Source organism: Phyllopteryx taeniolatus, chromosome 5 (genome assembly GCF_024500385.1).
Source record: "Phyllopteryx taeniolatus isolate TA_2022b chromosome 5, UOR_Ptae_1.2, whole genome shotgun sequence".
In the NCBI taxonomy this organism is placed as follows: domain Eukaryota; kingdom Metazoa; phylum Chordata; class Actinopteri; order Syngnathiformes; family Syngnathidae; genus Phyllopteryx; species Phyllopteryx taeniolatus.
In genome coordinates, this window is record NC_084506.1 from 7,329,183 (window position 1) to 7,379,660 (window position 50,478).

At 42.0% G+C, this 50,478-nt stretch overlaps 3 protein-coding genes across 13 annotated transcripts in view; all 3 read right to left on the reverse strand.

Moving 5' to 3' along the window:
- Window positions 1–15,073, reverse strand: part of fgd4a (FYVE, RhoGEF and PH domain containing 4a) — a 46,372-nt gene extending 31,299 nt beyond the window's left edge. For 2 of the 7 annotated variants that reach the window (XM_061775215.1, XM_061775214.1), the window contains exon 1: window positions 2,755–3,095. Coding sequence is in view for 5 of the 7 variants with exons in the window: in XM_061775205.1 (XP_061631189.1) it covers window positions 14,802–14,895 (94 nt within the window). In the remaining 2 variants the exon portion in view is untranslated. Of the gene's footprint in view, window positions 1–2,403; window positions 2,649–2,754; window positions 3,096–9,389; window positions 9,896–14,801 lie in introns of those variants that run through there. The other 5 variants (XM_061775205.1, XM_061775210.1, XM_061775209.1 and 2 more) reach the window with 5 other exon arrangements.
- A 1,210-nt stretch (window positions 15,074–16,283) lies between these two features.
- Window positions 16,284–41,695, reverse strand: bicd1a (bicaudal D homolog 1a). 4 transcript variants are annotated; one of them, XM_061774080.1, is made up of 11 exons: window positions 41,454–41,695; window positions 32,758–32,880; window positions 27,222–27,434; window positions 25,094–25,246; window positions 24,485–24,991; window positions 22,389–22,781; window positions 21,107–21,865; window positions 19,746–19,897; window positions 19,424–19,634; window positions 18,744–18,829; window positions 16,284–18,008 (listed from the first exon to the last, which is right to left on the reverse strand). In XM_061774080.1, the coding sequence occupies exons 1-11, from the start codon at window positions 41,667–41,669 to the stop codon at window positions 17,885–17,887; spliced, it is 2,937 nt and encodes a 978-aa protein (XP_061630064.1). In that variant the 5' UTR covers window positions 41,670–41,695; the 3' UTR covers window positions 16,284–17,884. The 4 variants fall into 4 exon arrangements, with proteins under 4 accessions (XP_061630064.1, XP_061630065.1, XP_061630066.1 ...); XM_061774081.1 differs by lacking the exon at window positions 32,758–32,880; XM_061774082.1 differs by lacking the exons at window positions 32,758–32,880; window positions 41,454–41,695 and adding an exon at window positions 38,273–38,421.
- Window positions 41,696–43,340: 1,645 nt separating this feature from the next.
- On the reverse strand, window positions 43,341–47,243 carry LOC133478637 (intestine-specific homeobox-like). Of its 2 annotated transcripts, none has more exons than XM_061774918.1 (4): window positions 44,399–47,243; window positions 44,256–44,308; window positions 44,029–44,130; window positions 43,341–43,847 (listed from the first exon to the last, which is right to left on the reverse strand). In XM_061774918.1, the coding sequence occupies exons 1-4, from the start codon at window positions 44,589–44,591 to the stop codon at window positions 43,668–43,670; spliced, it is 528 nt and encodes a 175-aa protein (XP_061630902.1). In that variant the 5' UTR covers window positions 44,592–47,243; the 3' UTR covers window positions 43,341–43,667. The 2 variants fall into 2 exon arrangements, with proteins under 2 accessions (XP_061630902.1, XP_061630901.1); XM_061774917.1 differs by having other exon boundaries at window positions 44,029–44,177; window positions 44,256–44,312; window positions 44,399–47,220.
- Between the last annotated feature and the right edge of the window lie 3,235 nt (window positions 47,244–50,478).

The following is a 50,478-nucleotide window of genomic DNA, read 5'->3' on the forward strand; positions in this document are numbered from 1 at the left end:
AACGTTTTGAGAGTCGCAGATGTAGCAACGGCAAGAAATACCATTTTACTCGATAGAAAGTAGGAAGTTAAAGTGGAAGTAAGAACAAATGGGTTTTATTTAGGCTTGCTTTATGTTGTTAAGTGTCATTTATTTTAGAGGCACTTTGCTAAAAACTACTAACAGACAGCAGTGCACACTGCGCATATGTTTGTTCACATCGTGTAAGAGGCTCAAGGAGCCAAACCAATGAATGTACTGGATGTGCCAAAAACATTGGTGAACAGAGTTCGGGCAGTGGGGTCAAATTAGCAATGACAATTATCCACAATTAGGGACAGGCCAGTTAGTGGTTTGGCAGTATACCACGGTTTTAGAAATCCACCGTTATAAAAAACCGCTTAAACCTTCCGTAACCTGTATGAGCATTTTTTTCAGTCATCAAAGAAGCAGGGCACCAGCAGCGTGCTACCATGTTTTATTCTGATACCACTTGAGTTTTAACCAGGACAAACCTTGCTGCAATAGGATTGGCTGCTGCAGCCATTGCAGCCGGCCGTGTCCTGCCTCAAACTATTGGGGGATTCATAAGTGAGCAGCGATTGAGCGAAGGCTGAAGGAGGGGAACCCATCCAAACCACCACCCAGGTCAAGGTAACGTTAATGTACAATGTACATATACCGCTGTCTTGAAATGAATGTTTGCAACCAGCTATGAGAGTTAGCGTGTATACAATTGGTGAAATTTATACGACATGGCTAAATAGCATCACCGTATGTTACTTCACAAAGCGAAAGCAGAGCAGAGAAGTAGCTACCCATTTTCTGAGAAATAAGTGCTTTAACTGTTACATGCACTACATTTTTATTTTACTTCGAAAAATTACATTGTTTACTTTCTTTTTATGTTTACTAACATTTCAAAATGTACTGTTTACCCTTTCGAGCTGTAATTGCATCAGCTCATGCCTAGCCACAATGCAATCAAAATTGCTTTTGAATCAGCTTTAAAAAAAACAAAAAAAAAAACAACAACATTATTTTCTGTCCCTGACCTGCACAAACACACACACATAAAAGGAGTGCACACATGCACATGTGCGAACGCACTTCATCTGACACCTCGTGGGGGAATAAGGTGTCAAACAGAATCAGCATTTCTGGTTGGTGCAATGGGAGCTCAGCAGAAAGACAAACCGCTGTACAATGGAGAGGACAAAACAGCAACTTGACTCTCTGCCAAAAAAAGAAACCCGCACTGCCTTTACATTGGGCATGACACTGCATTTTCACTTTACTGTACAAGAGGAAGATGGACAGAATAAAATAAAAACTCAATCTTCGGAATCATCCTAAACTAGTTAATGTGGTAAATAGGAGAAAAAGGAGAAATATATATATCGGAAACCCCAAGTGTTCTTTTGGATGTATACTAGCGTGGCACATTATTAAAGGGGTCTAAGCTACTTAAAAAACGTGTACATTCCAGAATAATTGTGGATTAAATAATGTGTGACAGAGGCATTAGATTTACTTCTGTACCCGCGGAATCTGGCCGTGGTAGTATTCAGAAGTGGCCGCCTTGCATTCATTATCCAAACATTTCAACACTGTTATATCATGTAATGCTGTAGCTTAGATCTGCAACACCTCTGCCTACAAATTGAGCTTTTGTGTTATAATTTGCATTGTGTAAAGGGGGGGGAGGGGGGAATAAAAAAAATAAAATTAAAAATCAGATGGCATTCTGCTTTTGAAACAGAGAACGACACACTGCATTGTATCGATAGGTGCTTCTTCAAGAAAGTATGCATAAGGCAACCGAAGGGATATATATATATATATTTATTTTTTTTCCTGAAAAGCTCCTGCGACACTTGAGAAATCATTAATTTTTGGACATATGTTATTATAGATGTCAGTTTATAAAAAGAGCCATTGTGACATTTTCCTCCCTACCATTTACACGGTATATTCCAAATGAGTCTGGTCATTTTAGCATATGACAATGTCGCAAGATCTGCACACAACACTGGACGGAACTGTTCGAATCGGTGCTGGTGCTAACACAACAGAGTCGCTCTCCAGGCTAGTACGCCGGCGTTACAGACTGTTAAAGGTGTGCGATCTGGGGTTGCCATGGCAGCAACAGACACCAGTCTCCTCATTAGAACCAACAACATAATATTGAAGTTATTGACATACGATAAGGGTTGCTAATAAATAAAAACAAATATTTTTTGTTTCCCACCCCTGCACTACCCAGTAGTTGTACACAAGGAGTTTTATATCTCTCATCAAGAGGTTGTAATACATCTGTAACGACAAGGTGACTTTAAATCGGTTTGCAGTCAGCTCAGCAAAAGCAGGCTACAGTGAAAACACACACAGAGGCAACGCACATGAGTGCACCAACACACTCACCAGTGCAGATTTTCCCACAGCTCAGGCAGGACAGCAGAGGCCGATGCTCCATTCAAAGCAAACACAGTTAAATGGGGTAAACAGCAGGAGCCTCTCTGATGCACGAGCATGTGTGCGTTGCAGATTTTTAGCGCATTTCCCTGCAGCTGAGAGGCTCCTTTGACAACACCTTACAGCGTACACACAACACGTGTGCTCCTGACTTCGTTAACCGGCAGCCTCGGCAAAGGACATCATTATGTGTGCGCGCTGAACAGGCAACACCTTTCTGGTGCGCCACCGCTTCATACATCAGTCCGCTCAACACAACGCCCTACGGATGCAGCGTGCATGCCTGTAGGAAGCACTAACCTGCGTGGAGATTGTGTCAAGTCACACAAGTCGGGTTGAGTGTGGAAAATATACTCCCGCCCTAAAAAAAAAAAAAGGTTCCTCCTCTCTTGAGCGAAGCTTCCAGATTCGGCGGGCAGGTTCAGGCTGCTGTTATGCTGCTGCCGGGCTGCGTTAGTCGCATCCTCCCTTCCTTCCGTCACTCCCTCCACTCACTTGCTGCCTCAGTGACACTGACTCACCCTTCAGCTCAAGCGCTCATCTTGCTCTCTCTCTCTCTCTCTTTTCCTTTCGCTTCTCGCACTGCTCTGCCTTCCTCTCCACAGCGACGGAAGATAATCACATTCCAGCGGAGATGGGGCATATGGTGGGGGAGCGCCAGACAGCCCACAAGCAGAGCAAAGCCCCCTCTGTGTGTGTGTGTGTGTGTGTATGTGTGTTGCATGGACAATCAGTCCCATTGTGCAGGACGAGGGGAGGGCCAGTAAGAGGGGAAGAAGCCAATGGCCACACTCATCTGCTGCCCCTGGATACTGCTGCTGGCCATAGTGCACAGAAGATGTGAAACGGCAAGCCAACCAACCCCCTCCAGGGAAGGAGAGGGTCGTGTGACACAAGAGAGGCACCGCAGACTGGGCGAGAAATGATGAATTGATCTGTTTGAAAGACAAATCATCTTCAGAGCCCCTCAGCGTTATCGCCGGCGCTATCATGATATGCTTCGCATTTCAGGCTGAAGCGCACACACAATTTGGCCTGACGGAGGAGATACAAACACGCATCATTGCCAGAGCAGCTATTGTTAAGCAATGTGGATGTATCATGTGTCCATCTAAATTAAGTTCCATTTGGGGTTGTGAAATGATCTAATGAACAGTAATAATGAGATCGTTATTGCTCTATTTAGGGCTCTCGGTCCTCCAAGGAAAACCTGCGCACTTCAACACAGGAACACATCTTGTGAAATATGTCATGACTTTTTTGTTGTTGTTTTTGTGGTACGTTTAATCCAAAAGAGGGCTGCTGCTCCAAAGAATGATGTTAAGAGAAAAACAACAACCTGAGAAAAAATAACATTTTATGATGTTGACAGTTTGACCATGTCACACAGTATTTCTACTGACATTATTTCCTATGATGTCTCAAACTCCTGAAAAAGTCAAAGGTTGACCAGCGTCATGAAACGGACGTTAGCAATTCCATTGTACTGTTGATTGTTTGCTCTCTATCTGTTAAAATATAATACACATTTTTTTATTGTATGCCATACGTGCTGACACGCACGCACACACACAACCCACACACATATTTGAGTCTGTGCAGTCCCCAATACCCTACACAATAATTAATAAAGTGCATCCAGATTTTAACACTGTCATACTGTAAGTGTGCTGAGTCGCCCGGAGGTCTCTGTGCAAATGTGGACGTGTTCGTAAACTTCAGACAGGAAAGCTGGTTGCTAAATACAGAAAATGAACAGTTACTTCCTGGACATGCATAGTGCATAGTCATGAGCACCAAAAGGTCACGAGTCGGACTCATGTCAAGTGAAGCACGCACATGAAGACACATGAAGAGAATAACCACCCAATCGCAATTTCTGTTTTTTTTTTTTTTTTTTTTAAAGGATAATTTTGCTTGTTAGAGTCACATACATACCCCAATAATATTATGACAAGACGGCTTAATAAGGTGAGTTTAAGTGTCTTAATGGTGATGTTTTCACTCTGTTTCAAGTGCTGATGTACGATGACACGACGACAAAGACTATCTGTAGTGGTGGTCATCACTAAACAAATACATTAGTTCGATGATTCAATTATTAACTCAGCAAATCAAGGTATGCGTTTATAAGACAATTTCATATCTGTGGGAAATGGGATGGACAATTGTTTCCATAGTAACATTGACAACATTGTAAATAATGGGTCTACTTAAATCTAGCGCATGCTCGGATCTAATAAATGAAAAGTACCCTTAGCACCGTGCTGGTGCACACACATGAGGCCACTTCCATGATTTAACCTGCACCTCCATTACCGAACACAAAGATGATGTTCTCTCCCCCATTTTTGCATACGAAGCTGTAATCATGTGTGCATCTCTTAGCTTCACTGAGGCTACAGCGGTCGGGGGCAAACCATACTCTGCTTTATTATTCATTACCAACAAAAAAACATTTCAACGTAAGGCATTATATTCTATTCTACCGTATTCTATTTTATTCAAGGATGATATTAATCATACTTTACAGGTGATTAATAAAAGACACACCTCAATCAGATGTGATGTGTTATTAAGTTATTTTCGTATATGCAGTGCACATACAGTTTTTTTTTTAAAACCAAAGCCAAAAGACAGTACAATATAAGTGTAACTCAGTCCATTCTTACAGTTCTACATTCAACGTAACTGCCTGCTTAACATTTCTTAGCCAATCAGAAGCATAAAAGCAGTGACAAGAGACACTTTCATTTCAGAATTGAAAACTACAGCTGTCGTTCCCCTTCACCACTTTGTCTGTCTGGCTCACACCCACACCACGCTCTCACCACTCTGATCCATCTTTTCTGTTTTAGGCCTGAGGTGATGGCAGGATGCAAGCACGATGGCTCCAGGCTATGGCCCACCACTCCACCATAAGCACCGAAGTGAGCCCCTCCAACACACATCATTAATTAAATCCACACTGGCTAATCTGTATGCATGCATCTCAGATACACAATCATGTAGCATGATGCACACACTCCATTTGAACCCGTTCTTTTTTTCTCAAATTCTCTCCTGCTGTCTGTGAGGGTCAATGATGAATGGTTAGTGTTGTCTGAGTGCGCGCACACCCACACCCACTTTGCAGCAGAGACGCACACACACCCACATCCATCCACTTTGCAGCAGAGAACAGCTGACGGCAGGCTAACAGTGTGTCTGGCGAGCATCTGCCCCCGCATCACAGACGCAACCTGCACTTGCATTGGTTCCCGTAATCAGCCCGGGACACACGCCTACACCCTCCCTGCTGTCAATCTGAAACCCAAGCAGCGATAAGCAAATGCATTCAACTGTTCATTTATTGACAGTGATAGAGGAGCATATGAGCACAGAAGATGCTTGGCTGCTTTCATTAGCTGGCTTAGCTTTTATTATCTTTCTCAGCAAAAAAAAAAAAAAAAAAAGAAGAAGCAGAAGTGTTTTTTCTGGTCTCGTCAAATCCTGTGACTTAGCCAAAGCAGGTCCCGAGCGCACAGGCCAATGCGCTCGCATATTCGTCAGCCGCGGAGTAATATTCACAAATACATGTGTGTGTGGACGTGTGGAACGGATCTAGCTGCTAGCGTTCACGCAGAACGAAACAGCCTATGACGACGGCGACAGTGGTGACCGGGTAATGTTATTTATGTGAGAGTGAAACAAGTGTGTTATCAAGGATGACACTCAGACTCAACTTGGGTGTTAGGGGAAACTGAGCAACTGTCACTTGTGAGGGAGGAGCTATCAACTCTAGATCTTGTTGTTTTGGTGCCCATATAATCAGAATATCAATTTGATTACTACTGCGTTTTAAGACATTTCAGGTTTTAATTTCAAATAGACATGCAGCGAGGGAAGGAGAAAGTGTTGTTTCATTTACCAGAAATGTATAGCTGGTTGTCATCCGCAATGCAAATTAAAAGAATATTGAATTTGCAGAAAATATTGCCAAATGGCAGTTGGTATGTGAGGAACTGAACAGCCTTGCCCTGGGCAACAACTGTGGTAACTGTGGGAAGGATTTGATTTAATAGATCCACACAATGGTGATTGTGAAGGCTGCAATGAGGCTTCATCAGGAGCGATAAGACGTTAAGTGTCTTATGTCCAGTTACTCGCACTCGCACGATTGTATCTGCGGCTACCAGAGGATCACATCATGAAATCCACTTCTGCTGGGAGTTGCCACGCCTGAATGGTAATATCTTGACATTATCATACAGAATGTGAAGCATTTCTGTAACTTTACCGGCTGCAGCTGACAACAGTCGACAAAAGTCACAGGCGAGAGGAATAAAAACCACACACTGACGGAAAGAGAAGCCCAGAGGCTATGACCTAGACATTACATACAGTATGTCATCACAGTCATCCATTACGCTATGCTAATGCTTTTGCCATCCGCTTGCATACATTTCCCAAACACAACCCACTGGCTGGCTATCTTAGGCAATGCGGCTAAACAGTATAAAAATCTCCTAACCGATAAGCTTGTAACGATGTGGGCCCGATCAAAACTAAGTGGTCATCAATCAGGACTGGGGCTGGAGAACGATTTGGGAAAATTGTCTTTATAAAAAAATATTGCGAGTTTGATTTAGCATGCAATTTTTGGGGTACGTTTATCTTCAGCATGATTCACTAAACACAGGAAATAAATTATTTTATAGTATAACCAACACGACATTGGATACAGCCAACAAATAAATTCCCTAAATGTTATGAATTGATATGAATAACAAATCTTTATTAACTATTGTATTGTCCAAAGAAAAACCTTCCATCAAATTGACTTATTGCTTTAATTTCATCCCTTATAAAAATGTAATACTGCGTAATGATGCTCTTGCTAGTAGCACTCGTATCAGCAGAGTAAAGCGATGAAGAAAACACCACCACCAAGATGTGATTATAAAAGCGGTTGAAATGGTAAACAATATTAAATGTTGATTCATGTGCTTATTAAATAGAGTAAACCTTGAAATTATTCATTTGTTATTTAATAATCATTTTAATCATAACCATAATTATTCATGTGTTACTTAATAATCCTCCAGAAGGATCTGAAGGACTTTATCTAGCTCAGGAAATAGGAGAATTTTCTCAAGTTGGAACTTTATTTTCCTTATCGTCATTATGACAACCAAATTAGGATTAGCGGCTTGTGCACTGGATGAAGGCAGCTAGCTATCTGCGAGAACTAAAGTCACTTGCAGGACATTGACCATCAACATTTCAAACGTACAATGCGGTGAAATGCGACGCCAAGTGGCATCGCCAAGCGACACGGCGCTCCCCGCAGCTGAGAAGGCCCGTGAGCCTGCGGCTCTCCCGAGTGCGCACTCAGTGGCGAATTGAAGCATTTTACGAAGCGGGGAGAAAAACTAAACCACTAGCACTGTTAATACACAGCAGAATGAGAATGAGCGCTCAATTTAACTTTTATCAGGAAGGGCTTTCGACGCAAGCGATTTTGATTCGCCACCCTGGTGAACGTGGGCGATATTCGCTTCGCCACTCATTATATTTTTTGGTGAGGATACAAGAATTTAATTTCACTTTTTGTCAGTAAAGTCCACTTGCATTGGGGTCAGAAGCTGGAGCCGCACCTAAAATCTGATCCTATTTGAATGGCATTTGTATTGCGTATATGAATCAGCAGAATCTTTACGGACAAATATCACAACGTGCTACCTTGTTCATGTTTTTATTGCACATGGAAGCGATTAAGGAAGTACATACGTTATTCAGTCTAATCCAACCTTTTGAAGGCCTTGGCAAAAGGTGAATGAGAACTTTTAAACATTATTAAAAGTGTAGACCCACGCTGACCGTGACAAGTGGTGTCACTCGAGCATGTGACACCCACTCCCACGTTGAAACAATAAGTGTGGTGAAAGGACTTGGACTGGCTGGCTAGCATTCCCAGCCTTTTCCTTCCTGCCAGTGAGAACGAAAGCAGAATGCTTCAGTGTTTCCTCTCTTTTGCTCTTTATAGGAAGCAAAAGGGGGTGTGGGGGACGGATTCAGTAGAGCTCTCCAACAATACGCACCACCCTCAGAAAGGTGCATATTGCAACACACATCAATTTATATACGTGCCCTCTAACACTGCACATAAACACACACAACACTAACACAGTTGGGTAACGGGCCTTAGGGAATGTGGCCAAAAGGCCAGAGTGGCTGTAAAAGGGTGTGTGTGTGTGTGTGTGTGGGGGGGACGGTTCCCAGGCCTCTGCAGACAAAACTGCTTTTTTATCCAGCAAGCCCCATCAGACTGCTTCATTGCTTCGCAGTGGCAAGCTCGTCCACATGGAGACAAATGCGTCTCCTCGGCAAATCGACGACTCTGATTAGCGCTTTTGCCAAACATTCACATTAGTAAACCCAGCACTCACTGCTGCACTTCAGCAGCACTGCAGAACAAAGACAACTTTTGAACACAAACAAATTACAGAGACGATCATTTCCACTTGTTTTGGTCAGACCGCATTGCCCCTAAGTCAGTGGTTTTCAAACTGGGGGGCTCGCTGGGCTGGTCTACCATGAACACGTTTCATTATTAAGTTACACCCGGGCAGATGGAGCTCATTTTCTAACTTCTAACTGCTAAAAATAATTTCATCTCCAAAAGGGGGGCGCTGCAAAAAAAGGTTTGGGAACCACTGCCCTAACTAATCAATCAATCAAAAAGAAATTGTGAAAAATAGTCTGGAGTACATCTTGCTTTGCTAAGAATTTTTTATGCACCCAAGCTGAAACAACAATACAATATTTTGACGAGAGACATATTTTATATGAAATAAAAGAAAGCATAAAATACCATTGTACTATAAGAGGGAGGTAAAACACTTGAAAATCATTTAATCCTTCATTCATCAAATTAAGCCTCTAAATCTTACCATAACAGCAGAGCAGACACATCTTTGCGTTTTTACCTTTCCGTCTCCAAAACCAATACTTGCGTCGCCGTTTCATTGTCAGTCCAAATGTCTTTGACGAGAGGAAAGCAAAAGCAGATCTTCTACCCCCTACACTGCGGTGGCTCGCCTGTTGTCGTGCTTGTTCAGCTCGCAAGTCAAACGTCTCAGTTGAAACCTCGCGTAATTGGTGGCCCAGCAGTCCATGTTGTCTGTAAGACCAGTGCTGATAGCATCACTACACACAATGCTCAAGCTTTGATTATTATGTGTTGATCTGGTTGTAAAATGTATTTTGTTTTGGTAAATTCCTCTTTCCCACTTCTTATCCTGTGCACAAAGAGCTACATCCCAGGCAAGATGCTCCGCTGATACAAACTAGAGAGATATGTAATCCACTAACACCTTCACGTTGATCAGTCCTTCTGGATGTCCCTGATTCCAGAAAGTTGAGGGAATAACCGTTTCACAATTAGCCTCACATCCTCCTCCTCTCGAGTTCCATCTTCAAAAAGCCGAGCGGGCTTGAGCTTGACGTTAAGATAAGACTGAATACTGTAGTTTTCTGGAAAGAACTTCACAATGGCAGGAGGAGGGGAAGCAACGCGCAGTGTAGTCAGGAAACGCATGTGGAAAGGCTGCGACAAACCCTGTGCTGCACTCATAGTCTTTTGTGTCTTTCCATAGTTGCTTACTGGCCTCAATTCTGTGCGACAGTTCTACATCCAGGAGAGTGTGCAATGTTAGTTCAACATGACACCAACTTTCATTCAAAGTGGTTTCATTCCAAAAGTGCTTAATTGTTTATTTCTTTCTGCCGACGTGGATACCAACTGCAGTGGAGCTTTCATGCAATAACAGAAAAGTAATGGGAAGAATACGAAATATGCCAAACAAAGCTTCTCTTCTTCTTGTAATATACACCCACTTACCAAGACGAAAGAACATGAAATGCCAAATGTCCACTATTTTCGCCATTAGACTTGTTGTGTTCACCTTCTGTAAGTAAGTGCCACATCGGTGTGTCACCGCTACGATGTGTCAGTATTGATGGAACTAACGCAGTTATCGCTAACCCACCGACACTCCCCACAGTGGAAACACGCGCAATGTTTGCAGTAGCTCCAAACTGTACTTGGCAAGAAGAAACATGCCATAATCGACCTCACTGGCCTCACAAGACCTGAGTTCAGCAACCACCAAATGATTAACTGGCGTTTTTTTTTCCGTTTTTTTTTTGTGTGTTTTTTTTTTTGGTGACACCCACACAAAAAGACAAGTCTCAACAAAGGGTGTTGAGGAGAACTAGATGCTAAAAGAAGAATAAACTGTCAGTAACCACTTGTTAAAATGTTGAGGCAGCGTTCTTAAAAAGGGAAGTCTGCAAAAATAAATGAAAAGATAAAAAATCAAATAAAATCATATTTGTTAAAACTGTCAGTATAAACCTGACAGTTGCACATTAGCAAAATGATCTGTGACTAAAATCCGCCACACACTGGATCCATCTTGGACCTCCAATATGATTTTTAAGAACCCACGGGGCACAAGGAAAATCAACCAAACAGAGACAGAAGGCGTGACTGACGAGGTGTCACTCATTTGCCGTGCGCCTGCGGGAACACTCATAGCGATGCTTTGTCACTGGTGGGCACACCCCCGTAGCCTCATGCTTACCTATAACCTTGGGCTACAGGAGCTTTGTTGAAACTATGGCAAAATATACACGTACGTAAAATAAACACTCAATTTCAAGATGGGCTTTCACTTGTATAGCATACTCAAAGTTCCTTAAGACTGCCTCCTTGTTCACCTACTGATGACGTAGCACCAAGAGCAACTCCGGGTTCAGGATCTTGCTCAAGGATACTTTGATGTGGTCACGAGGGCTGAGGGTCGAACCCACAACCATCTTTGGATGGCGCACTAATATGATAGACTCGGCGGGTTCCCATACCAGTGCCTGAGATGCTCCAAACTGTCCACACTACAAAAATGCTTTTGGAGCAGTTTTTCAAAAATATTATGGCACTCTGTCTCCAAACCTGCCCTGCGTACACAGACGAAAAAAAAAGAAAAAGAAAACATGCAAGTGTAAAAGTAAGAATAAGTTTTTAAAAAAATGTCTCGGAAAATTTCATGCCACAAGCTGTGGCAAAAAAAAAAAAAAAAAAAAAAAAAAGCAAGATGGAAACTTTCCTCTGTCTTTGCCGCCATCTCCTGGACTATATACAAATTACACACTTGGCGACGGTGCCTTTAGGTTTGTGCCACAACTACTGGACATTTGAGTCAATAGAATTGCACCATTGCAAACTTACTTACTTGTAGCAATGCTCTAAGACATTTAAATCCCGTCACAGCCTCACTCAGGTTCACATCATAAAAAATATTAAAACAGATTCTGAGAATTAGAATGATTGACTGAGCACTTTCACAGATTGAAAAAATAAAAATAAAAATCATGGAACAACTGAGTCTACCATAATGTATTAACATTGCTTTGAAAACTGCTGCTAATACAGCTGCTAAAAATGAATTCTGAGAATTTCAAAATATTTAGCGGGAAGATTGATCTTAATTTAAAAGAACAATTGTCCACTTGTCTTGATACATTTGCCAACAACAATCTGTCAACTGTTTCCACACAATTGTAAAATTAAGTCACTGTTGGATCCTAATATTTTTGTACGGTGACTTGAGTGTTGATTCTCACTGACTGCTGTATTGATTCATGGGTGATTCATTGACGAATGTCTTTTGCTTTGCATAGTAGAGTTTCAAGTTGCACTTACGGATGTAGTGCCGAACTGTATTTACTGACATTGGTTTTCTGAAGTGTTCCTGAGCCCATGTGGTGATATCCTTTACACATCGATGTTAATATTTTGATGCAGTGCCGCCTGAGGGATCGAAGATCACGGGCATTCAATGTTGGTTTTCGGCCTTCAGTCTCTCTGAACCTTATGATGATATTATGGACCGTAGATGATGAAATCCCTAAATTCCTTGCAATTGTACGTTGAGGAACATTTTCCTTAAACTGTTCGACTATTTTCCCACGCACTTGTTCACAAAGAGGTGAACCTCGCCCCATCTTGGCTTGTGAATGACTGAGCAATTCAGGGAAGCTCCTTTTCTACCCAATCATGGCACCAACCTGTTCCCAATGAGCCTGTTCACCTGTGGGATGTTCCAAACAGGTGCCTCATGAGCATTCTTCAACTTTCTCAGTCTTTTTTGCCACCTGTCCCAGCTTTTTGGGAATGTTGCAGCCATAAAATTGTAAGTTAATGATTATTTGCAAACAATCAAGTTTATCAGTATGAACATTAAATATCTTGTCTTTGTCGTGTATTCAATTAAATATAGGTTGAACATGATTTGCAAATCATTGTATTCTGTTTTTATTAATGTTTAACACAACGTGAAAAAGCTCAAAAAGGGAATTCATGTTCGACTAGTCATGAAGTGAACAGTGTCACCAGAAGTGAGTAAAAGCCAGGAGAGGACAGTAGGGGGGTTCATTTGAGAATGAATGAGCATCACTCACAGCACAACAATGGCTGCCAACAGTCTTGATTCATATACTGTACCGCTTCTATTTAAGCAGACAGTAGACAAAAAGCTCCATTATTGTACACCGATTAGGTAGCTCGCACAGTACCACCAGCTCCACTCTACTGTTTATGCTTTATACAGCAAACTGCACTGTAGAGGACCGAAGTCAATGAGCTTCTGCAGATTTATTCATCATGCCTCTGAGTGACCACATTGAGGGAGGGAAAACATTTGTTTTGGCTCAAGGAGATATCATGCAAAGCTGTATTTAAAAAAAAATAAAATAAATAATAATAATTATATATATATATGTATATATATATATATATACACACAAGTCATGTTTGTCAAATTTCAATTATTATTTTTTTTTTATAAAGGGACAGTGTACATAAACATTTCAATAAATGCAAATGAAACTGCGTTAGTTGAAATACGTTTGTTTTAACCTTTATAAAAGGTGGTAAAATAATTTAAAATTGTTTTAAAATTCCAACAACTTTTTTTGCAATTCTTAAAACAACACCACTACCATTAAATATATAACTTACAAACGGACCCTCGGAAAAAGAAACCAAACAAACTTCACTGAGGCTCTCTTCAGAATCATTCACTCATTTTATATAATTTAATTTATATAATTTTATATAGTGGACTATATAGTTCAGTCAAAATAAATAAATACAGATTAAAACACTACTTGGGGGCACCGGTAATTGCTGTTGCGGAATTACAACATACATGTAAGTATGTAATAAAACTCAATACTGGACAAGTTTAGTAGCAACATTATGCTTTTCCAAAGAAAAACAATGCCCGATTTTGATTGATGCGCATTATTCAGTCATAATGGTGACATATGCATTTTGCTCATCGAAGCTGACCGTAACAGGTTTTGCCCTGACCAACCAATCAGACGACGGGGAAAGTGCTGATGTCAGAGGGCCAGCGCTCAGGCCCTGTGAGGACAAATTTACAGTCCCGTCGCTAACTGGCCAGGTTAATTTACACAAAAAGAAGCTGAAATTGATTGGACAAAAAAAAAAAAAAAAAAAAAAAAGTCTTACATTCACATGCACTGAAAGTAGTACAGATGAGACAAATGCTACAAAATGAAGATAATAGACTGTCGGGAATAAATAAATACAATTTCATGGAACAAATATTACAGTTTATGATGTAGATGTTGCTCAAGGGCTTCTGATTGTGAAGAGAAGGCCTCTGACCGCTGACCACTGGTGTATGGTGTGCCAAAGTAAACTGCAGAGGCACTACCAACAGAGAGCGAAGTTCACATCACAAGTGCAGGTACTGTTGTTCTCACTTGCATGTTTGCACATGCAGAGTTACAAGGCTGCTCACTCCCAGTTCAAAACACTTGCAGGAACATTGCCATGGAACTGGTTCAAAAATGCAAGCACCGAAAGAACTGGGCAGCTGAAAAAGTTCATTTATAATAAGCTCACACGTTGAAGCACCACAGCGCACATTTTAGCATGTTACACAGTCATAGGAGAGTTAAGGAGGGTGGTGGTGGGGGGGATTAAAAAAACACCCCAAAAAAACTGAGCCCTCCAGCTTGTAGATGCTTCCACAACAGGCTGGGCCCCAACTTGCCTGCTCAGCGGCCACTTGAGTGAGCAGTTGTGTGTGTAAACATGTGGCGCCAATGGAGCTAATTGACTGTCATGTGTTCCACAAAAAAACGCGTCGACAACAAAAAATGTCATCTCGCACAAAAAAAAAAAAAAACAACAAAAAAAAAAAATACCCCACCACCTCAAGTCGAGCAACCCGCAGCAACACTTAGACGGAGAAAACCTCCCAGCTCACCTGCGTCTTCTCCATCCAGACTTTGTTGTTTCCTGCGAAAAGCGACTCGGCGAAAGCCCTCCATGCTGCTCCGGGGCAAACGCCGCTCCAGCATCGACACACACCAATGAGGTTCATTCACAGGTAGCCTCGAGACTCTTCTTTCAAATAGCTGCCCTTTTTAAGAAAGAGGGTGACGCGGCGGAAGCTGTGAATAAAAGGGACTCACACATGTTGGCGTTAGTACGAAAGTGTCAGGTGTGTCCGTTTCTTCTCCCTCAGTGACGTCAGCACAAGCGAGCGAGGCAGGCTCCGCCCACAATTGACCACTTGTCTCGATACAGTTGCCAACTTTTAGGACGACTCTTGCAACTTTTTACCCAAAAAGCAGCTGCCGACTAAAAAGACTACTTTAAAAAAAAAAAAAAAAAAAAATTGGGAAGGGGGAAACTGTCAACAAGTTTTGAAAAGTGAAATGAAACAAAATTGTCACACAGTCCGAAAAAACAGCCTGCATGCCAGGCTGCACACGTGCATCGTGTGTTAATGTTTACTTTAGTTCTTTCGGCCAAGTCATTTATTTATTCATGTATTTATTTATTTATTATTTGGTTAGGGAGTAGCTGAAAAGGGCTACGCCTTCAAAAAAAAAAAAAAAAAAGTATATTACATAATAATACTGTGCATTGACTATTGTACAGATGAATATCATGCTATTTTTTTATTTTTTTTTAACCCTAACCACCTGAACACCACCACCTACATTTTATGGAGTGGCACATGATTGACCACAACCTTAAATTATGTTATTATGTCTTCCGATTTATGGGAGTTTCGTCGTGAATTTTGTTGAGAATTACTGCCAATGACAATAAACATTCTTCCTTCCCATACTGCTGCAAACGTTATTTTCCTTGGATGGATGGATGGACTTTGCCTTGGTGTAGAACTGCACTGCATAACAAAATAAGAGGGATGATGCAATTGAATATCTGGGTTATTTGGGTTCATGTAATTAGCTCCAGGTGAGGGGTAACATTTCCCAGTATGTATTTGTAAGTAAAACGTAAAGGGGTTAGACATGGACCAATGTAGATATGTACCCTGATAACAGATTTTTTTTTCTTCCTTCAGTTGTCAGTTAATAGTTAATAATAACTATTTTGTTACAGTTAAACTTTGCAGTCTTGTAGAACTACACTACATCACACTAAGCGTGTGGGTTAACTAACTTGAACTCTAACTAGCTACATGAGAGGAGTAACAGTTTTCAGTGTGACGCAGTGTAGTTCTACACCAATGCTAACTGCAACCAACATACTGAATATTGCTTATTGTTAAATCGATGCTCTGACAATTTCAAGTGTCATTGTAAATGCATGAATAAAGCGCTTATTTCATCTTGTTAGACGTGCAGTTGTAGCTAATGGCGTGGCTGTTCAGTGGAGTACAATTTTTCTTTTCTTTTTTGAAATAAAATTGAAAGACATCACGAGTCACATCTCCAAAGAAAAATCCATTATTTAATTCTGAAACCAATTGAATGCAGTTTAAGAGAGGAGAGAAGAAAAAAAAAAATCTATTGCAACTCCAGCATATTGCTATTTTATTCTAAAAACATTTTTAGTCTCTCTTCTTCTATGCTGCTATATTGTGCAAACAGACCAAGACAGGTTGGTCACCAGTGAGCCAGCATGGGTACAAGTATTACAAATGTACAGAGAAACAACAAGAACCAAATCATTCAGAAATGCATTTTAAAAACATTGCACTGTCTTTAGTTCATCCATGTCATTCTAGAATTTCAGTTCTGAGTGGTGAAGACACATCAATGTTAAACACAGCATGAGGCTACAAAATGAAAAAAAAAAAAAAAAAAAAGGAGAAACATATTAAAAAGGCTAGCTATCCCAGTCACTTGTCTCAGATCAGAAGTCAGTTAAGAAACAATCCGTTTAACCGACTTGGTAGATAGTGTCGTTATGATGAAGGGAGTAGGACCGAGAATGAGGTTGACTGTGCATGGTGGGTGTGACTCGATATTGCTGGAATGCATGGTGCTCAGTTGTGCTTGGACAGTACTGCATACTGTGTGGAGGAAGAATGAGGCAAGCGATGAAAAACGGATCACCATCATAATGTGTTGCAGGAAGGCAAATAAGGATGTCATATTTAAGTTTGTATATGTTCCTGTTCATAGCATTAACCCACATTTCTAAACAATGCCCATATATTCTTTTATACATGTACAACTTTGAATAGTTCTAGTTAGTTCCCCAGCAAAACTCAAAATTCACATCGAAAGTTTTATTTTGTAACCTTATAATAAAACAGTCCAAGATCTTGCTGAAAAGACAAATAAATATAACAAACTAATATGTAACTGAAGAAGAGGCACACCTTATTTGATTACTGTTGACATATAAAAAAAAAAAAAAAGTGGTCTGGTCCCTACGTGGTCACTTGAACCTGTGCAAAAACTCGGGCCAGCAGCCCTCATCTCAAGCACGCTCATCGAACGAGAAACTGAGCTAAGCACAGATCAAGTCACGTCCCTGGAGGCTGTGCTAAACTTTAAAAAAATAATAATAATAATGTAGTAAAAGTGTCATGCTTTGCAAAAAAAAAAAAAAAAAAAAAAAGTATAAAAACCACAAGCATCCAAAGAAAGACTAGTGAGGTTAGGAAGATCCTTTAAATCCAGAAATGACCACAAGAAATTCTTCTCATGGACTTTGCTCGCTTGATGGCAAACCTAATTGTACTATTGATTTAAAATTACATTATCAATTTAACACTGATAAAATCCACCTATTAATACTGCGTTGTTTGGGTGTCATAAAATTCCGTCACAGTTGAAGAATGACCAGTCAAGAGAAGAACACCATTTCAGTAATAAATATCTAATAAATAAATAATCAACATGAATAACATTTAATAATAATAAATACGAACAGGGGAAACGAGTCACGTGATTTGTCACTCTCGCGTGTTTGCCTCTGTCTCGTCCTCGGCTTTTGCAACACAGTGAACCAGTGGGCCGGGAAGCACTTGTGGGTCACGGCGGACCCAAGTATGGGAGCACCGCTTCCGCTCGGCAGGAGTCATGTGCCGGGGGGCTGGGGTCGGTGGGGCAGGCAGTTACGAAGGTCACAAGGAGAGTAAAGCAGGCTCCTGCTGCTGGACAAAACCGCTTGGTGTTCTTGGAGGTCAGCACGAAATTTCGCACTGCAAGGATGCAGAAACAACAAATAGTGATTACAGAGAACATGCATGCAGTTGGAGAGCTGTACAGCAGGGGAACGGATAATGGACCCAAAGCACATTTCGGGAACGAACGAGAATGGCACGCATGAAAGGTGGACAAGTCTCATATGTATTATACACACTTCATTTGAAATTGCACAACTAAAGAATCACATATCTCAACTAACTAACTTCCCATGGAGACAATTCCATTATTTCCTTCTGTTTCCAGTCTCTCAATTTGGACTAATTCATCGACAAAGCTCGATGACCATGCAAACAAAAATAGGTCTGGAATTATTCATGCAGTCCTCACAAAAGCAGGAAAAATATTACTCCTATATATATATATATACTAGTAACACTAATATCTATCTATCTTTATCTAATGTTCCCAAAGGACAGCAACTCAACAGCAAAACAAGGTTGGAAACGAAGGTTGACCTCCATGCTTGAAGATCTGTCAGCAGCTGCCATGATAGCTCGACAGACAGACAGACAGATCAGGGGTCCCCAACATGGTTCCTGCACACACCAGGTATATCTTCATCTAGATGACTACAACTATGAATGAATCCATATGACTAAAGGTCATTTGGGCAAATGATCTATTTCAGAAGTGTGCATCAAACTAGGTACTAAGTACTGGCTAAGAAGAAGGAAGCGCGAAGGTTGGTGACCCCTGCTGTAGCTAGATCGAGAACTACAGCATGTTACCTGTAGGCAAAGGAAAGTCTCTCTCGCCTTAGCTGCGTGGCGTGTGACGATACTGAGGCAGCAGGCTGCTGACAATCTACAAAAAACTGAGAAATTAGACAGACACACACACACAGCGGTGACGCTTACGGTTTAGACAAACGGACAGACGGACAAAACCGGGAGGACGAGTCAGGGGGGGAGGCCTTGTCAGAGGCCAAAAGTCTTGAATCTAAATCTAAATCTAAATGTGCACGGATGACACGGGATGAGTGTGTGCCATTTATCGATTGCTTTCCTTTTTGATACCACCTGAAAGGTATATGTAGGAAAAAAGGAGGCTTGAGGCGCTAAGTCGACAAATAACTTCAGCGCATATACTTCAAATATTAACTTCAAAATGTGATACCGTATGAGGAACTATGAATGAATGTAGTGTAGCATTCATATAAAATGTGTATAATTGCATACTCTGCATACTCCCAAAATTTCCTGAAAAACATTCTGTGGCGATTGTTTTTGATTTGAAATGTACCACTTTGGTACTAGAGCGCTCCCAGATTTTGTATTTTTTTGTAATAATCTTAAAATTTGTGCTATGAAATATGTTTGGATGATCACTCAGACATGCACTTTATCCGAGTCCTGCGAAAGTTGAGGGTGATGGATGATTTAGGACCAGTAAGTTCTTTTTCACTTACTTTTGGGGGGTTGCTTTTTATCTTGGGCACTTTAGCACCGCGGCCACGATGGATCTGCTCATGGTCAAACTCGAGATCCTCCAGCCGTTGGGTCAAGGCCAGTTTCTGTTGGATGGCCATACGCAGGAGAGAGTTTAATGTCTTCTTCTCATCTTCTGCTGCTGCAAGTTGCCTCTGCATCTCATCGAGCTGGGTAACATATTCATCACACCTGGAAAAGACAAACAAAGAACAAAAAAAAAACACAACAGACTCATTGCAACGCTGATCTAAAACAATGATCAAATCAACGATTTCCGCCATTGACTACTCGTGCGCTCACCTCGTGGCAAACATTGCTCTGAGAGTGGAGAATGTGGCGGCGTCCTCTTTCAGGGCCTTCAGCTCGTTCCTCAGCTTCATCATCGTCTCTGTCACCATGGTCTTTTCATTCTCATACTTGCTCTTTAGGTTGGCCAGTGCTACCTCTGCCGTCTGCAATGTGGACAATCCGCATTTTGATTTAACATGTTCCAGAAGTTTCGTCTAGATCAGTGACTCCCAACCACTGCGCAAGAGATCATCAGGGGTGTCACGGAAAATGATCCAATTGCATTTTTTTTGGGGGGGGGTCTGAAAATGATTATTTATCAATTGCAAATACATACTTTTTTTCCAGCTAAGCCAGCGACATATAGTGACTGGCAGAACAATGCTACGCACAAATGCTCTTCCACAGATGGCAGAAGGTACAATTAACCTGTTGTCATTCATACATAAATGAATTCATACTCAGTAAGTAAATTTGTGCGTAAATTGAGACGGTGATCCTCATTATTACACTTTTCGTGGCATTTTTATTTGGTGGTGTGCAGTGAGATTTTTCTGATGTAAAATATGTGCCGTGGTTCAAAGAAGGTCGGCAAACAACCAATCAACGATCAAACGTCAATCGAATGGCTAAATACTAAACGGAGAGCCTTTCTCGGCCGTAACCAGCGTAAGTGCTATTGATTTCGCGCAAGCTACTTTGTGGTCTAAAGACGATCAACGCGGCGATCAACTCCTTTGCATCTTCTAAAAATATTGCGTCTCAATACAACACTAACATAGAAACAGGAGTTCAGAATATTCAGAGAGAGCAAGTCACATCCCTCGAAGACATGGAGCTCACAATCCACTATAAAGATGTCAAAACAACACAACGGGAAGAGAATACACATGACTTGATTCTCATCAAGGACAGCCAACCAATTGTTATGCGGAATGTCACGTGACCAAACACGCAAAACAGGGTCGCTTACTTCCTGTGTATGCTACGCTAATGAGCATGACTGGTGTGATTACATGATTGTTGCTTGCTAAAATGTAGTTTTTATTTATGGCTGGTGTTTTCGGACAAAAGTTAAACACATGTATATCATTTGATATATGTAAAGACGAACAAAGTGGAAACATCAAATATTGCTCTGTGGTGACATCTTGCGTTCGACAAAGACATTGTGGACATTTAAAGTTCCGATGGGTGGTTCGATCCGTTCTCGTTCGCCATCCACCCGAACTGGGAGGAAGTGCTTCGACCTGTTTTGCTGAATGCGGAAGTAGGTTGTGCACACACCGCATAGATGCCCGTCTTATTTTTTTCGTTTCTAACGGCATTTCTTTTTGTGACATTTTCAAGATACAAAGAGGCTGTTTGTGTACCTGTTTGTTGGCCTTCAGAACCAGTCTGAGTGTGGCTATCTGCTCTCTCTTAGTACTAAGAAGGGACTTGAGCTTTAGGATTTCCTCCATGCACAACTCCTTGTCTTTATCAAGCATGGGTGCTAGCTCTCTGGCTGCAGCCCTCTGCCTGGACAGCTGCAGGGAGCGGTCCACAGCCCTCTGCAGGTGCTTGATCTGGTCTCTGATGATGGCATTCAAGTTGTAGATGTTCATGGGCTCCTTCCGTAGGTCTCCCCCGGCCTCAGAGGGCACTGGAGACGAGCAAGGGGACATGCTGATGACGGGGGAGCTGATGGGGTTGCGGTTGGGGCTACCGTGTTGAGCTGGGGAGTCCACCGGGTTGGTGGTCGTGTCACTGTCATGGCTCTCCTTTGACGGGGAGTCCATTGGACTACGTTGAGCCTCAGAGGAGCAGAGCGCCGAAACGGCAGCCAGGCGTCGAGCCAGGCGAGGTGAAAGTAAAGCCCGCGGGTCTTCAGAGCCTTTCAGGCTGCCGCTGCGCGTGACTCGACTCTGGCGGTAATAGTCGAGCATGATGCGGTTGGGTGTCTCATTATTGCACAGACACACATGGTGGTAGAGCTGAGCCAGCTCCTCGCTGAAGGTCACCAGCTCGTCCTGTGCTGTGTTCAGCAGGGCCTGGCTCTCTGCGGCAGTGCTCGCGGTCGCTCGTAGCTCCGCCTCCAGGCTCGCCAACCTCTCTCGGCCTTCCCGTAAGCTGCTTTCCAAATGGGTTACCTGAATAGAACACGAATAGAACAACTCGGATTAATTGCGCACATTAAAATGTGTTGCAAGTCCAACGAATGGTGTTGTATCCATCCATGAATTCTCTACGTCGCTTGTTCTCATTAGGGTTGCGGGAGAGGGCACATAGTGTTCAGACAACAAACATTCACACCCATGGCCAATTCCTAGTCTCTAATTAACCGAACATGCATTATTTTGGGATGTGGGAGGAAGCCAGAGTACCTGTAGAACCCCACAATGTGAGGACATGACGGGCAATTTAGGGTCTTCAATTAACCTACCATGCATGTTTTTGGGATGTGCTAACCAGTCGTCCAACCCGCCGCCTTTGACAATCCTTAAAATAAAAAAATTAAAAAAAACATTTTATTTTTTTACAAAAACTCATTACTGGCTTAGGCGAAAAACTGAGTGAAAACACACATCAGAAAGTGAGAGCGAGTACTGTGGCCGACTGATAATAATTTTCTCATTTCATGTTTTCTTTTTTTTTTTTCTAGCGACAACAAACCTGTTGGCCCAGTGCGAGTACTCTGTCATCACTGTGACCGTCCGTTTGCGCCTCCGCAGCCTGGCTGTATTTCTCCTTCAAGGCCTTCAGCTCTGTTTTCAGGTCGATCACCTCTGTCACAGCCACCTTGTATTTACACTCCAGAAACTCGAACCCGTGTATGTCCACGTCGCGACGACCATTGGCTTGTGGTGACAGGAGGCCGTCCGCAGGTTTCTCACTCTCTTGAGGGTCATCCAGCTCGTGGCCACCGTTCAGATGCTTCGTGGCATTGATGTGCGCCGTGAGGCGATGGACGCGCTCACTCTGCTCACTTAGGGCGCCTTGTGTGTGTTGCAACTGGGTCTGCGACTCCTGCAGGTTCAAGAGCAGTGCCGCTTTCTCACGCTCTTCCTGTAGGACAGAATTAACATGAATAAAAGATAATGCCGCGTGAACAACACCGATAAACATTAAACAGTTGCTCTAATAATGATCTTCGTTTGTATTTGTGCAAAAGAGTACTGTATAATTCTCAACTGTTGTCACCCTGGGACTCACATTTCCCGTTGCTGCAAAGTCGCAACCCACTTTCATAGACGAGCAATAAAGATTTTTTGGGTTTAAAAATAGCCTCTGACAACATACGCACAGTACATTATATTTTTTAAATGGCATTTCGAGTGGGTTTGCTGGACCGCCAAAGGGATATTGCTTGCCAAGACGTCTGTCAGCCAGACTGAGCTGCGCTGTATTTGTCGACAGGGTAAACTTGTGGTTAAAGAACAAGGGAGTAACATTTCTTGTCACTTTCCCACCGTGTTCAGTGTGGGAAACTATGTAAGCCTTTGAACTGTATCAAACAAATCGGAATAGGACTACGCCATTTCTTTTACTAGCTGCCTGCGACCCACCCAGAATGCTTCTACGACCTACTTTTGGATTCTAATCCACCAGTTGAGAATCACTGGTCTCAATGTCTAAATTGATGAATGATGCTGGTGCCTATCCCAGCTATCTTCAGGCGAGAGGCGGGGTACACCCTGAACTGGTCGCCAGCCAATCGCAGGGCACATAGAAACAAACAACCATTCACACTCACATTCACACCTACGGGCAATTTGGAGTCTTCAATCAACCTACCATGCATGTTTTTGGAATGTGGGAGGAAACCGGAGTACCCGGAGAAAACCCACGCAGGCACGGGGAGAACATGCAAACTCCACACAGGCGAGGCCGGATTCGAACCCAGATCCTCAGAACTGTGAAGCAGATGAGCTTACCAGTCGTAACAGTGCCACCCATAACCAAAACACCTTAGGGGAATTAACACATCATTGATTTGATTTAAGTAAGTGCCAATCTCTCTGGGATGCTATGTCAACTTGCATTAAAGGGGGGGGGGGGACGACATGTTGGTTATATTTGTGTCAGAAAGCCTGAAATATCACTGTTTTTATCTGAATGATTTGTCATTAAGTGGTTTAAAGTGAAACACTGACATATGAATTGGCAAAACATCCAGTGAGGCCTATTTAGTGAAATGATTTTATTTTGGCATCAACTTCCTCTCACTCCACATCGTCCAGATTGCAATTGCTTAAAGGGACACTGAGTAACATTTTCAGTTGTTTACTGGCCATAATCGATGTCTGCATTTATATATGCGCTATCCTTGTTTTATTATGACCTCCGCTAATAATCTGATACGTTCTCGTAAGCAAAGAGTTTTCGGTTTATTCATACATAAAAGTGGTGACCCAGTAGGGGAGCTCCATGACAGCCTGCCGCCTTCAAACGCAAGTTGCCAGCGTTCTCCTCAACAAGTCAACACTGCCTAAATTAGCCAAAATCTAACTTTTTTCTTTCAGTTTTGTTAGACACTGTTGTTGTTTTTTGAGGTTTTTTGATATATGACGGCTACTGAGTGTATGATTTGTTTGGTTGCAGTACACAATTTCAACGCTAGATGGAAGTAATTCCTACACATTCCTTTAACACAAACTCGTCATCTTTATATGGGCATACGTCTCTGCAGTCATTGCTGCCACAGTGATAAGAAAATATTCAACAAGAGAAACAGCCATCGTAGCACCATTTGTTCTTCCTTCACTGACCTGTATGAGTTGCTGTTTGAGCTTCTGCATCTCTGAGAGGTTGAGCTCACTAAACAGGTCCGGCACCGGGTGCAGACCCTCGCTCTTTCTGCCCATACGATAGTCTCCATTCATTTGGGCCAACACGGCGTCTGCGTGAAGGTGTCCGTTGTGTCGACAACCGTCGTCATTGTTGCCGTTGACAGCGGCGATAACGCTGCCGTTGCTGCCGTTAGCGCCGGCGCTTCCGTTGACCTCCTCTGGGAACTTGAGGCCTTCGACCCCGGTGACAGTGAGGGCAATATGGGCACCTGCCCCGTAGACGCTGTCACTCAGGCTTAGATGATGGGCCAACTCTTTTCGCAGATTGTTCTTCTGCTCCCGCTCAATCTTGAGGGCATCCAGGGCCTCCTCCAGCTGTCCCGCAGAGATTTCTTTCAGTCGCAAAGCGTCTTCAAGTTGGCTGTTGAGCAGAACCGTCTCCTCCTCCAGCACCTTAATCTCATGCTTGAGACCCTCATACTCCACCTGAGCACAAGAATGGGGAGGGGAAAAAAGAAAAATCCAACAAAATATTACAACAATACTGAAATTGTGTGTGAATGTTGAAAAAAATGTCTCAGCACTGACCTGGCTCTGTTTGAGCGTCGAGACCAATGTCTGCAAGGTGATGTTCTCCTCCTCGAGCTCGGTGTAATCCTGAAGCAGCCGGGTTTCTCTGAACTTATACTCCTTGATCTCCTCCCTCATCCTACTCTTCTGGAGCTCCAGCATCTCATTACTCTGAGGCACAAGGAGAGACAATTTGACATTTTAAAGCTTTAAAATGGCTTCGGTGAACTGTCTTGTCTGTACTGTCGTGAAATGTGGATAGAAAGTAAGCAAACACGACATGCATCGTATCATTTGAATAAACAATTAAGAGGAGCGCATGACTTAAAAGCAGAATAGCAAACATTTGAAGACAATTAAAATGCAGTCGAAACAAGCAATGACAATTACAAATCGTCCATAAGAATACCGAATAAACTGAGAAATGAAAGCAGTACAATAATGGCGTTTTGTAACATTTCTGTGTATGTCTGCACTTGTTTGACAGCAGGCCTCCCCTACAGCTCGTCACGTGCTAAAAGTGCTGAGCCAGATGCACTGTGGGTACGCAGGGCTCCTTTCCGCCTTTGTGTGGGCTGGTATCGTTGCTACTGTATACAATGAACGCGTGTGGGGAATTGTGCAGACCTAATTGTAATATTTATTCATTCATTCATTCATTTTTCATACCGCTTATCCTCACTAGGGTCGCGGACGTGCTGGAGCCTATCGCTGCGTACAGCCTAATTGTAATATGGAAATCGATATTCACGGCAATCTTGTTCCCAATGAATGACTTTTAAACTATGTTAGCTTTTAATGACTTTTAAAAAGGTTACCGAGGGGGGTTTAGCCCGTCTTAACAAAATGAAAGCAGGAATCAACAAATGGGGAGATCGATGGGAGAGAAAAGACAACACTATCTCGGTAAACAATATTTTCTAGCATTTTTCGGGAGAAATTGGAGGGGATATTGTGTGTGTGTGGATAGGAAGACAGTGGACAGGGCTTTCGCTTTTAAGAAATGACGACTAAACCGTGCATGCAGATCATTAAGACACGATTTGAGCCTCACAAGTGCTGACAGCAGCTCGAAAACTCTTGAAGTTAATAGAAGCTAAATATTCAAGTCCATACTCGTACGCTGCAATCGTTGGAGCTCACTGTGCAGCTATAAAGTCCAGTGTTAGTTGTTATGGTCAAGCAAGGAGTCAAGAAAGCGCCGTATCGGTACTAACTACTCAGATTGCAAAAGGTTCACGTATTTGATGCATTCTGCCTAATATATTTTGCTATGACGTTTAAAAGTAAGGATTGGTGTGCAGTAAGTCTTGTAATCGTCGTAGGCCGGCTCACTGAGTCCCGCATGTGCCGAGCTCAGCCCGTTCAGTTTATTCCGCACTTTAGCTCCGGATTTGCCCCCGACAATGGGGTCGTGGCCCGAGTGTCTGACCCCGACTCGAACCCTATGCTACCACAATGTCTGCAGACGCACTTGCACGGAGGCGCTTTTGCATTGTATAAACAATAAACATACATTTTCCCCTTTCAGGCTTTAACAAAAAGTCATGAACAAACTAGGAAGAACATAAGGAATATTTTCTTTACGCGGTCAAATGAAATGGAAAATCAAACATTCTGTTGTGTGGACATAAAGGTCAATTTGAAACTTTGTAAAAGAGAAAGAAATGTGCAAGTGTTTTAAATAGCAATAATACACTGTGAAGTGTCACAGAACATCGAGTCCCAGCCGGCTGACCCCTTTTAAAACATCACTTTGGGTATTCCGTTCCTTTGAGTCATAACTTTTGACAGAAATTTAAGCGTGCCTTGAGCCTTTCATGAATAATGAGAAAGAATAATAAGAGAGTAAATGTCACCAAATACATCTCAATGCCTTTTTTAACTGTTTGTTAATGAAACATGGATCAAAGTAATGCTCCAACAAATGATGCAGCGGTTGTTTTTGGCATTGTTTGTATTCAAAACATGCAGTCTGTCTCCATTTGAGATTTGCGTGTCGTGCTTGTTTACTGACGATGGCTTATACAACCATAGTGTTTTTTCTTCGAGACGTGGTTTTAGTCCAAACGTGTTTGTGTTCGATGTGGGGAGATACTGTACTTTGGGCCAGCAACATTGTGAACAATCTCTCGTACCAACTCACCTCTCGCAGCTCCAGCATGACTGCGTTGAGCCTCTCATTTTCTGACTGTGTGTTGGAAGTCACGGAGCGACTCACGGTCAGCTCCGTCTGCAGCTCCAAAAGACGAGTCATGTAGTACGCCTCCTTGGAGGCAGACTCCTGCAGCAGCGTCTCCTCATTGCTTTCTCCGTCCTCGGCCACCTTCCGCTGGTTGCTGTATGCTTGGCCGAATGCCTGAGGAAATGAAGATTGCTCTTTGGTCAATCAAAATTTGTCATTGCACATCAGACTTCTAACCAAGCGGTGGGCTTTTGGTATGCGAGACAACAACTTTCACAGTAATGTCTGCGAAAGTTGACGAGTTGTCCCTCAGCAACACTTAAAGGGATGAGGTTTGATTGGATCAACAGAGACACTGTTCCCATTTTCCTGACGGCAGTGAGAGCTGACGTGTCATGATAAAGGTGCTGAGGCTCTATTGGAAAAAAAATCCGAGTACGGAGACAACAACACAACTGAGCTGTCACCCGGCTGGAAGCAAATAAGCCCACTGTGCTATTACATGCATCATCTGGAGTCATTGAAAATATGAACACAATTTTTGAGCAGTGTCACTGAAAGGTTATCAGTGTTTCGTTTACGCAACGCTTACTACTGTGGATAAATGAACATGATATACCATCCATCATTTTTCCAGGAGAACAGAAAGACCCATAATGTGACTCGGTCAAGTACGGAGCTCTGCCAACGTCCCAAGAAATGCCACTTGGCCAATACGCACCTCATACACAAAGACATTTGTCATTAATATCCATGCATTGTCGAAATAGAAACCTCCAAAAATGTCACACTTCTCCCAATCAGAAAACAAAAAAAACAGATGACAATGTGGGAATGTGTACCCAGAGAAAACCCATGCAAGCACGGTGCTCAACACAGGAAGAACTGACCTGAGATCCGAACTCACAACCTCTCGTACTCTAACCACCAGACTGTAAGTGAGAAAAATAGGAACAAACTTTTGAAATATCTTACACATATTCTGTGGTTAGCCTGGTACACTCTTTCCCTCCATGGGGAACCACACTGGGATTCTGCTGAATGATTACGAGAACAAAAGCTTTAATTCATGCAAAGCACTGTTTGACTGAATGAGCTCAAATTCTCGCTTCACAAGAGCGGCTGCCAATGTCCGAGTGGCAGCACACAGTCGCCCACAGCTGAACTCTGCGGGAGGAAGAGGGGAAAAGCTGGCCTCGCAGGGGCCCCACTTACTGGATTTGCAGCAGATGGGTAACACAAAAGGGAGAATTTGCAATCTAAAATCAACAGTAACCCTGTTACACTGCACTGAAATCCACACACACACACACACACACACAGGCCTAAATCAACAAAACTGAAATATGTTTCAAAACGTGTCGGGGGGGGGATTAACACTGCATATTGTGTATACTGTATATCCCTTTCTATGCCGCTTATCATTTTTGTGGTGCTAAGTCGTGTCATCCAAAATTAGCCACCTCACTATTCATCTGGAACGTACAGTATAACTCCTGGAGAAGGTCTTGTCAGAGGAAGGAGCTGCAATGGAGGACCAGCTCCATATTTTCTTCCATTTTCACTTCCTGAAGTTGTGATGTCCCGATATTTATATTCACATAGGGGATATGTTGCCATTCTGATTACGAAAACTAAACACGACAGACTCTATAAGCTTCACATATCCGATGAACGACATGTGAAAATATTTTTTTTAAGATAAACAAGGTAGTTTTGTTTAAAAAAACAAAACAAAAGAAAAAACGAAAACAAATATAAATCCGGTCAACTGAGAAAGTGAAAAAGAGTTTACTGAAATGCATATATATCTTAGCAATTCAGTACTAAATTGTTCTCAGTCCTTGCAATATGTATTTCAGCACTTATCTTCAAACATATTTGATGTAAAAAAAAAAAAAAAAAACATTAAAATGAAAATTCCTGAGACATTTTATCTCTTCTTTATTGTTTATTTTATCCCTTCTTTAATGTGATTTTTTTAATTTAATTTAATAAAGTTTAGCATTATATTTGCATTATTTGTGAATAATAAATTCACAGACAAACAGACGGACTGCAAATGATTATTTAGCATTGCATTCACGGAGATGCATGATGTTTTTAACCAACAACAACAACAACAACAACAACAACCCCTCTCCATGCACGGAGATGTGTTTTCGTCAAGTCCACCCCTGTTTGCCAGCGCTCCGCTTACAGTAGGTGGGAGTCACAGAAAGTGCACTTAATGGCTTGTGACTCATTGCTCTCGCCCAACGCTCCGACCGGCCTGTTGCTGTTGCGGGGCAGCCGCCCTCAGCTAAAAATATCACATTGACAGCTCTGCGTTTTCCAGCTCATTATGTGAAAAGCACTGACAATGCATGCGTGCTGAGTCATTGTAATGATCGCTCCTCTCTGCCCTGTGCCTGTGGCCTACTTGGCAGATATAGCGCAGTTCTACATGTAAAGACCAGTGTGGCTCGGGTGAATAGCACTTCCTCAGAATGATATTCATAAAAATCAGTGATTGGCAGCTAATTTGGAGAAAGGAAGCCCCGTAATGCATTCAACCTCAGGCGCCTCAGCCTTGTGTGCCTCACTGAGTCAAGTCCAGACAATGGTGCTGCACCTGCATGTACTCAGCCAGAGGCCAGAGCAGGAGAAGCTTACACGGGACACAATCCCACCGCTACAACCCTGCAAGGGGAGATGAGGGGGGGGTGAGTTCACCCAAAATCCTTACCCATCTGCGGTAGCTGCTAATGAGGAGTCAGGGGAGGGACCGCTAGCTATGCAGTGTGTGCGGCTATCTATTTTTACACTCTTACAACCCCAATTAAACGCCATCGTCTTTCGTAATTAACTACATGCAGCAGGTCTACCTCGTAGTCAATTTTCAGGGTGAATGAACATTTAGAGAGAAAAAAAAACAAACATTTGCCCTCTTTAATTATTCACTGTGGAATGGTGTTAAAACAAATGTTCATTTTAATTAGGCTGTATATGCTTTGTGACAATGCTCGTAACTCAAAGCACCCAAACTGTATGTCAAATCATCTTTCCCCTAATCTGTTGCAGCCCCCCAAAAGATCCCTGAATCATTTGTAACATGACTTAAATTTACAGCAAAATAGCTCTACAGTACTTTAGTTTTCTATAAAGTGCAACTTTATAGAAAAATAAAGTATTAGCATAACTAAATAGAATGTAAATAATTACACAGTGTGCGTGCATCATGATTTAATGCTTCAATGCCCATAATAATAAATTCATAATAATCTACATGTTTGTGTTAAAATATTTGCTGCTTAAAGAGTTATAATTACCGCAACATCGGTGCTAATTTTGTTCGGTTGCGCTGTAAGGTGTTTCGCATACAGTGTTAGGATTAAGCTAGCGGACTTTCATGAGGCAAAGTTATGTGCTTTGGTTAAATACACAATTTGTAATTCCGTTTATGTTATGTGGCAACAAACATCTTAAGAAAGCATTTGGCCTCTTTTTCTTTCTTTTTCTTTCTGCCGCTTGTTGTGAAGTTTGCTGCTGCCACCTAGCTCTCATAATGAAAATGTTGTCGTATTAATCTTCCTCCCCCACCACCAGAATCATTTTACACACCGCCGTCTTATGCTGTCAAGCCACACTCTCCCCTGCAATTACTTCACAGTCAGTAACCTCCTTCAGATTACAACGTCTGCACAAGATTTTAATCCACCTACTTGCTTCTACCTCGGCTCTTGCGGGTCACCCTATGTTCGTGCCTCTTCTGGAAGAAAGTGCTCACTACAGCCATTTGCATCCTTGTTGCAAAGTCTACCACCATCTGTCCCTCCAAGTTCCTTTCCTGGATGCCGTACTTACCCATCATTTCTTCATCGCCCCTATTTCCTTCACCAACATGTCCGTTACAATCTGCACCAATCACAACTCTCTCTCTGTCTGTAAGTAACTACTTCGTCTAGCTCCTTCCAGAATTTCTCTTTCACCTCTAGGTCACATCCTACCTGTGGAGCATAGCCACTAATCACATTATACAAAACACCCTCGATTTCAAGTTTCAGCCTCATCACTTGATCTGATACTTTTTTTCACCTCCAAGACATTCTTAGCTAACTCTTCCTTTAAAATAACCCCAACTCCATTTCTCTTCCCGTCTCCACCATGGTCAAATAATTTGAACTCTGCCCCTAAGCTTCAAGCCTTACCGCCTTTCCACATGCCCTGCTGGACACACAATATATCAAACTTTCTCCTAATCAACATGTCAACCAACTCCTGAGCTTTTCCTGTCATAGTCCGAACATTCAAAGGCTTTGTGCTAGCTAGCTAGCTAGATAGATAGCTAGATAGATAGCTAGATAGATAGATAGCTAGCTAGCTAGCTAGATAGCTATCTATCTATCTATCTATCTATCTATCTATCTAGCTAGCTAGCTATCTATCTATCTATCTATCTATCTATCAGTCACAAATCTGAAAGTCTTGATAAATTTGCAATTTAGCAACAAGGGAAGGAAAACATGCAAATGAGCAATATATATATTTTTTTCAAGTTAAACACATAAGCATTTATTTTTATAAAGGCTATACTACAGCATGTGTATCATGAATAGTTTTACTCTATGTTGTGATGCAGCTAACCTTAGAAGCAGTATTAAACAATGCACTTATTGTACTTGAAATTCTGTGGATGGTTGGTCATCTGCTAGTAAGTTAATACAGTTTTTATTACACAATATTTATTGTGATCTCTGTTTTTTAATTTTTTTTTAAAAATCTCACACTCTTAAAAGAAATTCTCAAAAAAATAAAAAGTAATACAAACTCACAAAGTTGCTCTAAAAACTAATTCAAACTAACTGAATTTGAAACATAAAAGTCAAAACAAAATAATAACTATCTATAATGGGAAATCCAAAACTATTATAACCCTGCAACAGAAGTGGAGTTGAAATATGTCAGTCAAAATATAATCTTTTCAGTGAAACTTGAAGCAAAAAGTGATTACAATTTCATCCAAAAGGCAGCTTGCTGAGCTCTAATCCCTGCTACAAACGAGCTGCGATGAAGTTGTGGACTGTAGCAATCGTGGTACAGTATTAGTAAACTCACAAGAAGTTGTTATGATTGGCACACATACACATACACGTGTACAGTCATACAGTCCAGATGGTCAGCCCGTCTGACAATATCAGGGATTTCAGTACCACGGAGAGAGACATGCATGACTGCAGAAGAGGAGCAACACAACTGTCAGCATCAACATCAAATGTTACATTTTCCCTTCAAAACAATAACCATCCTCACTTGTTTTCGAAGTTAAGGTAGGTTGTTCCATTGTTTTAAAGTTTTAAATTAACATTTTTTTTTTTAGGTTTAATAAGTTTGACCCATGAATAGATATTTCTATTTCCATTAATTCCGATGTAACGTTTTTTTTTTTCCGAAGCACGGGAAGGTATTGTGCTCAACCCAAGAGCTTTTACTGTTTTTATTTTTTTTAAGAACTCACTGTGGTATAGATTCTGGGGAGAAAATGCCCTCCATGCTTTTTTTTGTCCTTCTTAAGGATGGGGAAATGTCCCCATGTGCATTTCAGCCATGAGGAAAATTGCCAAGTCAAGAGATGTGTCATCTGTAAAAAAAAATCACATAGGCACATTTTCACAAGTAGAGTGAAGTCGGGTAATCAGGGCCCAGTAGCAATAGATTTGCAGTCACAGTAGATGCTCAAAAATAGTCATGTCGTGGAACATTGTTGGATAAAATGTAATCTCATACAAAAAGGCTGTATCAATATAAAATGTACACTCATTGGCTGCAACATTAAGTAGCCCTTTTCAGCTGTATCACATAACATGCCTTTACAAAGATATTCAGATTGAGTTGAACACTAGCATATACAGTACGGAAAGCAGGGGTGACAAACTCCTTTTTGTGGTGGGCCACATCGTAGTTATGGTTTAACTCGGAGGGCCGTTATGGCTGAACTAGGGATGGGGGAGTACCGATTCCAGGAGTCGGCATCGGGATGATACTGGCCTCATTTCAGGGTAGAGGGTACTTGCGGAGCCTGCCGATACCAGCCGCAGATACTTAAGGAGAAAAAAATAACAATAAATCAGACAAAGTCCTCCTCGGCAGTAGTTGGCACGACACTGCAACTGTTTGACACATGTGTGAATCATTATGTGGCTCAAAAAGAAAGATCTTTGTTCACAATTATCCATCATTGTGTTAACTGAAATTTTATATAGCAAATGGACGAGTCGTACTGGTATCGGTGAGTACTCAGGAGTGAATACTTGTACTGGTATCAGTCTTAAAACAAGTGGTATTGAACATCCTTACTATGAGCCCATATGAATTTATGATCCCCAAATATTATTGCATCGTCACAACAAATTAATGGCAAACTAGTTTTGAAATCAGAAGTCAGCAAAAAAATATTTTATACATTATTTAAAAAAAAAATGCTTGCAAGATCTCAATGTGCAGTTTTGGTATTTTAGTAAGAGACGTGCAGTCGATGCACATGATTTGTGGGCTGTATGAAATGATGCGGCGGGGCGGATCTGGCCCCCGGGCCACGAGTTTGACACCTGTGATGTAAAGTATTTAGATAAACTAAATGTCTATTATTGTGATTCAAGTTGGCAGTGGTGTTAAACACAGCAGAGTCGATAGCTCATTTACTTATCTTATTGGACTTCATTTCCCATACATTTTTAGTGCAAAATTGTTTTTTGACCATTCATTTTGAAACAGTATTATTCTTCCCTGAGGATTATACTGATATGTTCTTTTCTGATTCCGCTTCTGAATCTAGATTTCTCCACCATAGCATGATTCTATCTGTAAGCTTGGATGATCTGCATGTTTAATGAATTGGGTCATTTTCTGCTTTCACTGAAAAACTGTTTAGTAATCCATATCTACTGTTCATCCCATCCAGTGCAACAATAGGATCATAATAACACTATAATCCGCAGAAAGATGGCCTAAAACAGTTTAATTGGCTTTCCAGTGGATGATCTGTGCCACTGACGAGATCCACATCTGCTGCTTTCACACCATACACAAAGAGAAGCATACATGCGCCACTGGAAGGACTGCCAAGGACAAGCCGCTTTTCGCAATAAAGATACAGTAGGTCTTGTTAGAATGATTTCATTTGGCTCAAGTCTGCTTATGATAAGAAAGGACGCTGGATTACTTCCCGGAATCCCATTTGTGTGCTTGGCTGATGGACAATGAATTTGGTTGGGCTACGAAGCAGCTGGTTGTAAGAGGCGGTCCAAAAATCTCAATTCTCCCCAACAAATCTGATTTTGTTCTTACAGCCTCAGTCTGCATGACTTATCTGTTGGACATAGTGATGTCGAAATCCGGTCTTCAATTGAGTCAATTACATGGTGCATCCTCCATAACGTTATTACTAATAGTACTACGCTACCATAAAGTTATGATAACCACAGTGTAATTATGTCTCCATTTATTAGAATAACTCCTATTTACAATGGTCCCTCTGTGAGAGCAATAGTGTCAATCAATGGGATACACACATGGATAACCGGGCCGAATTTGAGCCTTTTCCCTCCTTTCCAAATGAATTTGACTGTTGGATGTCTCTAAAAGATTATCCTGTGGTGTGGGTGTGCTAAAAGTAATTTGCGGTATGTACAGTAGTTACCAGATAGGATTAAGTTACAACTAGATTAACTTCTATTCCTTCCTCTAGTTGTCTTTCTTCTTCTTTGTATCCGAGATGTCCTATGGCTCTGCGCTGCCTCTCACAGGTCAGTCGTGGTACGATGACAGACATCTTGTATTAGGGGAGTAGACTGACGATTGTCGTCTATTTCATTAAGGGTGCGCTGTGTTGATCATCATGAGTACACCACAGATTTGCTGATTTTTGTTTTTTTGCTCATCTTGAGGGGTCACTCACAAAAAACAAAACAAAAACAAAAAGTTAAAATGTTAAAAATTTGGAACATATGTACCTTACTTAAAGTGCTGGGAAAACACTATCATACATAGACATAGTCATAAAAAAACGTGATATTACAGAAAATGGGGATACTGGGGAGTCCTGTTTCCAACCAAGAAATTTGTTTTGACTGTTACAAGAATACACAGAGGAGGTCGACTTTACGGAGTTGCAGTAATATATATTAAAAGGCCACACAAAACAGTTTATTTGTATGTATTGGTTATAGTTACACCTTATACCCAATCATTTGCTCACATTTTGTATTATATTCTGTATACCTTTGGTAACAGGCTGTACCATCTGTAACTGTGTCATACTCCACTTCATCTCTCTGCTTGCTAATGTGCCTGCCAGGAAACCAGCAGCAATTCGACCGCAACAACACATGGCATAGATGGCCTTCAGGCGACAACACACATATTCAAATATTTCAAAATACACCTTGGCTACAGGCACTCTCATTCAGGAAGTATGCTGATTGTCACTGCTTGAATTGCCCATTCAGTTTCAGATCGCAAAGTCAACGAGGCTAAAAGACGGAAAGAGTGAGGAAGAGAAATAATGATGCAATTATGCTCTGATTATTTTAAGAGAGAAGAAAATAATGAAATGCATTGAACAAGGCTCTTAGGTGAGAACGCGTAAGGATCAAAAACACAAGAACGGAAACGTGATTGCTGATTTGTACTTCAAATTGTATTTTATGTTGTGGGTATTACTTTATTTGATGAATACATTCTGATTGATGACAATGTATTTCCATCTATTCTCGATGGAAGGAACATTTCAATCAGTTCCCTCTTTCTAAATGAGCTCGTTCCATTTCAACAAAGCACTGAGTGCACACTTTCCCTTTAGATATTTGCCTCGGGTGCATGAGAAATAGAGCACCAGAGTCAACTGTGTGGAAATTGTTCGACAATGTCTCCTCTCTGCTGAATGCACAACTTCTTTCACCGATTCACTTATTGGTGACACATAAACAGCAACGAGGAAGAACATCATTTCAACAAAAGCACTTGGCGGAGGTGGATAATTGTCTGCTGCTTCCAAAGAGTGACATGAGAGAAACATTGTCATGGAAGACGGACTTTTTTTACTGCTTGTTCTGTTTCTACCCAGCCAGTCATTCTACACAGACAAGCCACGGGTCGCTCGCCCTGCCCTCATCAACACAACCATAGAGGCAGAAACAACAAAGGGATCCAAGTGATGTGCCGGAGTCACACAGCACAAATCTGCTCTGCCGTCCCTCCCTCGCTGCTCTCAATCACAACATCCGCACCCAAACACCCCCTTCTGTCCTGCTGCATTTACTGACACGAGACACCCTCATGCAGGGAAAAAAAAGTGCTGACGAATGACCTTCACTTCTGGTTTAGAACACACACACACACATACACACACACACGCACGCACGCACAAACACGCACACACAGTTGACACGTTTAAGGGCAACCACAGGGCTCCTTATCAAGATGCTCAGCTGACTCACTGAGCATGTTGCTGGGGTCAAAGGTAACCCGGTGTGTATAATATATTACAATCATCGTCCACCCACCCACTCACCCACTTTGTAAGTGAATGAACAATGGAACAATTGTGTTTGCGCTATGCTCATACCATGTGTAAAATATACAATAAAAACTGAATTGTATATTGATTCAATGAAGTTGCAGACTGACTTTTGTGGACGAAACATTTTCATTGTGCTTTTCATACACACCCCAAAAATATTTCCTAAAGCACGATATGTGATCATTTTCCTTTCATTCCATACACAGCAAAGTGCAGCTCAGTTCAGAAAATTGCACACCACACAAATGGATGCCAAAGCCCCACTTCACTCCGACGGGGACCGTATGCAAAAGGGTGGAGGGAGTACAAGGGTAGGGCCACAGGCCGTGTTGAGAGAGGGGGATGGTGGGCTGAACAGAAAGAAGAGAGGAAGCAAAACCATCTCACCATGTATTGATCCTCCTCATTTGTCTCCCGCCACTGCAAGCTAATGTAAGAGGAGCACCGAGACAAAGGAGGAGGCTGACAAACCTGGAATGCATCCTCAGGACAGATTTACGACCAAGACTTGATGTCTTGTTTCAAAACATTCACGACCGAGAGTTCCTCTTTCCTCTTAAATCAATATATATATATATATATATATATATATATTTTACATTTCAAATGCGGGCACTGCTGCAAATGAAAAGTGCTTCATGTGCAGGAGTGAGTGGCCGCAACCGAGTCAGCCAGCCAACTTCGAAATAAAATTGGTGTCCTTTGTAGTCATATATGAAGCTCACGATAATACACTATTTACACTCGTTGGAGCAGCTGCTTTGACTTCAACTTTTCGGCTGGCCTGACACGCAGTAAAAAAAAAAAAAACGTAGGGCGTACAAAGAGAGGGAAATCACAACTGTCGAGTTCGTTGCAGTTTGTGACCGTACGCGACTGACCAATGGCCAAGCAGAACAACTGAGACGTACCGTGGAGCACTTTTCATTTGCAGCGTTGCGCGCATTTTAAATGTCAAAAATCGCTTAGAATCAGGCTCATTCAATCGTGGCAGCGACTATCCCAATTAAAATTTGATTAATTGCCAGCCCTAATATATATATATATATATATATATATATCCATCCATCTATTTTCCAAGCCGCTTATCCTCACAAGGGTGCTGGAGCCTATGCCAGCTATCTTCAGGCAGGAGGCGGGGTACACCCTGAACTGGTTGCCAGCCAATCGCAGTGTACGCACTGCCACAATTTGCATTGTATTTGACTGACTGACTGATTTTTTTAAATGACTTCTGACACATACAAATGGCGACAAGTGGAGTGGATCAGGCCATCTACCTACATTGCCTGCCTGTCCGCCTCTTTAGTTAGGCAGTACATTCAAAACAGCTCGTAAAGCTCATCGTATTTGACAGATTTCGTGTGGACATACTGCAACAACTTTCGATGTATTTTCTATTTCGCTCAGTGGAGAGTTGTAAGTCGAAAATCTGAACGAGGCTATTATTTACCGTCAGGCTACTGTGCCAGTCTCCACTGATCATCCCAGTCAAGGAAATGGCAAACGTGTCACCATCGCTGTAAAGCCATAGGAGCACAGTGGGGAGGCAGCAGAGCTCGCTCGACTCCTACAGTCACTCCATCCTCATCTTCTTTCTCCCTCTGTCCTGTCTGAGGTGGATCTGCCCAGAGACAGAACTAGCAAGCTAGAACCACTAAGTAATGGACCCCTGCCATGGCTCAGGCAACTATCCAGAAACATCTAGAGCATACAGGATGGAGAGAGTGATTGGGCTGGGGGGCATGCAGTGGGAGTGAGGGGAGGGGGTGGTGGTGAGAAAAGGCTCGAAAGAGCAAGAGCACTTTCTGTCCCCAAACACAAAATGCACTTTATGTTTCTTCTTTTCTACTTGCAGCAGTTCCTAAGGCAATCATGCACAACAATGCAAACAGCTTTTAATTGAATGACCCGATGTTTCAAACCTATGTGACTAGTTTTGAATGTGTATGTGTGTGCGTGTAAACTTAGTACACACACTTGCCAGCTGGGAAGTTGACTGAGGTGAGGGCAGAAGACTCAGAAAGACATACGGTATGCGTAAATCCCCCAAGCACAAAATTCACAAAATCATTTGCGGGACAAGCCGTGGGTTTCTTTCGATAGGGCACTTACGAGCAAACATGCTATTCTCGCGTCTCATGGTGAGGTCGCCAATGGTCTTTTTCCCAAGGTTGAGACTCAAGAGATAACTTGATCGTTTTGCAGGTCTATATTTTTAACTAACAAATATACAGATCGAGTTGTAATATTTGTCCCACAAGAAGGAAAACAATTGATGGCGAAGCATACCAGATGTTAAGTCATGCTTTTTGGGATTTGTATTACTGTCCATATTTATGAGATTCGTAGGCCACACAAGCACTGAATCAAATTCCGTCAACAGTTTCCCTGCCATGCTATAACGCCAAGTGCAGTTCAGAGGGAGTAGATGCGATATTATCGCAGAGGAAGGTTTGCACTCTGCTATCGTCACAGAAGCGTGCGACACACCAGATAAGACCGGAAGGTGTGTTTTTTTGTGGAAGTAATATCACCTCCAGAAAATGTTCCCTGTGTGAGGCGAGAGCACGGAGCGACAGGCAGACAGGGGGGACTATGACCTCACAAGGCAGATGTACAGTATGTAGAGGATATTATTTCAGTTAGTTTATTACTGGGGTTTCCGTTTGCAGTGACGGAGAACTCCACTGCAAGGCATCATCAGACTGAGAAAAGGTTCTAAGACCACCAAAATGTTGGAAACAGTTTTACAGTAACAGTGTCATTCAAAGCCAGTAAGGATTTTTTACGGTTGTAAAGGCTCAGTGTTTTACACAGCTGTTGTATTGGATGTCTTCCGATTGTGCAGGTGTTCCTATTTGGTGGCCAGTAAGTGTATATGATATTGTTGACATGATTAGGTTAAAAAAACTTGGCCGTTTTCTCTTGGTTATAAACAGAACATCTATCCGTCCGGTTTTCTATATCGCTTTTCCCGATTAGGGTCAAAGATGTTGGGTGATCCCCCCCCCCCCCCTGGACTGGTCGGCAGGGTCTTGGCGCATACAGACGACCGAGGGGCTTGTAAGAGTCTTCATTTAACCCGACATGCATGTTTTTGAAATGTGGGAAGAAGCCGGGGATTTAAAATCTGGGGGAAACATGTCAACTCCAGCGCCATAACATGACACAGCTGTGAAAAAAAATGGCTGCAAGTTACAAAGATCCGTCCATGTCATTTTCTAACGACCATTCAAACTCACATTCACCTCTATGGGCAATTTCTTCAATTAACCTCACAAGCATGTTTTTGGGAATGAGATGCAAAGGGAGACCATTCAAAGTCCCGTATTTTGCCAAACCAACCTTTGTAGTATTTGGAATGGAATATTGTCTCTATGGTAACTCAGTCAACATGAGAAATATAAATGAAAATCGTCCACGCATTCCTGACTCCCACACGTCTTACTGACGAGAGGCCTGAAATCAGGTCATTCGAATTTCTCAAGATTATCGATGTCACTAGCGAAGATCTCCGCCTTCCTCTACGCTCCCGAGCCAGCGCTGTCAACATAGCAAACACATGTGTTCTCACAAGTGGCTCTTCTATACAAAGGCAACCAATCAGAGGAAAGGGGGCGATCTTAGCCATATAGGGACTAAATGGATACAAAACTGGGTCAAACAGAAGTAGCTGTCAGAGGGGCCTTTTCTGGACACTCGTATGACAAAACCAAGGTGTTTTTTGAAAAGAAATTGACACTTTTATACTAAGTCTATGTTGGACAGTCACTCTAAGAAAGTCTTTAAACCCTCTCTCGGCTAGAGCGAACCCAGATCCTGCGAACCACAGACCTCACTATTTCACCATCCGCTAAGATCCCGCCATCGTTCTATACTGCTCGTCCTCATCAGGCAAGCTGGAGCCTGTTCCAGCTGACTTTGGGAGAGTGGCAGGGTACACCCCGGACTGGTCGCCAGTCCATCGCGCAATTTACACTTCTCAGATAACCGAACGCGCCCGTTTTTGGAATGTCACAAAGCCGGCGTGTCCGGAGAAAACAGAAAGCTCCGTGCACGACGCCCTGATCTGAGATTCAAACCCGTGCTAATAACCACTATTACATTGCGCTGCTCTGGTCAGGTCACAAAGACAAATGTGGTCAGGTGACTATTGCTATGCAATAACGCTTTACGTGCACCTAACGAGATTTCATTTGATTTCCAATGGAACTTCTTGTTAAAGAGGTATGTAACAATGAAGTTAAGGGGCAATTGTGTATACGTAATAATATGATGGTGATTTTACATTGATATGATTTTTTTGGGAGAGTGTGAGAACTCATAACGATGTTGTGGCCCAATGAAAATGAGTTTTGACTCCCCCTGTAACTGTGTCACAGATGATACACATTCTGACTATGCATCCATGATCGTAAATATGGCACTGTAAAGCTTGAATGGAGATGGATATTGATATGTAATGACATTTCCATATATACATAGTGTACATACTTCAATGGAACATTGAACCCAAAGAAGAGTTTAGGGAGTGAAAGGATGCTATGAAGGAATTGCTTGTGACCCACAGTCCACGCCTCTCAGGTGTTCCACACCTGCCTGTAGTGAGTCAGTGTCGTCCGGGCTCCTACCTCCTGTAATTGTTCCAACTCCGTCCTCAGAGCCTCCTGCTCGCTCTCCAGTTCGCCACACTTGTGCTTCAGCGCCTGGTTCTCCTCCAGGACCACCAGCCCGCACTCCGCAGCCCGGATCTTCTCCCGGTTCGCTTCGCTCAGCTCCTGCGCCAACCGTTCCACCTCGGCCCGGTACTGATCCGCCGACTCTGCGCATCCCGCACCGGCCGCCATCGCCCCTCACTGTCCGTCTCTCTACACCCTCCCCCCCCCCCCCCCCCCCCCACACCCACCCCTCCCACCCAGCCTGTTGGTCTGCGGCTCTCCTCCAGCGCAGAGGCGGGCGGGAGGACGATGCAAGGGATGCGGAATAGACGCCCCCCTCCCCTGGACAGCGGCCAGAAAATAGAAGTATCGAGTCCAATTCTTCTATTTGCCTCCCTTAGTGGATGGGACGCGACATAAAAAAAAGAAGCGCAGCAGCACGCAAATGAAGCCGTGCGCTTTTCAGAGCAGGAAAACACGGCGTCATTTCTGCTCAGTCGTGGGTGCAAGGGCGCCACCTGCAGGCTCACTGGATATATTTTCCCAACTCCACCCACTGTAGAGTTAGTAAATTATAGGCTCAAGTATCTCGTGATCCACGCCTCCGAGTATCAGTCAAAGTACATGAAAATATAACAGGGGCCATAAACACCAAATAACCGGGGTGAAAAGTTGAACTGCGCACAAGGCCTTGTCAAATTTCATCATCTGTCGTCTTTTATGATATTTATAGTCAGGCTTGCGTTGCGCTATATCTTTGCTATAATTGGTAATTACCCCCCCCCCCCCCCCCAATATCTTAATGCGAAGACAAAAAAAAAAAGGAAAAAGAGAGAGACATCTGCTGAGTTTGTAATGGTTGCATCCATGTTGGCTGCGGCAGACATCATGCATGCATGCACTATAAAGTGTGTCAGAAATGTTCACGAGCACACACTCCAAATAGTCTGGCACGTCTGCGTCAGAGTTCTGAGCTTCTGGGTTCGGATCTCGACTCTCATCTCCTGCATGTAGCTGCGTTCCCACAAACTTGCGTGCTCGGTTAATTGCCCAGTTCAAGCGTGACTAAGCCCTATAGAAAATATAAGTAATATCAAAATACTTTGCAATCGTGTCGAACTGCACTGCATCACACTAAGAGGGACGATGAAGCTTAGATTTGAAGTTTAACTACGTTTCATTAACAGTGCTTAGCATGACGCGGTGCAGTTCAGGACAAGTGCCAAAGAAATTTGGTGCATGGTCTCTATTATCACTGCAGCATGAGGTCGAGTGCAATAGTTTCATTGTAACTCCAACTATGCCTTGCATTCTAAATCTACAAATGTGTAAAATGACGTCGACAGAATTCTAGTTCAAAATGTAAACAAAGGTAATATGATTCTTATTGTCGAGAAGGTTAACGTTGTCTAAAGTGTGTATAACTGTATATATGAACTACCTTCCACATTGACAAATGTGTAATCGCCCACAATTTATCATATACTGTAGTCATCTGACATTCAAACCCAAAACTATTTATAATATGAATAAATGTTGTTTGGCGTTACATATTTCCCAAGTGGCCGTAGCTTCCATTGGTTCTTGCACATGTGTGCACGTATTTCTCCAACTTCCTCATGCCGCTGACCTGCAAGCAACCTCGGTTTACAAGCTCAAATTAAGATAAGCGCTGGTGGTCAGAAAGGCAAACGAAGAAACACGCTCGGAAGATTTTGTTATCGCTGTTAAAGAAATGTGGTGTCATGAAAATAATGTCTCCTCCACAATAACGCAGTACAATATATATATATATATATAGTAGTCTTGATGTGCATAATGTGTTGTATATTGTAAACACAAACACAAAAGTCCTTAATGTGCCATTTAAAGAAGGATTTTATTTTCAAGAAAGTCCACCGAGTACAAGCTCAACCGGTTTTAAATTAGCTCGGTTCATAAGAGAAAAGTCATGAATGAAAAAGCGTTGCGATGCTGATGTCGTAAACCGAATCGTGTCATCGTTTACTGTGCAAGAACAGTAGGTGCTATGTATTTTCACATACATTGCACCGCAAACTACAACCACCATAATAAACATAAACACCCAATGAAAACCTTTGTGACAGTGTCACGTAAAACTCAGTATTTAAAAAAAAAATAAAAAAAATGTTTTTTTTAAAAGGCCGAATTCCATATTGCGTGTCATTAAACTGTGCGGGTGTACCCAATGAAGTGTCCAGTGTGTGTGCTTACAGTATTGAAACACACCTCATAAAATAACTGGGGATTATTATTGGGCGAGTGTGTGTGCCGTCTGTCCGCCGGCCCAATGGCCCTCATTGCTTCAGTCTTCCTCCATTTGGCTCGATGGTTCTGAAACCAAATCTAAAGAAGAAGTAGCCTTTAACAAAGCATCCCAACTAATTTGGAGTGAGCTTGTTTTTGAGCTACAACGTCCAATGATATATTTGTGGACTCCGTTGATTGATTGCTTTATTGAACGTACAAACGTGAAACTCGGAAGAAATAGAATCAGGTTGTTTACGAATGTACATGTCTTGCGTACCTGTATGCGCGCCTCGGTGAGGAGCAAACGTGAGGCAAGCTGCTCTCTGGTGTTGACGTCAGGGTAGTGAGTCTGCTGGAAGACCTTCTCCATCTCCCGCACCTGGGATGGTGTAAAGGTAACCCTGGTTTGCCTCTTTTTTCTCCCAACTATAAAAAAAAAACAAAAACGGATTTGTAGTAATGCCCTGAAGTTTATGTTCTTATTTTGTTTGGAATAATACTCACTCGTACAGTCCGCAGTGGATTTTGGCAACTCTCTGTGTTGTCTGATTTCTGGACTTTCTTTCGGGGAAACGCATACAATTAACTCCAAAGATATAACCCTACGTATAGTGCAGCACGTAACGAGGTTTACGAGACGGGCATACCTGCACACACAAGCTGGTTTGAAATAACAGAGCAGTCGCGATGAACTTTTTCCTCTTCTCTGATGCAAGCGGGCTTTCTTAGGATCTCCTCGATAGAATGAGACAATTTTTTGCACGTTTCCCGGTCAGACCGCTTCTCGATATCATCTCCATTCCACATTTGCAGCATTTTAACCAATGTGTTATATGCCATTCATGATATTGGTATGTTGAGCACAGAAACCCTCCAAAATAACACAAACGGCACGTCTGGTGAAGAAAACTCTGCTCTGACTTCCTTCTCTGCTGTTTGGTGCTTATCTTGCACTCTGCTCCCTGAAAGGTGAAGAAATTCAGGATGCTCTCTCTCGCCCGGTGACCTGTGATCGACCTGCATCACATGGTCATCATGGAGGAGGAGCGGCGCCATGCAACGGCATACTTCTAAGGAAATTCTAATCAGCGTTCAAAAGTTTTCTTGTCAATGTCCGCAAAGAGCGTGCGCACACGCACACACACAAACACATCTTTTGATATTACACTGGTGCCTTATCACACATTTTTGCCACACATAATTGCCTTAGTCATTTTTTTTTTTTTACCTTAAAAATGAATTTTAAAAAACAACAGATTTGACCAACAAAAAGAGTTCACTGACATTTATTCAACTTTTGGAGATTACTATCACCTGGATGACAGAGAATCTACACACACATAAAGAAATTCAATATTTTTTTTAGCAAAAGCATTGTTAATATTTTATCAACATCGTGTCAGTAAGTTAAAATTGACTTGGGCAGTTATTCTATTAGGCTAACGATAATCATTACATTTATTATATGATTAAGCGAGCAAAAATGTCATCGGTTAAAGTGATACTCTGTTGTAGAAGGCAGCTGCTTTAAAGCGGAGCTCTTTTTTTGTCTTATCAAAGTATTTATTGGCGTGGTAATCTTTATGACCTTGGCCCTTCAATGGCCTCTCACACTTAAATTTACCTCTCAGGAATATTGGAATGGAAGATTAATACTGACCTCTTGTGTCGAATGCTGAAAAGTACCATATCTGAAAAGTATGCACCATCTATGGTGGTTTGGTCTTTGGGCCACATTGAATGGTTTTAATTGAAATGTTTGTGTCTGTTATGCCTGTGAATATCGTCAGTCATCCAGGTCTTTGAATTCTGATAGGGAATTGAATCGATCACAACTAGTCTGACAAGCATTGTCCTAGCTAGTCATTGAGCATGGACTGATGAAAGTATGAGAAGCGAAACGTCTTCGAAAACAACCTTGCAATCAAGTCGATGCTTTGAAAATTTGTGTCTGTTCTTTAGAAAAAAAACAACTAAAAAAAAACAAAAAAATGCTTTTTTTGTTTGATTCTCCACCAGAGTTGTTTTGAAAAAAATATTTAATGACTTTACCAGTTTACCCATTAGCCTGAAGAGGATAAGTAGTATAGAAAAATAAATGGATATTACCGCATTGATGTATGGAACGTGTCTACAACAGGGGTCACCAAAAATGGTGTCAAGGACGACATGAGCAGCCTGTTGTAAAAATACCTCACCAGTAAGAAGCGTATAGTTTTTTGTCTGTTGCTATTCAAAAAAAATCAATCAATAAATTTAAAAAAAGAAAAGAAAAATAGGGCTACTTACCAATGAGCTGCATCTGATGCAAGAGCCTAGATTACATGAAAATGGTGTTTTTTAAATTCACTGCGAAAAGTGGATAATGGATGCAGCGATGAAAAGAATGGATGAATGAATGAATACCAGCCAATGTTCATGTGCATGCGTCAGAATTATGTCACGATGACGTTTCGCGAACGCTCCCATAAACGGATCTATGGCTCAATTAAAAACAAAAAAAAAAATAATTCTTTTAAGATTTGTGTTCGCCCTGGTCTTGAATGAGAAAGAAGCTGCTGGTCTTGTAGACTTACACTGTGGCTTTGCTGTAAAAATTGGTCCAGTATTTAAGTATACTACTGTAAAACGCAAAGCAAAAAAAATAATAAAAAATAAAATAAAAATGCAAACGCAAAAAAATACAGTACTACTGTAATTCTTCATTTTTATTGTAAACCGTGTTGCATCATGGGAAGGAGGACAGAAAATAGAGGGAAAAATGTACCGATAGCCGCCATTAAAATTTTTTCCTACCAGCTAGCAAGCAAACTTCAACTCGACGTCTGCCACCTGAATGTAACGTGCCAATTGGGTGTCTGGAACCGATATGAGTCACATTTTTTTCTACCTAATGTCGTGTGGAAATGACAGCAGGCTTCTAATGAAGCTATTATAAACTGTCAAAACAATCAATCTGAGGGGAAAAGTGAAATTTGTTCTTGTTTTCACATCTATGTTTTATTTTTGCCTGTTATTTTTTTTTCTTTTCCATACCGCAATATACAGGGGGAGGAAAAAGTAAATGAACCCTTAGCAAGATGGGGCCTGATCTTCATTTAAAATCATGAAGAATAAACAGTCCGCTTAAACTAATGCCACACCAACAATTACAGTGGAACCTCGATTTACGAACGACCCGGTTTACAAATGATTTTTTATTTTTTTAAAGAAAAATTAACTCAGATCGCCTTTGCAATGGCCGTCCAACAATGTAATGTATGCATACGTGTTATTAAACATGTTAACTGGCCTTATTTGGCATAATTTTTCATGTTGCCGTTCGAACAGTTAGCTAAAATGAAGACATATTCAGACAAAAAAAATTGTCTGACAGTCCCTCTGGCTAACAACAGTGCACTTTTAACATCATAGCCAGACAATGTCTATACTGTATGAATATATTGCATTTAATAGCTTCTTTCTCCTGGTTAATAAAGATAAAATAAATAAAAGTCATAAGGCCACCCCTGGCTTTGTTGGTTAATACCCTTTTCCCCTAACAGTTATTCAGACTAATATGAGTCAGCTGATTTCACAAAAAAAAAAAAAAAAAAAAAATCAGACTGAATAAACTGTAGAGGAGTACCACCGAGAAAGATCCCATCAAATTTTTGATGAAGATGTAGTTAAAGGTACAGATATAGGAATTATGGGCAGATTAATCAATCAGTTGTTCAAAATTCTTTGTGTTAAATAGGTTTCGAAGCAACTGAGGCAAAATTGATGGGGACCGCTGGGCCGCAACTGGCAGAAGTGATGTTAAACTGCACATATGCTGGTTTAAGAGGCAGAATCCCACCAGTGTGTAAGGAGAGTGTGAAGTTTAAATATTTTTGTCACATTTCACTGTGTGTGTGTTGGTGTGACCTTAATTGTTGATTTGGAGCAAAGATCAGGAATCCTGTGACTAGTGTGAGTTTTGACCCAATATGGACAAAAGAACATCTCACAGTAATTCATGGGATGTGGGATGTTATCAGAGGCTTTGACAAATAAAGCTATTTAATATAATTTGGGGGAAAATACAGTTGTGGGGCAAATTAGAAAACAAAGTTAAGTTTCTTTGCATCATGTGATAGTTTGGCAATATGTGTTAGGGAGACTTGACAAGCTGTTCTGTCAACGTCAGTGGAAGGCAAAGGTAAAACAACTGGGGAGGTAGAGTACGTGTTCGCAATTGATTTAAAATGACTGCGCCATTGCTGAAACACTAGAAAAGTTTCATTTCTAAAAGACAAATCAACTCACTCTAGTTGGACCCTTCCTTACAAACCGGTCGAATTGTATTAGGGACATTAACGTGCAGTTGTCGTATAATTTGCAAGGTAATTTAAGTCTACGAATATCAATCCAGTTTAAAATAAACTGTATGTATTATACTTATACTTGATCACCAAGTCAAGTGTACTAGAATTACTACTAGGTAATTGTCACTGTCCAAGTCCAAATATTATCTCACAATTTTGTGGCTTTTGTCTTTTAACTTAATTAGGGTCTGTGAAATATTATCCATCCACTCTTACCATGTCAATCTCAAATGTCCTCTTCCTGGAGATGCGGCAGATTGGTTGCAGAGATCCACTGGCCATCTGGGCGCCTTCGTTGGTATAATGCGCAAATCTGCGACCATAACTGCCAAGATGAATTTAAAACATTTACAAAACATGCTGCCCTATTGTCCTAATATATCTTCAATGTGTAAAAGACCAGCACCCTTCAATCTCCAGGTTCTCCAACAGGATTGTGCACCACCACCTACGCAGATCTGGTGAAGATCATGCTAAAATAACTGGGTACTCTGTCATAGGCTTTCTTTAGATCTACAAAGACACAATGTAGCTCCTTCTGACCTTCTCTGTACTTTTCCATCAACATCCTCAAGGCAAATAATGCATCTGTGGTACTCTTTCTAGGCATGAAACCATACTGTTGCTCGCAAATACTCACTTCTGTCCTGAATCTAGCCTCCACTACTCTTTCCCATAACTTCATTGTGTGGCTTATCAACTTTATTCCTCTATAGTTCCCACAGCTCTACACATCACCCTTGTTCTTAAAAATGGGCACCAGCACACTTTTCCTCCATTCCTCAGGCATCTTCTCACGCGCTAGAATTCTATTGAACAAGCTGGTCAAAACCTCCACAGCCACCTCTCCTAGATGCTTCCATAGCTCCACAGGAATGCCATCATGACCAACTGCCGTTCCATTTTTCATCCTCTCCCTCCTCTCTCAATTTCCTCCTTCATCAACTCCTCGAAGTATTCTTTCCATCTAGCTCGACCACTGCTGGCACCAGTCAACATATTTCCATCTCTATCCTTAATCACCCTAACCTGCTGCACATCCTTCCCATCTCCATCCCTCTGTCTGGCCAACCTGTATAGATCATTTTCTCCTTCTTTAGTGTCCAACCTGGCATACATGTCATCATATGCCTCTTGTTTGGCCTTTGCCACCTCTACCTTTGCCCTGTGTCACATCTCAATGTATTCCTTTCGCCTCTCCTCGGTCCTCTCGGTGTCCCACTTCTTCTTAGCTAACCTTTTTCCTTGTATGATTTCCTGTACTGTGAGGTTCCACCACCAAGTCTCCTTCTCTCCTTTCCTGCCAGAAGATACACCAAGTACTCTCCTGCCTGCCTCTCTGATCACCTTGGCTGCAGTGGTCCAGTCTTCTGGGAGCTCCTCCTGTCCACCGAGAGCCTGTCTCACCTCTTCCCGAAAAGCTGCACAACACTCGTCCTGTCTCAGCTTCCACCACATGGTTCTCTGCGCTGCCTTTGTCTTCCTAATCTTCCTCCCCACCACCAGAGTCATCTTACACACCACCATCCTATGCTGTCTAGCCACACTCTCCCCTACCACTACCCTACAGACGGTAACCTCCTTCAGATTACATCGTGTGCACAAGATGTAATCCACCTCCGTGCTTCTACCTCCGCTCTTGTAGGTCACCCTATGTTCTTCTGGAAAATAGTGTTCACCACAGCCATTTGCATTCTTTTTGCAAAGTCTACCACCATCTGTCCCTCCAAGTTCCTTTCCTGGATGCCGTACTTACCCATCGCTTCTTCATCACCCCTATTTCCTTCACCAACATGTCCATTACAATCTGCACCAATCACGACTCTCTCTCTGTCTGGGACACTCAGAACTACTTCGTCTAGCTCCTTCCAGAATTTCTCTTTCACCTCAAGGTCACATTCTACCTGTGGGGCATAGCCACTAATCACATTACACATAACACCCTCAATTTCAAATTTCAGCCTCATCACTTTATCTGATACTCTTTTCACCTCCAAGACATTCTTAGCCAACTCTTCTTTTAAAATAACCCATCTCTCTTTCTCTTCTTTCTACACCATGGTAAAATCATTTAAACCCTGCCCCTAAACTTCTAGGCTTACTGCCTTTCCACCTGGTCTCCTGGACACACAATATATCAACCTTTCTCCTCTCTTCTCTTTCACATTCAGTTCTAGGCTCTGTGCTTTCGTCTTCTCTTTCTGCCAAAGAACCCGCTTTCCACCTCTTCTTCTTCTTCTTCTTCTTCGACTACCACCCGCAGTAGCTGAATTTCCAATTGCCCTGCAGGTTGACGGCGCCGGTGGCGGACGTTGTTAACCCGGGCCATATTTGAACACTCATATTTGTTTGCCAAAGTTTTAAGCCAGATGCTCTTC

Coding starts and splice junctions, on each gene's coding strand:
- bicd1a (XM_061774080.1), bottom strand. CDS start 41,669: ATGGCGGCCGGTGCGGGATGCGCAGAGTCGGCGGATCAGTACCGGGCC. Junction 25,247..27,221: donor TCATGCTGGAGCTGCGAGAG/GTGAGTTGGTAC, acceptor CTTGTGCCTCAG/AGTAATGAGATGCTGGAGCT. Junction 19,635..19,745: donor AGAGCAATGTTTGCCACGAG/GTGAGCGCACGA, acceptor TGTCTTTTCCAG/GTGTGATGAATATGTTACCC.
- LOC133478637 (XM_061774917.1), bottom strand. CDS start 44,591: ATGGCATATAACACATTGGTTAAAATGCTGCAAATGTGGAATGGAGAT. Junction 44,313..44,398: donor AAACCAGCTTGTGTGTGCAG/GTATGCCCGTCT, acceptor TTTCCCCGAAAG/AAAGTCCAGAAATCAGACAA. Junction 43,848..44,028: donor TCACCGAGGCGCGCATACAG/GTACGCAAGACA, acceptor CTTCTTCTTTAG/ATTTGGTTTCAGAACCATCG.